The 72,089-nt window shown below is 38.1% G+C and overlaps 1 pseudogene; it reads right to left on the reverse strand.

Annotated features, from left to right (window-relative positions):
- Positions 1-5,814: 5,814 nt before the first annotated feature.
- Positions 5,815-8,396, reverse strand: LOC127106654 (oligopeptide transporter 3-like; annotated as a pseudogene).
- Between the last annotated feature and the right edge of the window lie 63,693 nt (positions 8,397-72,089).

Raw genomic sequence — 72,089 nt, forward strand, 5'->3', positions numbered from 1 at the left:
CCGAGGTTGACTTCCATCATATTCCTCGAGATGAGAATCGGATGGAAGATGCTTTTGCTACGCTTGCTTCAATGATTATGGTGAAATACTAGAATGAAGTCCCCAATATCACTGTGATGCGCTTGGATAGACCAACTCACATATTTGCAGTTGAAGAAGTGAAAGATGATAAGCCATGGTATTATGATATCAAGTGCTTTCTCCAAAGTCATATTTACCCACCTGGGGCATCTGTTAAAGATAAGAAGACTTTGAGTAGATTATCTGGAAGTTTCTACCTCAATGGTGATGTGCTTTATAAGAGGAATTTTGACATGGTTTTGTTCAGATGCGTGGATAGACACGAAGCAGACGCGTTGATGACTGAAGTCCATGAGGGTTCATTTGGTACTCATTCCAATGGACATGCCATGGCTAAAAAGATGTTAAGAGCATGCTACTATTGGCTGACAATGGAGTCTGACTGCTGCAAGTATGTGAAGAAATGCCACAAGTGTCAGATTTATGAGGATAAGATTCATACTCCCGCGACACTCCTGAATGTTATTTCCTCACCATGGCCTTTCTCCATGTGGGGAAATGACATGATTGGCATGATTGAGCCAAAGGCGTAAAACGGTCACCGTTTTATTCTCGTAGCAATTGATTATTTCACCAAGTGGGTTGAAGCGGCGTCGTATGCAAATGTGACCAGGCAGGTGGTCGTGAAGTTTATCAAGAATCAACTCATATGCCGATATGGTGTGCCAAATAAGATCATTACCGATAATGGATCTAACTTGAATAACAAGTTGATGAAAGAGCTGTGTAGTGAATTTAAGATTGCACATCATAATTCTTCTCCGTACAGACCCAAGATGAATGGGGCTATTGAAGCTGCTAACAAGAATATCAAGAAGATTATCCAGAAGATGGTTGTTACGTATAAAGATTGGCATGAGATGCTACCATTCACTTTGCATGGCTATCGTACATCTGTCCACACTTCAACAGGGGCAACCCCTTTCTCTCTTGTTTATGGCATGGAGGCTGTACTCCCAATAGAGGTGGAGATCCCATCAGTCTTGATGGAGGCCAAGTTGACTGATGCTGAATGGGTTCAGAGTCGTTATGACCAGCTAAACTTGATTTAAGAGAAGAGATTGACTGCCATGTGCCATGGTCAGTTATATCAGCAGAGAATGAAGAAAGCTTTTGATAAGAAGGTCAAGCCTCGTGTGTTCCGAGAAGGTGACCTTGTGCTCAAGAAAGTCTTATCTTTCGCGCCCAATTCCAGGGGCAAGTGGACTCCAAACTATGAAGGTCCATATGTTGTTAAGAGAGCCTTTTCAGGAGGTGCTTTGATACTTACGACTATGGATGGGGAGGATTTCACTCGTCCTGTGAATTCAGATGCAGTCAAGAAATACTTCGCCTAAAAAAAATAAAAACTGAATAGCTCGCTGAGTTGAAAACCCGAAAGGGCGGCTTAGGCAAAAATGAGCGTCTCGGTGGATTGAAAACCCGAAAGGGCGATCTAGGAAAAACTTAGAGACATAAAAAATGAATATATATCCCGCTAGATTGAGTACCTCACCCTGGGGAAATCTAGGCAAAAATTAGGGATTTGGCAAGTAACTGCATCTTGACAAGACTTTGTTCTACAAGTTGTCCTCTGTCAAAGATTCTCGCTCAGTCATCTCCAACTGAAGCTTCAAATACATTGGATTCGGAGTTGGTGGAGAAATGGTCATTATGTTCAATGTAGCCCTTTTTCCAATATATATCACCAATTTCAAATTTGTAAAGATCCTCGGAGTCTCGCCATTTGCGGACTACCATTCTATCAAATAAATTTGAGCCTTTATCCAATTCTTTGCACTCTTATTTGTTTCTGTTTAACAAATGTTTGCATGTTTTAATTGATAAATATCATTGTTTTAAACAAATAAAGTTTTTATAAATCGTTTTTAAACAAAGTGAACATTCACAATGACTGAAAGGATAAATGGAATGTCTTCAGTGCTCTCCCAAGGATAGCACGATCTCCATCAGGGTAAGACATTTGTTCATATTCTGGCATGTTTGTATCCTCTTCATCATCTTTCAGGTTGTCTCCCCAGCGAGCACAGAGAAGGGTGATACATCATCAAATCCCCATAGAGTCTGTAATTTTGGCCTTGACCTTTTTAGAGATGTGTATACCTCTATCTCAAACATCCTTAACTCCCCAAAGAGTCTGAGTCTAGAATTTGTGTTTTATCAACTATGTGGTTGTCATCCCTTGTCTTTCCCCAGTGAGCAGAAATTCCCAGCATGAGTAGAAGTCCTCAGCAGGAGTAAGCATGTGCTACCTACAAAGCTATCTTTCAGATATCTCCGCAGCAATTAGTTGCCTAGAGAAGTTGGTGAAGGATTTATTCCCCTTTTCATCCCTAGCATAGCACGTGTTGACAAAGGATTCATTTCTGATCCCTTATCCATGACAGTTCCTCCAGAGGTACTTGTAGTTATCTCCAGCAGGTTGGCTTACAACTTATCCCTAGTAGGGTTACTCACAACAGGTTATCCCTAGTTAGATCACCTACAGTATATTCCCCAGTGGAGTTGCCTGATCAGAGCCTGTTAATTTGTTTTTCCTCCGTATTGGAAAGCTTTCGAGTTGAACGGGTGGTGAAGATGTTGTTTCCTTCCCCAACGGAGTAATTGGTTCTCTCTCCCCTTAGCAGAGATGTCTCTCCAGCATTTGAGAAGGAAGCGTTTTGATTGATAGAACTTCTGTTTGGTGGTTGTTCCCCACAGAGTTTCATATCATTCCTTGATAAGTTCCCCAGTAGAGTTTTCTTTTACGATGGATCTTATCCGTGTTGAGCTCCCCAGTAGAGTTTCCTCTACGATGGATGTTATGGCTATTCAGCAGCACATACCTGGTTGGTGGTTGTTCCCCCCGGAGTCTCACATCTCCCCCTGATAAGATCCCCAATAGAGTTCTTCCACGATAGATCTTATTAATGTCTCTGCATGTTCCCCGGCTAAGACTTTGCCTATCCCCGACGGTTGATAGGTGTGACCTTTGCTTATCCCCAATAGAGGTCTTTGTCCGCAGCGGTGATTGATGTCTTCTAGTATTTGATGCTCCCCACCAGATTGGATTTCTCCTGTGGGCATGGCCGTTCTCTTTTGAGAAGTTATATCGGATGTCCGTCCATTGTTTCTTGGACCTATTTGTGTTAGATATGTCTGTATGTCAACATTAATCATACATAAACCATGTATATACATGCATAATCATAGCATTCAAATATTCATGTTGCATTCTTTGCCATATATCCATGCTTGTTATCTCCTACTACTGGTGAAATGTTCTTCCCTGAGCAAACGATTGTGTCTGATCTCTCCATATAGAGTCAGCCCTATAGGCATAAAGTGTCTATCTTTCCTTCATCATTCCCCACTGAGTTATGTCCTCGTGGATGATTATTGTTTCAGTTTCCTCGCTAATTATATATTGGGATGGAATTACTCCCCTGAGTTATATCCTCATTGGGTCGAGTCTTATTTCATTGTGTCTCTCTAGTTTGTTCCTAGATTGACTCCTTTCTTGTTATTCCCCTATAGTTCCCTGTGGTTTAGTTGTTCAATTGCTCAATAACCAGTAGTTGTTCATCTCTTCCCCAACGAATCTTGTGGCCTTCTACCCAATGACCATTAGTTGTAAGTCCTACTTCTGTGGTTTTCTACCCAGTAACCGGTAGATGTAATCCCCTATTTGTTGGTTATCTTTATCCAATATTCGGTATTGATATTCCTTCATTTTTAACTATACCACCCAGTATCCGGTGATATATCTCTTGGATGATTTCTTTTTGTCAAGCAATTTATCCCCCGCGAGTCATCTTTCATTTACCCTTGTTTGGTAATGATTATTTCTCCTTCTGATTGGTCATCACTTTATACCTAGTAACCGGTATCCTGGTGTCCTTTCTTTTTGGTCGATTTATCCTTTATTAACCCAGTAACTGGTTGTGGATAATCTTCCATGCGAGTATGTTATCTACGTTCTAACGGTAATAGATAATATATCTCATGTGCTCTTCAGTCGAAGTCTTTTTCTTCCCCAATTGAGTAAGATTTGTATTTCCTTGCGAAATCGAATGCCCATCCTATAAATTGAGTTTGCTTTTTCAGCCCTCCTTTTCGGATGATGAGTGTCTTGGATATGTTCCCAATTCACGTCTGGTTGGTCACCTATTATATGCCCAGTAACCGGTATCCCTGGCGTTCCTTCCTTCTGCTCCCTATTATGACTTTTTGTCCCCTGTGGAGTCAGATTTTCTTGAGATGAGATATGCCTTTTGGGCCCTCCTCAGATGTTTCTGATGATTGATATCTCTCACCCTTATACCGGTCTTAGATATTCTTTCTTCCTGAGCGTGTTTATCTCTCACCCTTATGTCGGTGTTTTGATAACATGTCTCTCTTTGAGTTTTTACCCAGTAACCGGTAATATCTCGTTGTTTCTTCCTCAGCTGAGTCCTTTATGGATTTTCCCCGTCTGAGTCCGGATTTTTATCTGAAGTATCCTTTATGGATAGTTTTGTTGTATTGGCATATTCCCCAATACATGCATCTTTGCATCAACTCGAGTCTTTCCATTGATTTATTTTCATGGAATCCCTTCGCGTCTCCCAACAAGTTTTCAAGTCGTGACCTGCTCACACATTTTTACCCTATTTTCCCCAGAGTCTCTGATCCCTAGAGAGCGTATTACTCCTATGGATTTTCAGTTTCCCCTGATTTCTTTTTTCCTTTGTGGCCATATTTCCCCATAGAGTATTAACTTTTGCATGCATACATCTGCATCATGATGTCTCTTAGGGAACAATATTCGTCTCTTTGTTATTATTTAAGCCCATTCTACCTCGTCGAGACGAAGATTTTAACCTTCATATCTCCGGCTAAAATGACCTTAAATAGGGGCATCTGTAAGACCCTAATTTTGACCCTAAGATCCCTCATGGCATCATATCATTGCTCATTGCATTGCCTCAAGGATCATAGCATGTGTGCCTCCTTACACTACAACAAACAAGACCTTAGACAGCGCTTTTTTTAGCCTTAGACAGCGCTTTAAAGCGCTGTCTAAACCTCCGCTGCTAAAGGTTTAGACAGCGTTTTTTTAAATCTTAAAAGCGCTGTCTAAGCCCCCCCCCCCCCCTTAGATAGCGCTTTGGCCAAAAGCGCTTTATAAGACCCTCTTATTTTAAATTTTTTAGGTATACCTTAGACAGCGCTTTTGAAAAGCGTTGTCTAAGCCCCACCCCCTTAGACAGTGCTTTGGCCAAAAGCGCTTTCTAAGACCCTCCCAATTTTTTGCTACATCCAGGCAACGATGCATTAACTCTTGCTCTTTTGACATTGTACTCGACCGGTACAATGCGTTGCTTATGAACAACGACCTAACATTCACATTATTTTGTAGTTGATCCATGTCATAGAAATTCGAGAAAAATTTACGTTAGTGTCGTCTGCCTAACACAACTCTCTCATTTTATTCGAACTTGGGACCGACTATGCATAGTAAAATAACATAGACAAAATTAAAAAGAAAATAACAAACAATAAAAATAAAAATAATATTTTTTTGAATTTTTTTAATTCCTTAGACAAAATTGGAATAATTCACATGGTCAAGCAAGAAGCATATACACAATAATTGCTAAGAAATTGGTTATTAGGTAGTCCTTTCACCTATACTCCAAGCCTAATTTGTTTCCCACCCCAGAAGACAAAAACAGATACAAAAGAGAAAGTTTAGTCCAGGAGGCTTCTCTATTAGAATACAGGACAACCATCCACCACAATTCCTGGTGCAGTAGGGCAAGTAGCCAATGGGCAATGATCAAATTCAGTTCCCCACCATCTCAGACTATGGCCTGCATTTTGCAGAGCAAAGAAAATCAAAACAGCCATAAGAGCCGTGCCTGCATCAAGTGCCACCGATAGAACATAATTGTATTTCTGCCACCAACGTTTGTGGAAGCGAAACACAAAGAAGTTGAAGAACATTCCGGTCAATAGCCAGGTTGCAATGTTGGTTGGAGTTGCAGGTGGCATTCCAGCAAAACCATTAAATATAATTGGTACATTTATCATAGCAATCCATTTTTTGTCAGGGTAGATTTTGCTAAACACCCAAACAGGAACCGGTAACACAGCTCCAATCAAGAATAACCATACCAGGTTCCGGTACAATCCACCCGGTCCAAATAGTCGTCTTGGTCCGATCAAACCCCATATAACCGATGCATCAAATGTCACTCGGTATTTCGGGCAAGTCCAAGGACTGTCATGGTGAGCATTATCATCCATGCAAATGTCCTTAATGCTATCCAACATCCACCAAGCCACTGAAACATTCATCACTTCAGCAACTAGAGTTCCCACCAGCTATTTAGGCATTTCAAAGTAAATAACTACATAAATAATGATTGATAAGAAAAAAAAAAGCTTAAATTAGGAGATTTTGAGATGAAAAAGACCTGTGCTATATACATGCATCGAGGAGGAATTTTCATGTAGTGCCCGAGTTTGATATCTGACAAGAAAGATAGCGCATGGGCGGTGGTGATTCTCCCATAAATCTTAAAGAGCATATTTGCAATTGGTGTTCCAGGAAGGACATACCCAATCATGAACTGTGCTATAATGTCATATCCAAGTTGCTGCAAGGTAACCAACCACACTCATGTTAAAATCATAAACTCCTCCATGCATCAAAATAGTATGTTAAAATCGAGATTCGATAGAAAAGAAAAGTACTATACTAGAGATGGAAGAAATACCTGGTTGGTAGTTGCTTGGATGGCACCAATTGGGAGGGTTACAACAGAAGCTAAGGCGAAAGCCAAGAGCATACCCCACCATGGAATTTGCACATCCACTTTCCATACCAAAGACATTATTATGGATATTGCCATGCTCCCAAATAATACAATGAGGAACCACCATTCTGGTACTGTATTATAAGCCTTCATGAGTCTACCATGCACATCCAATTTTACATTACTCATCGCTGTTCTGCTTTGTCTCAATATTTTTCTGCGAGCGAACATGAAACTATGTCAGTGAGGGTCACGATAAGTCGATAAGAAATAAATCTATTATACAGGCTTTGAGAACAGCCTACCTGCCCTTAAACAATGCTACATGAGTGAGGGTTGACGTAAACCTAGCGAAACCTGCTCCAATAGATAATGCGTAGAGAGGACTGAGGTATAACTTGCTATATTTGTTGTATGCATCTATGTTAAGATCATATTCTTCATTTAAAATCTTAGTAGTGTCATACTTTTGTCCATCGTGAGTGAACAACTGATTAGAGAATATAGGAAACTTTCTAGCATCGAAAGTGTTAAACTTCCAGTAACATATAGGTAGAATTATATAGACAAACATGATAAATCCAACTCCCATATTAACAATGGAAGTCCATGGTGCAACAAGAGGGCTGCCAGGATAAGCTGAAATCCCAGCCCAATCAAATGTGAAGGCGCCGACTCCAAGTCCTCGGTAACCTGATCCAACTTGATGTGCTGTTATGTTATTCGGCCACACCTAGCAAACCCATGAGAAGAATGTTAATACTGTGAAAAGATATCCAGGGAATGCATAATACAGGAAGCTTAGAGCCATTGCAATGAGGAAAAACTGCATCCTTGTAAGTCCTTTTGATTTTTCATTTTTTTCATGGAGAGCCCTGTAGCATAAGGTTTATGATGTAATCAAAACTAGTACTAGAGTATAAAATAGTAGTAACAAACTAGCAAGTTTTCATCTTAAGGTATCCGTGTCAACATGTCAGTGTGACTTAATATAGAAGTAAGGGTAAAAGAATGAACCTAAAGAGAGAGACTTGTGCGAGGTTTGCTGGCCACCACATTTCAATTGGGTTCACCAGATACCTCCTCAGAATCCCAGCCCATCCAAACCCTATTAACTGCAAACTCAATTTACAACTATATAAAGCAAATTTATCACAGAATATTTTAACCATGGAAAGATATATATTCAACTCATCTTCTACACTTTTTTCATGATAAGATAATCGTAATAATAACCTGTGCGCTTATGACGATGAGGAGAGCGAGAAGAAAACTGAGAGATTCTTTATAATAAGCTTTCATAATAGTAATGGCACCAATGGAGTAAACATCACCACCACCGCCGGAGGAGGAAACACCACAGTTAGCGAAGATAGCGATGATAACATGCTCCTTCATGTTAAACGGTCCAGGATTTAGAGTAAAACGCCATCCAACAAAACTGTACTCCTTCGTCGGAAGAGTTGCGGCCATGAACTTTCCGATTGGGAGAACAGCGATTTGCATGAGAATGGCTGAGATAGTGAGAGGCTGAGTTCGCTGTTAGGGTTCGCTGGAGGGGTTTAATCGCAGGAGGGAAAACAAAAAGAACTGAGAACGAAAATAGAAGTCTAAAATTTAATTTTAATTAGACCTTAGACATCGCTTTTGTGGAAAGCGCTTTCTAAGATATGCCTTAGACAGCGCTTTCCAAAAGCGCTTTCTAAACCCCCACCTTAGACAGCGCTTTTGGTTTTAATTTTTTTTTTAATTGAAAGAATTTAAACAGCGCTTTCTCAAAAGCGCTGACTAAGGTCTATATTTAAAAGCGCTTTCTAAAAGCGCTGTCTAAGGGGGGGTCTTAGACAGCGCTTTCTAAAAGCGCTGTCTAAGACCCCCCCTTAGACAGCGCTTTCATTATTTTTTTAGAACATTTTCCGTGTTTTATTTTTATTTTAACCTTAGACATCGCTTTCTTTTGAAAGCGCTGTCTAAGATGCGCTGTTATAAAACCTTTTTGGCGTAGTGTTAGCCCTTCGGTTGGGACTTGTGTGAGTTGGTTTGAGACCACCAAGCATGTTTGAATTGTATATTATTGCTCTCTTATTTTGTTCGCTAACCAAAAGCACAAAAATATGTCACTAACCTTCTTTATTTTGAAGCTCAAGCAATCATGAGATCCCCTGCTCCTAGGAGGCTTATATGCTCAATGAAGTGGCTAGATGAAGATGAGAACAAGCATGAAAATGGTCCACAAGGTTCCTAATCATCATATATGTCTCCCAAGCATCTCAATTTTCCAATTTGATCAAGATGATCCAAAGGGCTTGAGGCTTGTTTCCCAAGGAAACCCTAATTCAACTATGCATTGATTGTGCCTTGCTCATGAAGCAACCTCAACCCATGATCAAATTCAATCAAGGTAAGTTCTTTCATTCATTATTTTATGCATATATGAGCTTATGTGAGTATCCTCAATCATTCATTCATCAAGATTTGAAGTTTTGCATTGAGAAGTTGACCAGTCAAGTCATCTGACCAAACTGAGGATCACTGAGACCTAACATTTGATGTGTTTGTAAAATGAATATGACCCCAAGAGAAAACATGTTTTTAAGAACCATATGAACAACTTTCATGTTCATCAAAAATTCATTTGAAACTTGGAAGGTCATCATTCATTTCAAAGTATTATAAGTCATTTTGACTGAAACCCTAATTTTGGGTCAACTTCTCAAATACCTAACTTCTTAATTTTTATTATTTTGAGGTGAGACCAATTGCATTGGAAATCTTGAGATGTCTATTTCAATTTTTATGTTTGACAAAATTTCATAATCCTAAAAGAAACACGTGTGATAATACAAAACATTATAGGTCACTTTGGACCAAAACCATTGAATTTGAAAAATATCCAACTTCAAGTGCCCATAACTTTCTCATAAAAAATTCAAATGATGTAAAATTTGAGTCTAAATTGATCATCTTGAAAATATATACAACTTTGATGATGGAGGTTTTTCCATTTGAGGCTTGCATCATTAAAACAGAAGGGCTTGAAGGGCATGCCTATGTTTGGATTTTCCATATGGGACTTTCGAAGAGATGAACATTTATGACCAAATATGCAATTCACTTGGAATCTTCATGCACAAGCAAACACAAGTCCAATTGCACGTCCAATTCAATTCAGAATGAGCTCAGCTTGCAATTACACTTGATTTTGGGCCTCACATGCGCCTGTACAGGCCCATTCCTGGAGGACCCAAAGCTTCATGCACATGAGTTCTTCACTTGCTTGCATCCATCTCAGCTATAAATACATTGCCATGCTCATTCAAAATTCAACCTTAAGGCAACCGGAAGCTCTGCTGAAATCAAAACCCAACCATACTCAAAGGAATTCTGATTTTTATTTCTCGATTTCAAACTTGAATTTCAACACAATCAGTTGATCTTCAAGTTTCAATTCCTAAGCCTTGCATCCTTATCATCTCCTGATCAAATTGGAAGCAAGAGTTTGAGTAGATCGTGCTGCACAAAGTTGTTCTTCAAAGGTATATTACTCAACTGTTTTGATCTGAATCTCATCATACAATGTGAATTGCCTGTGTTCAAACAGTTTTCTGAAGTCCTCGAGCAAGAGGCAGGCCAATGGTGGTCTTGATTTCATGTTTTGAAGCATTTCATTTTGCACACCTTGAATTTCATGCTCAGATTTTTCACTTGATAGAAATCTTGAGGACAATCCAAGGTTAAAGGGGTGATGTACATCACCCCAGCTTCATTTTGGTACCTGGCTCGTGTATTTTGGTTGAGGTTCAAAAACCTGCAACTGGTGGCCGGAATTGGTTGGTCCACCGGAGAAGATGGTGGATTCCACCAGCATCCCCACGTGGATCCTCCTGATCCTTCGGATCTCACTTGGACGTTCTAATCTCAGCCATGCATTCTATTGACTTATTTTAATACACTTTGTGATGCGCTTGACTCAAGACTATGGTACACTAGCGCCTCTGAGCCATTGGATGTGTCCACGTCATTTAATGAGTCATATCCAAGCGCTGTTGATTTTCCTTATTTTCTATTTTCTATTTTATTTTCTTTTAATTCCATTTATTTTCAAAAATTCATAACTATTTTATTTGAAGTCATAAAAATATGAGACCAATGGCAAAAAAATTCTTGAAAAATCTAGTTTCATAATCATATTTTTAATTATTTTTGTGACTTCATTTAACATTTTTTGTGAATTATTTTGTTTTTAATAGTTTTTAATTCATTTTAATTACTTTTTAATATCTAAAAATTCCAAAAATATTTTCTTATCGCATATGAATCATGATAAGTCTATGAAAAATATTCTCATCAATTTCTTAATTGATTTGAGATTTATTTGAGATTTTAATTCATTTGTTGTATATTTTATTGTTTTTTAATTGATTTTAAATAGTTTCTGTTTTCAAAACTTGTTGAAAAAATTTGTCAAACCTTGTTTGACCATGTTGGACCTATGATGATTCAATTGAACTTGTTGAAGTTGATTTGAATTGAATTTGAGGTTTGACCATATTTGGTTCATTTTATTTTATGTTTTATTTTAATTCCAAAAAAATACCAAAAATATGTTTGACTTTGTTGACCTCTAATCTTCATTTCTCTTCTATTTTACATTGGTTGATGTTGATTTGATTCACATTTGATCATTGTGTTTTGATTATGTCATTTGAATTCTCCTTTTATTTCATTTCATCTTCGTCTCACTTCTTCTTTTTTTATTTTGGGCCAATGAGTTAATGATTTGTGGTTAGTCTTGACATATGAGAGTCTTAACCTTCTTTGATCCAAATCAAACTCAACTTGATCAAAGATCAAGTGAGTTGCTTTATGTCCAAGATAGGTTGCTTCTTGGTCAAGCAAAAAACCTAAAGTCCATACAAGGATTTCCTTCTTTTCTTTTGGCATGGCAAGTTGTAGGAGCTTGGCTTACTAGTCATGATCTCTAACTTGTGTTTATTTGCCTATAGTTTTATTTACCGGCCTCAGATGGGTGTGACTACTACATTAGTCCACTTACGATTGCTTAACATAGCGCTAAATTGTCTTATGACACACTAACATTAACTACTAATTACTAACTTTAATTCAAGCATTTAATTCTTGCAATTTACTTTAATGTAATTTACTTTATTTCTCATTTATTCATATTGCCTTTTCCCTTTGCTCACTTGAGCTCATATTTTATGTTTATGCTATTTTCCTTTTGCTCACTTGAGCTCATTATTGTGAATAAATATATTGTTGCTTTGTGTTTGTTTTGTCTTTGTTTGTGTGAACCCAATGCAAAAAGGAGAAAGGACTTAGAATTAGGACCTTACCTATGCTTAAAGGAGTTCAAGAGCAACTAGGCCTCAGGCTTTTAGAATACTAAACTTGTTGAAGAGCAGCTAGGCCTCATGCCTTTAGAATGCTAAATCTTAAAGTTGACTTCCAAGGACACCTAATCTAAACTCATTCTTTGTCCATTTCTCTTATTGTGTTGTGAACTTTTTGATGTTTGTTCTTGTGTGATAGGGTATCCATCTTGAGATAGAAAGGAGGACCATTGTCATTAGTAGGCCAAGTTAAGAGGGACAAGCCAATTGGAGATCCTAGGAGCTTGAATATAATATTTGTTTTGATTGCTTGAGTGATTGCTAAGTCCAAAGGAAAGGAGCATCCTGAATCATCTTTATGATCTCAAGAAAAGGAACTCCAAGGGTTTTATCTCTTCTCTCATCTTTGCTTTAGGACTAGCCCTTCTCTTCTTCTCTCCACTATAACCCAAGCCAAACTCATTTTGTGCAAACTTTGACATTGTTTTCAAATTAGAAACCTAGGCCTTATGCCTTTGACTTTTCAAACTCTTTTCATTAATACTCATTGTAAATGAATCCTAAGTCAACTTTGACCTCATTTTGTGAATACTTATAGTTTGTAAATACAACTCACTTCCAATTGTTTTTGTGGTTCCAATGGCCACCTTTGTTAAAACCTTTTCATAAAATTAGTCATAGGTTTGAGTTATCATAGTGGTTGATGTAAATCGCACCTAGTCCTTAGTGATTAGATTATAAGTCTTCCATACTTATTATAGGGTTAACCCCTCACTAGTATGTTGAAGCTCTCCTCACATGGTGGATTGTTGGTTTAGGTTGAGTTTTCTCTCTTTGATAACAAAAGACCTTAAGGCTTTTGATCAAATCAATTCACCAATCTTTTGAGATTTTTACCCCGAACTACGAGGTTTTGATCCTACCTTTATGATGGTACGTAGGCAATGGGTTTATCCATTCAAACAACAAAATTATAAATATGTATATTCTTTTATCATCTCCCCAATCATGTTTGCATAAATCTTTTCACAAATACCAACCTACCATACACATTTACAAAAAGGGCTCCCTTTGAGTACTAAGGATGTTTTGGGTGCTTAAAACCTTCCCATTTCATAACCAACCCCCTTACCCAGATCTCTGACATTTTTATTAGTTTTTGATTTGATAAAACTTCTTACTTGGTTTTTGTTCACTTTCTAACCTTTCCTTTGGATAAATAGAAGTACGGTGGGGACTCGAATTGTATGCTTTCTTTTGATTTAGTCAATAAATCTAAAGGTAACGAATACCCCGCTACACATGGTATGAAAGACTAAGCAATTTTCTTTTAGAAAGTGATTTCACCAGAGGAAAGGTTGATACAACTTTATTTTTTAAATCATTCAAAAATGATATCTTTCTTGTTTAAATTTACGTAAATGATATCATATTTGGTTCTGCTAATGTGTATTTATGCAAGGAATTTGCTAAGTCTACGCATGCAAAGTTTGAGATTAGTCTAATAGGAGAACTACACCAAAGAACTTCTAAAGAAGTTTGATAGGTCATAGTGCAATATGTCAAAGACTCTTATGCATGCTACATGTATCCTTGAGAAGGACGAGGTAAGTTCTAACATAGAGCAAAAGGTATACATATGCATGATTGGTTCTCTTTTATACTTGACTACTTCTAGATCTGACATTTTGTTTAGTGTCTGTTTGTGTGCTCGTTTCCAATCAGATCCTAGTGAATCCCACTTAATAGTTATTAAGAGGATCTTCACGTATCTGAAAGGTACAATTAACCTTGGCTTGTGTTATAGAAAATCTAAAGATTACAACCTAGTGGGTAATTGTGATGCTGATTATGCTGGAGATAGACTTGAGAGGAAAAGCACTTCAGGAAGTTGTCAATTTTTGGGAGACAACCTGATCTCATGGTCCCGTAAAAGGTAACCAATAATAGCACTACCAACCACTAAAGCTGAATACATTGCAGATTCAAGATACAACACTCAAATTCTCTAGATGAAAAGTCAGTTAGAATATTTTCAGATATACTTTACTACATAAAGTACCTATCACAACGGTTGGAAAAGGGATACCACCATGTTGGACCAACCATTGTAAGGTAAGGTGTGATTGTATATATGATGCTTTCTACCATGGTCGTGCGACCATAATTATAAGTCAAGTAGCGTGCCATCTACCTGTCGCACTACGAAAAATACCTGAGCGCATCGCACGCTCGAAGATACAACAAAGTTGCCACCGAACTTTATTTATTCCCAAAGGAAAGGGAAAATATTGATAAAACCTAGGGGAAGAGAAATGTGCAAGGAAGTTGGTTATGAAATGGGAAGGTATTAGCACCCCTCACATATGTTGTACTCAACAGGAACCATTTTTATTGTTCTTTGCTCGAATGAGTGTTATATCTAAAGGTTACTTGCAAATTATGAAGGAAAAAAGAGTTTTTAATTAGTGTTCTCACCAAGGATTCAAACCCTCGTTCCTACGTATCCTCGTAGTGCAATAAGGAAATCTTAGCTCAGTAGTTTGTGGAACTAAGGGTAGGAACTAAAAAGGAAATATTTTATTAGATTACAAAAAGAAGAAGAAAATTTATTAAATAGAAAGTGTTGTTGTAAAATGAAATTGGAAAGTGTTGTTTAGACCAAATGTTGTATTGTTTGGATCCATGGGGTAGGTGTGTCTAAACCAAAGAGAGTGTGGAATTAACCAATAGATCATGATTAGCCAAAGAGAAAAAAAAGGTGTTTGCCTAAACACGAGAGGACTGACAAGACAAACATGAATGAGAAATGGTTTACCTAAGAATGAGAGGAATGCCAAGGCAAACAAGAAAGAAAAGGGGCTTGGTTAAAAGATGGGTGTTTAACCGTGAGGTAATTAACCAAAATAATGTATGGCAAAAGAAGGTTTAGTTTGGTCCAAAGAGGAAAGTGTATTGTTGATGTGTTGTCTGTGCAAAATAAGACTTAACAATCATTTTATTAGAATTTCACTAAAGTCTATCAATAGAGGTGAACAATCTGAATAGCTAGGGCATATGCCCCGTACTAAAAGGTACTCTAGAAAAGGATATGAATAATCCCTCTCATAATTATCCGTTGCTTAAGGCTCGTGGCGCACAATTCACGTCATAACTGACAAGTGTTGAAGAAGAACCTTTGTTGTGCTTGAACAGTAATCTAGTCTTCATTTTGTCTGCAATGTTTTGTCTGGCTTGTATAGACTTGAATGTGAAGTCTTGAGTTGTTTATCTTGAAAGATCCAATGTAACTCTAGTACAAGGAACTAGTCTTATCAAGTGATCAAGAGGATTTTGATCACTTGATTAGACTCAGGGAACAAACACATGTCAAATGATTTAGTTGATCAAAGAAGACTTTGATTAACTCAATCAATCAGGGGTAACATCCAGTTGCAAATCAGGCACAAGGATTTCTAAGCCTAAATCCTAAGGGAATCAAAGTATTATCACCTAATTTCTACAAATTAGTTATAAACTAAGGAGAACATGTACATTATTTTCTAGAGAATTAATTGATAATTAACCCTAAAAACTAAAGACTGATTTCTAGCTAAGGTGCATTGTTTTGTTGAATTTTCAAAAGATGGATTAATCAAAAGCCTAATTATCTAAGTGTTGTTATTATTATTTTCTTCTAAAACTTCATACAAGATATCAATGTAAAAAAGTAAAAGAAATTAATATGATAAAAAAAGATAACAAGAAAGTAAAAAATCTTAAAAGAAGGAGAAAAATAGGGGAGCGCTATAAGACCCCAATTTTGACCCTAAGATCCTTCATGACATTCTCATCATATGCATTAGCATTGGGATCACACCCTGGCATCCTCCTTACCCCTCATTCATTGAGTTTGCATTGGGAGAGATCACCAATCACATTTGATTGTATCATAATTAATTTTTCTTTGTTTACTAACCAAAATACCAAAAATATGTCATTGTATAGCTTAACTCTTTTGTAGGTAGGACACATGATCACCTATGCTCTATCAAGCTCATATATAGGGTTTAAGACCCTCATTGCAAGGAGCTCAATCAAGAAATGGCTTAATATGGATCTAAGTATCATGTATGTATCCTCATGATCTTCACATGTTATTTTTATCAAGAAATCATCAAGTGTTTGGATTTGGTTTGCCTTGGAAACCCTAATTCATCTGGGTATCTTATATGACTTCTTTAACAAGTTTCTTGACCAAGTGATCAAATATTTCAAGGGATACTTCATATTTCATCATCTTATGCATATACGATCCTCCATGAGCCCCAAAAGTCAAGATAATATCAAGCTAGCAAGGTGGTTCATGGTGGTTGACCAGAGAAAGTCAACTGATCAAAACTGGGGTTCCCTAGACCCTATATCCTACAATATTTGTCATATGAAAATGATTCCAAAAGAAAAGTTACTCTAGATGAAATTCCAAACAACTTTCATGTTGATATCAAGACCTAGGTTTTCTTGGAAAGTCATTTTTTATGGTGAAAGATTATAGGTCATTTTGTCTAAACCCTAATTTGGAGGTCAACTTCCCAAGACCATAACTTGCTCAATATGTCTACGTCAACTTTTATGTTTGGACGAAGTGCAAATTCAACTTTTAAATGCATATGATATGAGGAAACATTATAGGTCATTTTGGGCCAATACAATTGAACAAGTGATTTTCCTCAACTTCTAAAATGCATAACTCCTTCATGCTAGATCTAAATAAGGTCAAATTTGTGACCAATTTTAAGGAATTTGAGAGAGATACAACTTTAATGAAGGAACATTTCTCATTTGATGTCCATAGAAAACGTTACTCAAGGTGGAAGAAGTGAACATATGGCTTGATACTTCAACTTTTTTTTTGATATGTTTGATTTCCCAAACTTCCACATCAAAATTCATTATGATCCAAGCTTCAAATGAACATGTGTTCAACATGAAAGTTGTTCCTCTTGATCTAACCTTTCCAGAAAGTCCAAATTCATCCCATTTGGACAAATAATGAATGACTTGCACATGGCTTAAAGTTGAAGGACCAGTTGGAAGATTTGAAGTTCCATTTATGACACACGATTGTATGGCCTTTCCACATGACTTCTACATTTCTTACACTCATTTTTGGACCTAAATGCATCATTACATGGTCCTATCACACACCCTTGCATCCATGCAAAGGCAATTTGCTATTTTTGGAATTTTGAAAGAAGGGTGTAAAACCAAGTGCATTGCCTATAAATAGAACCCTTCATGCTTATAATTAGGGACCCTTGCGCGCCAGCTTTGAAACTACAACCCTAAACCTCCACATTCAAAGGATAAGCTTGGTGTTTTTCATTGAAAATCAAGTTTGAAATCTCCCACTGTGTTGAGATTCAAACTCGAAGAGTCCTTCTTCTTCCTTGATCCATTTCCACTCCATCAAGCATCTGAAGCAAGGCCAAGTACAATTGAGAGCAAGATCGTGGCCATCTGAACCTGCAGTGAAGGTGAATTTATGAATGTTTCATCTCTTCGATTCTCACTCAATTCTCCATTATTCTTGTTGATTTTTAGTTGTCTGAAGTCCTACCAATGTAGGCAACGAGATTGAGTTACTTAGAGGTTAAATCGAAGCAACTCAGATCATAATCCTCAAAATTCAACTCCCTGTACCTTTATATATACTTGGAGTTAGGTGAAATTGAGGCGAGATTCGAGCTCTTGAGCATTTTTACTTTAAATTCATGTCCTTTTTTTTATTTTGGTGATGGTTGAAGGTGGACCAGTACAGTGAGGTCCACCAGAGAAGAAGGCCAGAGCTCTGGCTCCGGCGATGTGTTGACATGTCTCTAGACCACATGATCCTTCTATTTTGTTTTAATCTGGAGCGTCCATATTGATTACCACGCGTGTGGAACATTGAATAAGGTTCACCATGGATAACATGCTCTAATCCACTTGATCTGCCACCTCAATTAATGAGGGAGATCAAGTGGTCCACATTTTTTAGCTTTTTCTAATTTTCATTTTATTTGACTTATTTTCATTAATTCATATTAATTTTAATATTGATCCAAAAAATATGGGACTTTCACCAAAAATTATCAAATATTTTTCTATTTCATTTTTTAAATTAAAATTATTTTTTGATCAATATTATTATTTTTCATGATTTTATTGTTTTTGTGCATATTTTTAATTGTTTAAAAATACTTTTAAGTTTCCAAAAATTATGAAATTTTTTATCCAAGGTCCTTTGACCTTGTTTGAACCATGATACATATGTTGGCCATTTATTTGGTGTTTTGAAAAGGATTTAGGATTTTGATCAACCATATTTAATTTAATGCATTTTTAATTGATTTTTAATTGTGTAATTGGAAATAAATTGTGTTGAGCTATTTTTGTTGACTTGTTGAGTTTGACTTTTGTTGTGGGGCCTTGGTCAAGGTTGATTTGACTTTGTTGGATTAAAATCATTGGATTTAGGGGATTGATGAAATATACATTTCATCTCCCAAAATGAATGAATGACTTTAATTTGATAAAAGTCCTTCCATGACCAATTTGTGTTTATCTCATTTCCCCTCCCTCTTCATATTCAATCCCATTCTATCCCATCCATTTCATTAACCTATGATATCTCTATATCCTAAAGCTATTTGATTGCAAAATCAACATAAGTATGGATGAGATTAGGTCCACCCTTTTGTCATTTTCTTTTAAGTGTGGTATGTTTTAGGAGTATGGTTATTAATACCATATCTCTAACATGCATTAACACTAAAATTTCTATTGCCTGACGTCAAATAGTTGTGACTTCTACATAAGTCCAATTACGATTGCTTAACATAGCGCTAAATTTTGACCCAAAAAGCATATCATTCTAGTAAATGAGATTGTAAGTCTCCCCCCTTTTATGGTATCGTGTGGAAACTTGGCCTTTTTTCCTTCCTTTGGAAGATGTCTTGGTTCAAGGATTCATGCTTGTGAATAGAGGGTTGAGTGTTCTCCAAAGAATGACTTAAATAATTGAAAAGCAAAAGCAATACTAACTTCTAACCAACTAACATTTGACTAACTTTTAATTTCAAGTCATTTACTTTATGCACTTTAAATTCATATCTTGTGATTATATTGCGATTATATATACTTGTTTGTGTACTTTGTTTGTGTTTGTGGTCTTTTGACCTTAATGTACATAATAACAAGAAAAACCCTAAAAATGATTTGTGTGGACTGTTGGATTTGATCAGAGACATTGGACTTAGAATTAGGCAACATTCCCTATGCAAAAGGACTTGGCCAATGCTAACTTTTCTGAAACCAAGTGCTTGTGGAGTGAACTTTCATCTCAATCAAGTTTTGAGATCCCTCTTGAGTTTATCTACTACATGGTCTTGATGAAGCTGTTACTTCGAACCTGTGTCTAATGCCCTATTCTGAGCCATTCAAGGAGTATGTCATCTTATACATGGGGAAGATTATGAAAAAGATCATGAATTTGCTAATCTTGGATGTGGCTATCTTTATTTGATGCCCCGCTCTTCTTGCTATTTGTGTATTGATATTTCTTGATTCTAAAGTCCAAGGGAAAATTGGGTTTCTACATAACATTCTTGTCTATTGGATTGCATCCCATTGGTTAGATCTTTTCAACTCTTAACTTTTAATTTTTGCTTAGGATTAGTCTCTTCATCTCCTCCCACTTATTTAATTTCAAATCTCTCCCCCCTTTTAAAATCTTTTTTGCTTATGATTTCTAAACTATGACTTTATTGCAAATTAGAAACTTTGGCCTTATGCCATTGCATTTTCAAACTTCTTTTTCTTAGTCAAACTTGTAAATGAACTTAACCATACTTGACTTAAAATTTCAAAAGGCAAAAAGAACTAACACTCATTCAAACTTTTTTAGGCCTTTTGTTCCAGTGTTAAACTTTAAATTTTGTAAAAAGCAACTAACTCTCTTTAAAATTGTTACCACGAACTGTGAGGTTTTGATCCCTCATTTTATGTTGGTACGTAGGTACAAGTCCGAAGATCTTGTCAAACACAAAAATATAATTAATGAAATCTTTTCTCATCCCCACACTCTATTTATTGCAAACATCTTTTATACCAAAACACATACACACACAAAAAAGGGCTCCCTAGGTGTACCTAGGACACTTTGGGTGCTAACACCTTCCCTCTGTGTAACCAACCCCCTTACCTGTAATCTCTGGCATTTTATTAGTTTTGATTTGAAAACTTCTTATCTTTGGGTTTTGTTCATACTTTTCCCTTTTCCCTTGGAAACAATAAAAGCGCGGTGGCTGTAGCGGTAAATTTATGACCATCAAGCTATGGATAAGCTAGACGTCAATAAAACTAGAGTCGCCACCGCGCTTTTATTGTTTCCAAGGGAAAAGGGAAAAGTATGAAAAAAACCCAAAAATAATAAGTTTTCAAATCAAAACTAATAAAAAATTCCAAAGATTACATGTAAGGGGGTTGGGTACACAGAGGGAAGGTGTTAGCACCCAAAGTGTCTTAGGTACTTCTAGGGAGCCCTTTTTTGTGTGCATATGTGTTTTTGTACAAATGATGTTTGTAAACAAATAAAATGGGGGGATGAGAAAATAATTCATTAATTATATTTTTATGTTTGACAAGACCTTCGGACTTGTGCCTACATACCAACATAAAATGAGGGATCAAAACCTCGTAGTTCGTGGTATCAATTTCAAAGTGAGTGCATTGCTTTTAACAAAAGTTTAAGTTTGAAAGGCACAAGGGACTAAAAATGGTTTGAATGTATGTTAGATCTTTTTGGCTTTTGAAATTTTAAGTCAAGTATAGTTAAGTTCATTTACAAAGTTTGATTTAGAAAATGAGTTAAGAAAAATGCAATGGCATAAGGCTAAAGTTTCTAGTTTGCAAAATGGTCAAAGTTTAGAAAAGACAAGCACAAGCAAAGAAGATTTTAAAAGGAGGGAGAGATTTTGAAATTAAATAAATTGGGAGGAGATGGAGAGACTAATCCTAAGCATAAATTTAAAAGTTAAGAGTTGAAAAGATTTGACCAATGGGCTGCAATCCAATAGACAAGAATGTCATATAGAAACCTAAATTTCCCTTAGACTTTAGAATCACACAACAATCAATACACAAACAGCAAGTTGAAGAACAAGACATCAAATAAAGATAGCCACATCCAAGCTTAACAACTCCATGATCTTATTCAAGTTTTGCCCATGTAGTAGATGACCTCCAAGATGGCATAAGTCACAGGTTCAAAATAACAGCTTCACCATGATCATATTGAAATTAAATGTTAGTTGTTAATGAGTTAGAAGTTAGTATTGATTTTTCTTTTTGTTTTGTTTAAGTCATTCTTTGGAGAAAACTCAACCCACTTATCACAAGCATGGATCCTTGAACCAAGAGATCTTCCAAAGGAACGAAAAAAGACAAGTTTCCACATAATACCATGAAAGAGGGGAGACTTGCAATCTCACTCTCTAGAATGCTATGCCTTTTTGGGTCAAAATTTAGTGCTATGTTAAGCAATCGTAATTGGACTTATGTAGAAGTCACAACTATTTGAGGTCGGGCAATATAATTTAGGTGTTAATGCATGTTAGAGACATAGTATGATAAACTATGCTCTTGAAACATACCATACACAAAAAGAATATGCAAAGTGGGGAACTAATCTCATCCATACTTATGTTGATTTTGCAATCAACTAGCCTTAGGATATGGAGACATTATAGTTTCATGACATGAATGCATAAAGAATGGGAATAAGATGAAGAGGGAGGGGGGAATGAATCAAACACAAATTGGACAAAGGAGGACTTTTACCAAGTTAAGATCATTCATTCATTTTCGGAGATGGAATGTACATTCCATCAATCCCCTAAATCCAATGATCTTAACCTAACAAAGTGCAATCAAACTTGACCAAGACCCAACAACACAAGTCAAAGTCACAAAGTCAATTAAAATGGCTCTACACAATTTATTTGGCATTTAATCAATTAAAAATATTAAAAATAATGCATTAAATTAAACATGGTTGGTGAATTTCCTAAAACCTCATTAAAACACCAAAGAAATGGCCATGAGATTTATCATAGGTCAAACAAGGTCAAATGACCTTGGAGAAAAAGTTTCAGAATTTTTGGAAACTTTAAAGTATTTTTAAAAAATTAAAATATTCACAAAATCAATTAAATCATGAAAAATATTAATAATGATCCAAAAAATAGTTTTAATTCAGAAAATGAAAGAGGATTTTATTAATTTTTTTTGGTGAAACTCTCATATTTTTTCGATCAATATTATATTTAATATGAATTACTGAAGATAAAAGGACTAAAATGAAAATCAATTAAATCAGAAAATGTGGACCACTTGATCTCCCTCATTAATTGAGGTATTAATTGAGGTGGCAGATCAAGTGGTGGAGAATGCGCGTTCCATGGTACACGCTAGTAAGCGCACTACACAACTGGTCATCACAAGCAACGTTCATGATTAAAACATTCTGAATTGATCCAATGTGTAGCGGGGTATTCGTTACCATTAGAGATATTGACTAAATCCAAGGTAAATCATACAAAGTTGAGTCGCCACCGCACTTCTATTTATCCAAAGGAATGGTTAGAAAGCGAACAAAAACCTAATAGTTTTAATAAAAACTAGTAAAAGAAACAGAGATCTAGGTAAGTGGGTTGGTTATGCAATGGGAAGGTGTTAGGCACCCAAAACATCCTAGGTACTCCTAGGGAGCCCTTTTCATACTTGTTGTGAAGGTTGTTGTTTTTTGTGAAAATTTTGTTTGTGCAAACATCATTGAAGAGATGAGAAGAGAATGTACAAGTTATTTACATTTTGTGTTTGGATGGATAAACCCATTGCCTACGTACCATCTTATAAAAAGATTAGGATCAAAACCTCGTAGATCGGGGTAAAAAATTCAAAACAAGTTGGTGAATTGATTGGTCCAAAAGCCTTAAGGTCTTTTGTTATCAAAGGGAGAAAACTCAACCAAACCACAAATCCACCATGTGAGGATAGCTTCAACATGCTAGTGAGGGGTTAACCCTATAATAAGCATGGAAGACTCATTGTCCATCACTAAGGATATAGGTGAGTATTACATCTACCACAAAGATAACTCAAACCTAATAGCTAAAGGTTATGGAAAATTTGATTAAGAAGGTGGCCATTGGAACCACAAAAAGACATTTGAATGGGTTATATTTACCAATTAGAAGTGTATACAAAAATGGTCAAAATTGACTTAAGGATTCAATTCAAAATATGTATTGTAAAAAAGAAAGTTTGAAAATCAAAAGCATAAGGCTTAGGTTTCTAATGTTTGAAAACAATGATGAAATGTTTGCACAAAAAGTTTTGGCTTGGGTTAGAGTGGAGAGAAGAAGAAGAAGGGCTAAGTCCTAAGTAAAATAAAGAAGAGAAAGGATGAAGAAACAAAACCACAATGGAGTCCCTCTCTTGAGATCATATTGATGATCCAAGTAGCTCCCATCCTTTGGAATAAACAACCACAAAGCATAAGCAATCAAACAAATCTCATAAGAGATCCTCCATGTATCTTGTATCTTCCACTTGGATGAACATGGCCATGGTCCTCCACTTAAGCTCAAATGAAAACTCCTAGCACAAAAGCACACACATCAAACGTTCCATGAAGTAAAATAAGAATGGACAAAGGGTGAGTTTAGAGATTTGGTCCTTTCTAATTCATCTTCATCATTAAGATCCTTTTACTCCAATTTTTGCATAAGGAAGGTCCTAGAATCTAAGTCCAATTCTCCATTTCTTTGCATAGGGAAAGTTCTAGAAACTAAGTTCATTTCTTTGCATTTGGTCCACAAACAATCAAAACAAAAACACAAACACAATAATATATACACAATTATGTGCTCAAGTGAGCAAAAGGCAAATGGCATTAACATAAACATGTGCTCAAGTGAGCAAAGAGAAAAACAAATGGATAATATGTGCAAGAATAGTAAATTGCATAAAATAAAGGTTAATTGTCAATAGTTAGTGCTAGTGGTTAGTGTGCCATAAGGCAAATTTAGCGCTATGTTAAGCAATCGTAATTGGACTTATGTAGAAGTCATAACTATCTGAGGCCGGTCAATAATAATGTAGGCAACAAACACAAGTTAGGAGTCTTGATTAGTGAACTAAGTCCCAACAACTTGCCATTCCAAAGAGAAGAAGAGAATTGATCTTGTATTGGTTTAAGCCTTTTGCATGATTTAGAAGACAACCTATCCTTAATGCAAAGCCATTCACTTGATCAATTGATCAAGATGAATTAGATTTGGATCAAGGAAGGTTAAATATCCCTAATTAATGCTAACTTATCAACCTTCAACTCATTGATCAAGAAGAAAAGAAGAAGAAGATGAAGAAGAAGATGGATAAGAGAAGTGAAAATGGCAAAATTAAAATGCATTAAATGAAATACAATGTACCAATCCTCATATGTTAACCAATAACATTGAAAGTCTAGGTCAAACAATCAAAAACAGAAGTGAGATGAAGATTGGGAGTCAAGAAATGAATAAACTATTTTTGGCATTTTTTAATATTTAAAATAAACTTGAATTAAAAATAAATGGAAAGGTCAAACTAAAAAATTAATTCAAATCAACCTTGGAAGGTCCAAGTAATTTATCCCAAGCTCAACAAGGTAAAACAAAGTTTGACAAATTTTTTTAGCATTTTTAAAAGTCAGAAACTATTTTTAATCAATTAAAAATGAATAAAAATAACCTAATTGAATTAAAATCTCAAATAAATCTCAAATCAATTCAGAAATTGATGAGAATATTTTTCATAGATCCATCATCATTCAAATAGGTTAGGAAAATATTTTTGCATTTTTTGAATATAAAAAACTATTTAAAATGAATTAAAAATAACCAGAAAAGAGTAAATTCACAAAAAATATCAAATGACAAAATAAAAAAAATTAACAATCAGAAATAGAAACTAGAATTTATTTGAGAAATAATGCAATTGGTCCCATAATTTTTGGAATAAAAATGAGAGAGATATGATTTTTTGAAATAAAAGGAATTAAAGAATATAAAAACAAAAATTAAAAAAATTAGAAAAATCCACAGCGCTTGGATCTGAGCTCATTAATTAAGCTGGCAGATCACAAGGTTGGGAGATGCGCGCGCATGGAAGTCCACAGTCAATGCAAGCACATGGGAAACAAATAAAAGTCATAACAATGGATGATCAGGATTCGATCTGGGAATAAGATCACACGGCCATGATTCAAACTGGAGATGATGAAGCCACCGGAGCCACCGTCTTCTCCGGTGAGCTTGGATTTTTCGGCCAAAAATGCAGAAATCCAAACCTTAACCAAATCATGCGATCTATACATCATTAGAAAGCTGGGATGATGTACATCATCCCTATACCATCCATTTTCATTCTATATTTCTATAGTTTGAGAAATCAGAAGTTGACAAATCTGGTGTTCATCATGAACTCAATGAATTTCAAAAATTAAAAGCATAAACATGGTGCCTCTATTGAGAGGACTTCAGCCAACATAAAATCTAAGCCAATAGGTCAATGGATGAGGAGAATCGAAGAAAATACCAGTTGGAATGTAAGCTTGAGTTCTGGTAATTCGAACACGATGCCTTGCTTGCTTTGCTAAAACAGAAGTTCAATGAGATAAATGATGAAGGTTTGGAAGCACTAGATCTGAGAATTCAACCAGATGGAGTTGAATTTCAGATCTGAAAAAATTGAGAAAAATGAGCTTGCTTCTTTAGTGATGGCTATGGAAAGAATTCTATAGCATTTCAGGTTGAATTAGGCGTGTGAAATGAGGTCTCTATTTATAGAGGAAATGGCAAGGAGAGTGTGAAATGATCCGTATGCATGGCATGTGAAGCTTCATTGCATGGGCTTGCATGATCATGTACAAGGCCTAAAAACAATGCCAAATGAACTCTGAGCATCAGCCAAATGAATTTGGACGTGTGATCTGCAAGGCAATTGCTTATGCCCCAAGTTTTCAAGTGAATGTCTCATTTGTACCTAAACAAACATCTCTTCGAAAGTGCCATTTAGAAAATCCAAACATAGACATAGGGGTAATGGTTGGAAAGGTCTTTGTATAAGGAACAAATGTTATGTTGGACAAAAACTCATTTGAAATGTGGAAATTTATGAAATTTAGTTTAAAGTGTGATGTGCAAAACATGCCAAGGCAAGGTTTCTAAAATTGGCCAATTTTCAAGCCCCTTTGTTTTGATTATGCATGCCTCAAATGGAAAAACCTCCAACATTAAAGTTGTAGATCTTTTCAAGACAATGAAAATGGACGTAAATGTTGCATCATTTGGATATTTGATGAAAGAGTTATGGGCACTTGAAGTTGGACTTTTTTGACTTTTAATGCATTTGGTCAAAAAGGACCTATAATGTCTTGCATTATCACATGTATTTCCTTTGAGATTTTGAAATTTTGTTCAACATAACATTTGAATTCTACATCCTAAGCTTTCCAATGCATTTGATCCCACCTCAAAATCATAAAAAATGAATGAGTTATGTCCTTGGGAAGCTGACCCAAAATTAGGGTTTCAATCAAAATGACCTATAATGTATTAGAATGGCAGATGGCCTTCCAAGCTTCAAATCAATTTTTGATGAACATGAAAGTTGTTCATATTGTCCTTAATAACATTTTTGATATTGTAACCTTCTCCATTTGACCAACACATAAAAATTTAGGTCTTAGTGCATTTCAAAATAGTCAGATGAATTGACTGATCAACTTCTCGAGTCCACAACTCATATATTGATGAATTGATGATTGAGGGCACTCAAATAAGTTCAAATATGCATGAAATGATGAATTAAAGAACTTCCATTGGTTGTATTTGATCATGAGCTGAGGTTACTTCAGGAGCAAGGCATTGTAGTGCACAGATGAATTAGGGTTTCCTTGAAGAACAAGACCTCAAGCCCTTTGATTTGCTTTGATCAAAATGATGAATTGAGATGCTAGGGAGGCACATTTGATGGGTGAGAGCTTTGGGAACCATTACCATGCTTGCTATCATCTCCTCTTGACCATGTCTTTGTACATAGGATCTCCTAGAAGCTTTGGACCTTGTGACTGCTCAAGCTACAAGCAAAAGATGTTAGTGACATATTTTTATGCTTTTGGTTAGTAAACAAAATGAGAAAAGCAATGATATACAATTCAAGCATGCTTGGTGATCTCAAACCACTCACAAGAGGTCCTACCCAAAGGCAAAGGGAACCAAGATGCTAATGATCCTTGAGGCAATGCAAATGCAATGTTATGATGCCATGAGGGATCTTAGGGGCAAAATTGGTGTCTTACAGATGCCCCTATTTAAGGTTATTCTAGCCGGAGAAGTGAAGGTTAAAATCTTCATCTCGACGAGGTATAATGGGCTTAAATAATAACAAAGAGACGAATTTTGGTCCCTAAGAGACCTCATGATTCAGATGTATGTATACAAATAGTACAAACTCTATGGGGATATGTGTCCACAAAGAAGGAAAGGAATCTGGAGAGATCGACAATCCATAGGAGTAATACACTCACTAGGGAGATAGAAACTCTGGGGGGAGTAAAGGGTGAAAATGCGTGAGCAGGTCACGACTCAAAACTTGGGGAAGAGAATTCCAAAAGAAGTAAATCCGATGGAAAGAATCGAGATGACTCAAAGGTGCATGTGTCGGGGAATATGCCAACACAGCAAAACTATCCACAATGGATACTTCGGATACAAATCCGGATGAAGACAATCCACTAAGGGACTCCGCTGGGGATGTCTAAAAAGGACTCTCCTAGGGGGAAGCAACGGGATGAGGTATTACCGGTTACTAGGTAATAAGCTCGAAGAGACGTGTGATCTGAACACCGGTATAAGGGTGAGAGAACAACATGCTCGGGAAGAATGAATATCTAAGACCGGTATAAGGGTGAGAGATATCAGTCAACCAAATCATCTGAGGAAGACCTAAAAAGGTATATCTCTACTCAGGAAAATTTGACTCCACAGGGGACAACAATCATAATAGGGAGCAGAAGGAAGGAAACACCAGGGATGTCGGTTACTGGGCATATAATAGGTGACCAACCAAAGCGTGAATTGGGGAATATTCCCAAAACACTCATCATCCAAAAAGAGGGCAAAAAGAAAACTCGATCAAGGGATGGACATTCGATTCCAAAACAGGGATACGAATCTTACTCGACTGGGGAAGAACAAGAGGCTTCGACCAAAGAGTGCATGAGATATATTATCTATTACCGTCAGAACGTAGATAATACACTCGCATGGAAGATTATCCACAACCGGTTACTGGGTTAATAAAGGATAGATCAACCGACAAAGAGAAAGGCATCGGGATACCGAAACTAGGTATATAATGATGACCAATCAAGGTGAGCAACAAACATTACCGACGACCGGTAAATGAAAGAGGACTTGCTGGGGATAAACTGTCTAATCAGAGCAATTATCCAAAAGAAGGAGGGAATATCAATACCGAATATTGGATAATTATAACCGTCAAAGAGGGCATTACATCTACCGGATACTAGGTAGAAAACCACGGAAGAGTCACCGTCATCGACTAGGATGAGCAACAAGGTTAACTCTGCAAAGGGGAGACAATAGGATTTACAACTACCGGTATAAGGGTAGAAAACCACAGGCTCCGCCGGGGATAAGATGAATGATTACCGGTTAATGAGCAATTATTCATTTATTCCGCGGGGAAACACAGGAAACAGTCACGAGAGGCCAATTTAGGATCAAACCAAAGAGGCAAGCTGAATCAAGACTCGTCCTAATGAGGATATAACTCAATAGGGGAACCCATCCCAATATATGTGTTGGGAGGAAGCGAAAACAAACCGTCGTCCACGAGGATATAACTCAGTGGGGAATGCGGAACGAAAGATAAACACTTTCTGCTTAAGGGGTTGAATCTACATTGAGGGATCAGACACCGACATCTACTTGGGAAATATATTACTAACTAGTAGGGAGATAACAAACAAAAGATTTATGGCAAATAATGCAATATGAATATCCGCATGTTTGAAAATATATATGCACACATGCGTGATTTATGTATGATGAATGCTGACAAACAGACATTTCTAACACAAACAACTCCAAGAAGTAATCACACAAACAGCCGGTACTACATCTCAAGAGAGAAAGCCAAATTCCAATGGGAGTATCCAATCTGCCGGGAATCAGAGATATCAGGAAACAACAAAATCTCTACAGGGGATGAATCATCAGTCATAGCTGGGGAAAAAAGTTTATTGCACATGCAGAATCTGCCACATAAGCAACTCTACTGGGGAATCTATCTGAGGGATAAAGGGATTCTGGGGGTCAACCACCAAGTACCGTACCCACCAAGGAGATCACATCTGCTGGGGAGGAAAGATCGCTACTCCGCTGAAGGGGAGAGTGGTGAACATCTCAACAAGCAAACCACTCAGTAGGATAAATCATAAAAGGGGCTCTGGAGGAAGAAGATACAGTCATGCCAGGAATATGAATAAATGTCTTACCCTGTTGGAGATCATACCGTCCTTGGGAGAGCACTGAGGATCTCCTAAGTATCTTTTTATCATGGTGAATGTTCACTTTGTTTAAAAACAAGTTATGAAAAATTCATTTATTCAAAACAATGATATTTTCTCAATTGAAACATGCAAAACATTTGTTGAATAGAAACAAATAAGAGTGCAAATAATTGGATAAAAGGCTCAAATTTATTTGATGGAATGGTAGTCTGCAAATGGCAAGACTCCATAGATCTTTACAAGTTTGAAATTGGCGATATATATTGGAAAAGGGCTACATTGAACATAATGACCATTTCTCCGCCAATTCTGAATTCGATGTATTCGAGGCTTCGGTTGATGAAGTATGAGCAAGAATCTCTGACGGATGATAGCTTGTAGAACAAAGTCTTGTCATGATGCAGTTACTTGCCAAATCCCTAATTTTTGCATAGATTGCCCTAGGGTGAGGTACTCAATCTAGCGGGATACAAATATTCATTTTTTCCAATGTCTCTAAATTTTGCCCGGACCGCCCTTCCGGGTTTTCAATCCACCGAGACGCTCATTTTTGCCTAAGCCGCCCTTTCGGGTTTTCAACTTAGCGAGCTATTCTGTTTTTATTTTAGGCGAAGTATTTCTTGACTGCATTTGAGTTCACAGGACGAGTGAAATCCTCCCCATCCATAGTTGTAAGCATTAAAGTACCGCCTGAAAAGGCTCTCTTAACAACATATGGACCTTCATAGTTTGGAGTCCACTTGCCCCTGGAATCGGGTGTGAAAGACAAGACTTTCTTGAGCACAAGGTCACCTTGAACACACGAGGCTTGACCTTCTAATCAAAAGCTTTCTTCATTCTTTGTTGATATAACTGACCATGGAACATGGCAGTCAATCTCCTTTCTTCTATCAAATTCAGCTGGTCATAACGACTCTGAACCCATTCAACATCAGTCAACTTGGCCTCCATCAAGACTCTCATTGATGGGATCTCCACCTCTACTGGGAGTATAGCCTCCACGCCATAGACAAGAGAGAAAGGGGTTGCCCCTGTTGAAGTGCGGGCAGATGTACGATATCCATGTAAAGCAAATTGCAGCATCTCATGCCAATCTTTATAAGTGACAACCATTTTCTGGATAATCTTCTTGATATTCTTATTAGCAGCTTCAACAACCCCATTCATCTTGGGTCTATAAGGCGAAGAATTATGGTGTGCAATCTTGAACTCACTACACAACTCCTTCATCATCTTATTATTCAAGTTGGATCCATTATCAGTAATGATCTTATCTGGCACACCATAACAACATATGAGTTGATTCTTGATAAACTTCACTACCACCTGTCTGGTCACATTTGCATATGACGCCGCTTCAACCCATTTGATGAAGTAATCAATTGCTACGAGAATAAATCTATGCCCGTTGGACGCTTTCGGTTCTATCATACCAATCATGTCAATTCCCCACATGGAGAAGGGCCATGGTGATGAAATCACATTCAGAAGTGTCGGGGGAATATGAATCTTATCCGCATAAATCTGACACTTATGGCATTTCTTCACGTATTTGTAGCAGTCAGACTCCATTGTCAGCCAATAGTAGCCTGCTCTCAACATCTTTCTAGCCATGGCATGTCCATTGGAATGAGTACCAAATGAACCTTCATGGACCTCAGTCATCAATAGGTCTGCTTCGTGTCTATCCACGCATCTGAGCAGAACCATGTCAAAATTTCTCTTATAAAGCACATCGCCATTGAGGTAGAAACTGCCTGATAATCTCCTTAAGGTCTTCCTATCTTTCACAGATGCCCCAGGTGGGTAAACCTGGTTCTGAAGGAAACACTTGATATCATAATACCATGGCTTGTCATCTTTCACTTCTTCAACTGCAAATACATGAGCTGGTCTGTCCAAGCGCATCACAGTGATATTGGGGACTTCATTCCAAAGTTTTACCACAATCATCGAAGCTAGCGTAGCAAGAGCATCTGCCATCTGATTCTCATCTCGAGGAATATGATGGAAGTCAACCTCAATAAAGAACGTTGAAATCCTCCTCGCATAATCCCTATATGGAATGAGGCCGGGCTGATTCGTTTCCCATTCACCCTTAACCTGATTAACAACGAGGGCCGAATCACCATAAACCTCAAGATGCTTGATCCTTAGATCAATGCATTCCTCCAATCCCATAATACAGGCCTCATACTCAGCCATATTATTCGTGCATTTAAAAGTTAGCCTTGCTGTAAAAGGAATATGTGCGCCCTGAGGAGTAATAACCACTGCCCCAATATACTTTCCATACTAATTTACAGCACCATCAAATACCATACTCCATCTGGAACCAGGTTCTGGCCCTTCATCGAGTGTAGGCTTGTCGCAGTCTTTCATTTTCAAATACAGAATCTCCTCATTCGGGAAGTCATACTGAACTGACTGATAATCCTCGATCGGCTGATGTGCCAAATGGTCAGCCAAGATACTGTAGCGGTGTATTCATCGCCTTTAGATTTATTGACTAAATCAAAAGCAAAGCATACAAAGATAGAGTCGCCACCGCACTTCTATTTATCCAAAGGAATGGCTAGAAAGCGAACAAAAGCCTAAGAAGTTTTACAATGAAAACTAATAAAAGGGGTACAGAGATTTGGGTAAGGGGGTAATTATGCAAAGGGAAGGTGTTAGGCACCCAATGCATCCTAGGTACTCCTAGGGAACCCTTTTCACAACTTGTTGTATCAGATTATTGTTTATGAAAAATATTTATTGTGAAAACATGAGGGAAGAGGTGAGAAAAGAATGTACAAGTTTATTATTTTTGTGTTTGGATGGATGAACCCATTGCCTACGTACCTTTCATTAAAGATAAGGATCAAAACGCCGTAGTTCGGCTAAAAGATTTCCAAAAAATGAGTAGATTGATTTTAAACAAGAGCCCTAAGGTCTTTCATTATCAAAGGGAGAAAACTCAACCTGAACCAACAATCCACCATGTGAGAACAGCTTCAACACGCTAGTGAGGGGTTAACCCTATAATAAGCATGGAAGTCTTACAATCAACTCACTAAGGATGCGGTGAGATTCACATCAACCACTAAGATAATTCAGATCTACGGCTAATGCATGAAAACTTATCAAGAGGTGGACAAGAGGCATAAAAGCAACTGAGTGAGTGAAATTAACCAATTAGAGTATCCACAAAAATGGTCAAAGTCGACATTAGATTCAATTCAGAATAAGTATTGTGAAAAATGAAGTTTGAAAATCAGAGGCTTAAGGCCTAGGTTTCTAGTTTGAAAACAGATGAGAATGTTTGCACAAAGTTTTCTGGTTTGGGTTACAAATGCAAGTGGAGTTTGTAAGGAAACAAAAGGTGGGGATGAGGAGTAAAACTTCATTAGGAGTTCCTCTCTTGAGATCATATGTAGATGATCCAAGTAAGTACCATCCTTTGGAATAAGCAACAAAGCAATAAGCAAGTAAGCACGTTCAAGGGAGCAACAAAACTGGAAATGGATGGCCAATAAATGGTCTTACATCCAACTCCAAAAACAAATGGGAAACGGAGTGCCAATCAGTGGTCTTACGTCCAACTCCACGAAAGAAACAAGATAGGAAACAGATAGCCAATCACTGGTCTTACATCTGACTCCACAAAAGAAAATAAGATAGGAAACAGATAGCCAATCACTGGTCTTACATCTGACTCCACAAAATAAATAAAACAAGAAATGGAGTGCCAATAAATGGTCTTATATCCAGCTCCCCAAAAGGAACAGGAAACAGATAGCCAATCACTGGTCTTACATCTGACTCCTTAATCAAAACAAATAACAAATGCAAAAGCAAAATGCAAACAATATGCAAAAGCAACATGAAGGATGCACAAGTAAGCAAACAATCAATCGATTAGCACACACTATACACAACCACGAGGCTCATACAAGGTTGGGTTTTAGTCAAGGGGTCATATCAACCTTGACAAACAAGCCAGATATGTAAGAGTGTTTGGGCTCTTAACCTCTGACATTGACCGTCAGGGTGAGCAGATGAAATGGGAGATGAGGGTTAGACCTCATAGCTCTTAACCCTGGCCAGGGTGAGCTTGAATCAAAGAAGGTGTGGGAGTCCAGAATGAGGAACTCTACTCCACAATGACTGACTCTATATACAATATTTTGGGTGTTCATTCAAATGCATCAGCACTTAGTGCGAGCAAGATGAAAGACTCAACTGAATAGCAGGGGATGGATTGCACATCCCTTCTATCTGCCAATGCCTCTTCACTTAGGAGGTCTTAATATGTAACCATGCCTCATTGAGGTCTTTAGCACAAAATTAAACAATCAAGAACATGGCCTCTTAAGGAGGGCTTCAGACAGGTGCCTGCCAAAGATAGCAGGTCTTCCAGACTACACGGAGTTAAAGAGATTACCTAAGTGGTATGCCAACCACAAGCAAAGCAAAGCAACTCAAGTAATGAGTTAAAGCTACTAAAGTACCTGTAAGAAAATCAAACAAGTCAATATTCACATTCAGACAAACTAAACAGACAGTCAACACACAGACAACCAATATACACAATGTAAGTCAACAACTCAAGTGAGCTAGCCACCCAAGGACCTACAACACAATCAAAATTAGTTAAACAAAGCAAATTGTATCTCAATCAAGGAGATCACATCATCCATTAGGACTTATTGCTTGAACCTGAAATGCAAAGCTCAAATTGTAAGTACAAACCCCTAGGGCAAAGCCTAGGGTCAAAGGTGAGGCAAAAAGTCAAAACAGCAACCAATATTCAACATGAATCACATTTAATCAAGTAAGAACATGTCCTAAAAAGGACCAAATCAAAATCATCAAGCAAAGTCATATAGTGAGCAAGAGAAGACAAAGGCCATTTCAAAGCACACAATTGGACATTAAGAATCAAAATTCCATATTAAAACAGAAATGAATCAAACAATCCTGGAAATGTTTATGTGCATACAACATGTCAAACACAATCATCATGCCAAAAATTAGAATCAACAGAGTTCATTTGACCTATAAATGAAAATGCACAAGTATGACATCAAATTGTGTGACACACATTGTCACACCATACAATCATGTGTCTAAAACAGAGACAAAAAACGCTAAAAATGCCAAATAAAATCTCTCAAATCATGCATCATGTTAGGAATCATCATGTAAAATTTCATGGTAATTGGATCATTATTGAGCATTTCACAATAACATGAATGAAGCATTGTCACATATGCATACATGTTCAAAGAATCAATCACATTTAAAATTCCAGCAAGGCACAATTCCAGAAATTCACATCAAAAAATAGGAGACATTCACATGATCATGTAGAAAAAAACTTGGAAGTGATTTGGATCATTATTCTATTTTTTATGATTTTTTGAAATACATGAATGAAAATGAAATAAAAATGTAAAAACATGAAATATAATATGAAATGGATAATGGAAATTAGAAACGCATCCTGCCAGAATCGAACACAAGAACTAGAGGCTCAAGGTGCGCCTCAAAACGCACCGTTCCATTTATTGATGTGGCAAGCCACATCACTGGTCAAAGCCTGTGTGGAGGCAGTCAATGGATGGTAGCCAATAGTTGCGACAACGAAGCATACACGCAGGCGCTAGTCAGCAGAATTAAAACAAAATAAAATGCAACATGAAGGATCGAGCACGCGAGGCTTCGATTAAAGGCGTTTCTATAGGACATTCAAAGCTCTGAACCAGCAAACCCTAACACTTGTACAGGCGCGGCCAGGCACGGTGGAAACCACCGTCTTCTTCATGAAGACGGTGGTGCAACAGTAACAACATAATTTTTTTCCCAGAATTCACTAAAATTTATATCAAATGAAAGCTCTTCACATGTAGAACACAGATCGAATATCATTTTGGCCTAATTCATCATGTATCAAGAGAATCGATCAAAAACATTTTGGCATTCAAAACTTCAAATCATCATAACACAGTCAATACTCAACCATTTCAAAAACTACTTATATCAGCATGCTCAGCGTTCAAAGATCTACCTAAACATGGCAAAAGAATGGAGAATTAAGAGGTTCGAAAAACCTACATCTTGAAGAGTAGTATGAGAAAACGAGTGATTCAAGGCTTCAATTGATCCAGATCTACTCCTGAGATGATAACTTGAAGCTTTGTGCAATAATTGAGGCTTGGAGATGCTTGGATCTAGCTCAGATTTCCATTTCCATTGTCATGTTCTTGAGCTTCATGTGCTTAATTTCCACTCGAATTCTTCAAATGAATGCTTAGATCTTCATCAACAACACTCAACAAACCAGAATATGGAAGAAAATTGCAATGCTATGTGGAGAATTTTCAAGTTTTGATTTGGAGAAAAAATGGAGGGAAAAAAAAGTTTTGGATCTAGAATGTGAAGTTATGAACAATTCTGTTAGAATTAAGCATTTATACCATGTCCTAATCCTACTGAAAAATGTAATTAGCATTGGTTAATTGAAATTAGCAAAAATAAGATGCATGAGCAAAAATTGAAAAATGAGGGGTGCCATGCAAATTTGGACGTGAACAGTGCTGTATGGATGCTCAAAATCATTCAAAATTATCTCATGCACATGTTGGCAATGGTATTTAGCTCATATGATGCACCAATTTCAAATTTGTCATTTTCCCTCCAAAATGGGCATGAAAGAACAAATGATCATGTGATGAAATTTCATGCAATGTGATGAATGATTTGGAAAATACATGTCATGACAAGCAAAATGCAAAAAGAGGCACTCATTTTGGAGTTATGAGTCAAAAGTTATGGCCTTTTGAAGTTCCATGCACACTTGACAATGATTTGATCATATCTCCTCAACCATTCATCAGATGCTCATGATCTTGGACATTTTGGAAATGGGAGAGAGAGAGACCTTCAACTTTAATGTTGGACAAACATTCATTTGAAGCTTCTTTGATGTTGGAAAGTTAAGTTGAAATTGGTCCAAAAAGTTTCCATTTTTGGAAACTTGAAATTACAGGTCACTTTCCATTTTGGGAAACTTTTGACTTGACCTCAAATTCTTCAATGTAGATGTTTTACATGATGAATAGGCCTTGTTGGAACATGAATGGGATAAAGAAATTCAATTTCCCAATTCAAAAACCACAGTTGATTTTCAGTTAACTGGCATAGGCCCTTAGATGACCTGAAAATATTCTGATGAACTGGGGCCTCAACCACTTGGGGGATTTGCTTCACAATGAACCTCTAGCTCATATAAGCTCAATGTAATGATCACATGATCCATATCTCAAGGAAAACCTCATCTCTTGCACAAAGGATTCACTTGAATGCCTTGACCTGTTGACTGCTTAAGCTACAAGTAACAAAGGTTAATGACATATTTTTGTACATTTTGGTTATTGATTAAAAGAAAAGCAATGATATACAAATGCAAGCAATGCCTGGTGATCAAGAATCACTCTCAAGAAAAATCCCACCCACAGGGAAGGAAGCAAGGTGTCCAATGATCCTTGAGGTTTATGCAATGCTATGATATGATGCCATGAGGGATCTTAGGGACAAAATTGGGGTCTTACAGATACTACCTTTAATAGCCTTTTGAGCTCGATATTCAATATCATACTCAGATAACAACATCTGCCAACGGGCAATTCACCCTGTTAAAGCAGGATTTTCGAAGATATACTTGATTGGATCCATTCTGGATATCAACCAAGTCGTATGATTTATCATATACTAGCGTAAGCGCTTAGCTGCCCAAGCCAAAGCACAACATGTCATCTCAAGCATTGAATATTGAGACTCGCAATCAGTGAACTTCTTGCTCAAGTAGTAAATAGCATACTCCTTCTTCCCTGATTCGTCTTGCTGCCCAAGGACACAACCCATTGAGTCTTCAAGAATAGTCAGATACACGATCAAAGGTCTTCCTTCTACAGGCGGAGACAGGATCGGAGGTTCAGACAGATATTCTTTAATATTGTCGAAGGATTTTTGGCAATCTTTGGTCCAATCATGAGGCTGATCTTTCCGGAGGAGCTTGAATATCGACGCACATGTGGCAGTCATGTGGGATATGAATCTGGAAATATAATTCAAGCGGCCAAGAAAACCTCGGACTTGCTTCTCAGTTTTGGGCGCAGGCATCTCTTGTATTGCTTTGACCTTTGCAGGATCAACCTTAATACCCCTTTCACTAACAATGAAGCCCAATAACTTGCCGGAACGGACTCCAAATGTACACTTGTTGGGATTCAGACGAAGCTTGTACTTCCCCTAACGCTGGAAAAGCTTCAACAAGTGCTCTACATGTTCAACTTCCGTTCTCGACTTAGCAATCATATCGTCAACATATACCTCAATCTCCTTGTGCATCATATCATGAATCAAGGTGGTCATAGCTCGTTGATACGTGGCTCCGGCGTTCTTCAAACCGAAGGGCATCACTCGATAACAGAATGTTCCCCAAGGTGTGATGAATGTTGTCTTCTCCATATCCTCGGGTGCCATCTTGATCTGGTTATATCCGGAAAATCTATCCATAAATGAGAAGACATTGAATTTAGATGTATTGTCTACCAACATATCAATGTGTGGTAGAGGAAAATCATCTTTTGGACTGGCTTTATTCAAGTCTTCATAGTCCACACACATCCGGACTTTTCCATCTTTCTTAGGCACGGGCACAATGTTGGCCACCCATTGAGGATATGTAGAAGTCACCAGAAACCCCGCATCAATTTGCTTCTGAACTTCTTCTTTGATCTTCACTGCCATATCAGGATGAGTTCATCTGAGCTTCTACTTCACAGGCACGCACTTTGGCTTCAAAGGTAGGAAATGTTGTACAATATCTGTATCCAGACCTGGCATGTCCTCATATGACCAAGCAAAGACATCAACACATTCTCGTAGCAATTCAATCAACCCCTTCTTGACAGATTCTTCAAGGAGTGCCCCAATCTTCACTTCTCGCACACAATCTTCAGACCCCAAGTTGACTGTTTCCAGATTCTCAAGATGCGGTTGAATGATCTTCTCTTCGTGCTCAAGTAGACGGGTAATCTCGTCAGGAATTTCTTCAACATCATCTTCTTCCGCCTCAAATACAGGGAATTCAAAATTGGGAGATGGTGTTGGATCATTATGTTCAATGGGTTTGATCAACCTGCATAGTGATTTTGGATATGAAAAGCTTTAGAAATCAAACAAGGCAAATCATTATGCAGATGAAAAGATTGATTTTATTTTGTTTTTTAGGGTTTTATGTGATCACCAATTTCATGCAAAAAGCGAAAAGGGAAAATAATTGGAAAAACAAACATTTAACATGAATTTATTGAATGAAAGTATCATTGTATTAATGTGCCAACAATGTCATCACTCCTCCTTTTGGCATGGGAGAAGGGTTTTTAAACAAAGTGATCATTACGTTGACTTATGGATAACTGTAGGAATGTCCACAGCGACCCAATTGTTGCAGACCCCTCCAGGGATAATGAAATTGCCAGAATCCTCTGTATCTTCTCCCAAGACAGCAGCAGCTTCTTCATCCCGACCAGTGTGGATGAAACCTCCACTCTTGAACAACCCTTGCTCGTTGAAAACTCCAGAGGAAAAGCCTATGCCAGCCCGAGACTTGTTGTCTTCTAGCTCAATCATTTTTCCCAAACCAACAGTTGCGCCACACTCAATGGCCAACTTTGCATCTCTATAGGAAGCAAATGAAGGAACTCTCTTCTCAATAGGCTCAGCAATAGATAAAGCTTAGAAAGGAGTTCCAACTTCATCCTCAGCATCTATATATGAGAAGGAAGACAAATGGCTAACCAGGAGAGCCTTTTCTCCCCCTACCACCACCAGTTTCTTATTCTTCACAAATTTCAATTTCTGGTGTAGGGTGGATGTCACGGCGTCTGCTTCGTGAATCCATGGTTTGCCTAAGAGACAGCTGTACGACGGGTGCATATCCATAACCTGGAAGGTAATTTGGAAATCACTTGGTCCGATCTTGATCGGGAGATCAACTTCCCCAATCACAGTTTTACGCGACCCATCGAAGGCCTTCACAACAATTCCACTCTGCCTCATGGGAGGCCCTTGATATGATAGTTTCAAGAGAGTGGATTTCGGCAATACATTCAGTGATGACCCAGTATCCACCAACACATTGGACATGGTGTCGTCTCTGTAGTTCATAAATATGTGTAAAGCCAAGTTGTGGTTTCTTCCCTCCTCAGGGAGATCAGAGTCACAGAAACTCAAGTTGTTACAAGCAGTAATGTTTGCAACAATGCTATCGAATTATTCTATTGTGACATCATGATCTACATATGCCACATCCAAAACCTTCTGCAGAGCCTCTCTATGTGGTTCTGAATTCAAGAGCAGAGATAATACGGATATTTTGGATGGCGTTTTGTAGACGCTAGTCTACAACATTGTACTCACTTCTCTTGATGAGCCTCAGCATCTCATCACAGTCTTCTTTCACATTGCCGCTTGGGCCAACAGAAGTAGGAGTTATCAATGTAGAAGAGGACTTAGCAACAGGTGCCGGATTCGGAGAGCTCACAGCATTCCCAATCGGGCATTCAACAAAATCAGCATTAGCCTGGGGCTTGGGAGGTGCTGAAAACACACGACTGCTGCGGGTCAAACCACTTACATCTGCAATATTAACAATAGAGGAGGATGGTAAGGACACTTCTTTTCCATCTTCTACAGCAACAGCGTTGTAACGAAAGGGAATTGCCTTTTCGGAAGAATACGGTACTGGACCGGCAGGCTTAATGATAAGATCAGAAGAAGCCTTCTGCTTGCTACCATCATACTTGATGATAACAGGCTCGGGCATCCGGAATACAGGGGAAATTACTTTGACCTCAGGCTCATCTTCGTCAACATTCCTATTCTGAAGAATCTCAATGGTCGTGCTCATAGTGACTGTACTCACATAGAAAACGGTGCATTTTGACAAGAGACTGTCGAATATGACTGACATATTTGACTTTGTACTTGCCAGGGCAGCCCTGGACCATGTTGACAGATTTCCCATGCTCGGGCAATGGGTTCTTCTTCACATTAGGACCTACGTCCTCGAAACACAGAATGCCACACCTCACAAGTTCTTGAACCTTGGTCTTCAAAGGGTAACAATTCTCCATGTCGTGGCCGGGAGCACCAGAATGATAGACACGATATAATTCAGGCTTATACCACCACTGAGGGTTAGTAGGTATAGCCGGTGGGTCTCTCGGAGTAATCAACTTCCTCTCTATCAAAGAGGGATATAATTATGCATACGTCATCGGAATAGGATCGAAAGTGACCCTTTTCCTCTCGTAACTCGTGCTGGTTTGATTACTGTTTCGAGGCTGGTAGGCCAGCTGTTACGGACGGTGCTGTTGTTGTTGATATTGCGGATGTGGTTGCTGATTATTGCTATGTTGCTGATACTGTTGATTGTCTCTGAAAACAGGTGCTATATGAGCCACCTGGTGCTGGTTACCTGCGGGACGCACGGTCTTCGTCGTCACAGAGGGTCTTCTTGGTTTCACATGGGAGGTCACAACATGTGCCTCTCCATCTTTCTTCTTTTCAAACGACCCATAACGTTTGGCAGAAGAGCCTTCTTCTCTGGTCAGACGTCCTTCCCTAACCCCTTCTTCTAAACGCATCCCCATATTCACCATCTCGGTGAAGTCAGAAGGAGCGCTAGCAATCATCCGCTCATAATAGAATGAACTCAAGGACTTCAGAAAGATCTTGGTCATTTCCTTCTCTTTTAGCGGAGGCACGATCTGTGCTGCCAACTCTCACCACCTCTGGGCGTACTCTTTGAACGTTTCTTTGTCCTTCTGGGACATAGCCCTTAATTGATCCCTATCGGGAGCCATATCCACATTATACTTATACTGCTTGACAAAGGCCTCGCCAAGGTCGTTGAAGGATCGGATGTTCACGCTGTCTAGACCCATGTACCAACGTAGAGCAGCACCGGACAAGTTGTCCTGAAAGTAGTGGATGAGTAACTGATCATTGTCGGTCTGAGTCGACATCTTCCTGGCATACATGACCAGGTGGCTGAGAGGACAAGTATTTCCCTTGTACTTTTCAAAGTCAGGGACTTTGAATTTCACGGGAATCTTTACATTTTAGACCAAGCACAGTTCGGCAGCGGACTTGCCAAAAAGATCCTTTCCTCTAAGAGTTTTCAATTCCTTGCGAAGCTCAAGAAACTGATCATTCATAGCGTCCATCTTCTCATACACATCTGGGCCCTCAGACGACTCAGAATGATAGATGGTGTCGTCTACCCTGGGCATGGTATGCACGACAGGAGGAGGAACAGCAAGGACCGGGCTAGATACCGGCATAGAAGCAAAGGTTGGAGCAGGACCCTCAGGCATGAAATTAGGAGGCATCCCCCACGGGAACCCGGCTGGCATGGCTGCTGGAGTAAAATGTGCACTGGCTGCAGGCACAGTTGAGGAAACAATCTCAGAGATGACTGTCCTCTGGGGAGGAGTTGAAGGCGTCGGAGAAGACTGGCTCTGGGCAGCCAAGAATGATTCCATCAAAGCGCTTAATCTGGCCACTTCCTCCTTGAGTTCACGGTTCTCTTGCTCTAGATGATCCATTAGTCTTGAAATGTTGGCTCTGGTGTAGTACCGGTGAGTCAGCTTGTCTTCAAAATAAACGAAGAACACAGAGTTAGACCACAGGGCAATAAGCTGGGAACAAAACCTGCTTATGCACATGATGCATGCAATGCTTGTGCATATGATTTGTTTTTATTTCAAAGGAACTCTAGGGTTTTATTTGCAAAATTTGGAAATATTTAACATTTATCACATATGGAAATATCTCATTAAATAATATCAGGGACAAGAAGTACAGCTTTGTCAATCGTATACAAGAGATAAGGAAAATAGTCATCCTATGGATCCCTAGAAACAATCATCTAAAGCTCGGGACACATGAAGATAGGATGCGCGAAGTCTCTTCACCTCCCTCTCGTAGGCTGCCTCCATATCCGCCTTCTCCTTGGCGAGTCGATCGTACTTCCTCTTCCAAAACTTGGAAGACTGAGGAAGTAGATAAGTCCATGCATCATTGGGATCGTCAATAACCTGATGTTCGAGGAACTCTATCAAAGCATCCTTCTCCTTAATCTGCTGAAGCAACTCTTCCCTTTCACGGATGCAGGCATGTGATAGGTCTTCGTCTCTCAACTCCTCTACTCCTTGGTTAGGGAGGGTTGAAGGCCAAGCCATAACCAAAGGTGTAGGTCTCGGATACTCGTAAGGCATGAGATATTCAGAGGCTCTCTTCCTAACCCAAGCAGTGTAAGGCTCCATAGCAACACAATTCTTAGGACCCAACTCCTTCCTTCCTTTCCTATGAATTTTGCGCCAAGCGCGGACCATTCTACCCTTCAATCCTTGGGGATCTTTACCCTCCTGAAAGAACACACCCTCTAACAAAATGTTATTAGGTTTATCCTTTAGGGGGAACCCAAGCTGAAGACGTGCCAAAACAGGGTTGTAGTTAATCCCGCCACATGTACCGAGAAGAGGTACATTGGAGAATTCAGCACAAGAGTCAATAATCTGCACACCATCATACACACGGTTATACCAAGAGATATCATCATTAGTGAGAGACATGAGTCTCGTGGACCAACGAAGACATCCCTTGTTCTCCTTGAAGGCGACCGTTTGCGGTAAGTGAGAAATAAACCACTTATACAACAGAGGCAAACAACACACAATGACGCCACCACCCTTTACATTCCTCATATGTAAAGAGAAATATGTATCACCCAACAGAGTCGGAACGGGATTAAGAGCAGAGAAGATCCTAATAGCGCTCACATCCACAAACTTGTCGATGTTGGGGAATAATACCAACCCATAGATGAGAAGTACAAATATAGCTTCAAAGGCATCCTCACTCATGGCCTTCCCATAAATAGTAGCTTGAGCAATGAGGAACTCAGAAGGGAGACCTTGAATTCCATCTTTGGTAGTCATATGAGCACCAACCAGAGATTCATCTATGTGCAACATGTCTGCTATCTCTTGAGAAGTAGGAACATTCTCCAAGCCACTGAACGACACTTGGTCTAGAATAGGTATACCCACAAGATAGGCATACTCCTCAAGCGTAGGCAAAAGCTGGAAATCCGGAAACGTGAAGCAACGGTACAAGGGATCATAAAACTGCACCAATACCCTCATCAACCCTTCATCCACCTGAGTAGTCAGAAGAGGAAGAAGCTTCCCAAAACGAGCTTTGAAACCCAAAGGATCTAATATGTAGGATGTCAGATTCCTTAACTCTTTCAAATCTGGTTGCCTGAAGCTGTACTTCTTTGTATTCCTTCTTTGTCTTTCCATGTCTGAAAATTTTGCAAATAAACCCCGTAAGTTCCTTGAAAATTTTCTTCATTATTGATGATATGGATGCAAATGAGTGCATGAATGCATGAATGCAACAATCACACTCAAGTATCAAACAAAGCACACCAAACAAAGGTCATGGGATGGATCATGTTATCCTTAATATCAATCATCCATTTTGGTGGATTGTGGTTTACACCTTATCAACACCCAAGTTCCATTGATATTAAGGATACATGAACATATCAACCATGAATCAAGGGTTTGTTGCAAGTCACGAGCATGGGGTTTAGGTTAAGAACCACCCAAAGGGAGTGTATTAGGGTTTAGACCTGCCAAACATGTTCTATAAGAGGTTCCCATAGTCATCATCCCATCTTTAGGATATTATCGGAGAAACGACTACTCGTATTCCAAAAATATTCTCAAGAGAGACTCTTATGAGTGTAGTATCGCGTAACAATCGTATCAAATCTTACACTTGAACGACTTTCGCACTACATCCTAAGAATAGGCCAAGATGGGCTTGGTAAACTAAGGTCCTTGGCTTCTAAGGTCTATATTGGAAAGAGTAATGTCTAACCACAACTTACTTGTGTGACTTTATTGATCCCAACATGACCTCCACCAAGTGAATGGACTTGCAAGTCAACTTGCTAAGGAATAACTCCACACAAGTCAACAAGACTACACCATTCTCGTATCCTAAGTGCGCTCGAGTCCGGGTATAGAACTCATCTCACAAAGATCACCAAGCATACAAGGAATTAATATCAAGCAAATCAATCATTACATACAATACAATAATCCTAAATTGCACAAAAACATGTCACAAAACAAAACAATACAACAAGCATGAAAAGTTGGCAAAACCCACTAGGCAAGATGATTCATCCCCAACAGAGACGCCACTTTTCTGTAGCGGGGTATTCGTTACCATTAGAGATATTGACTAAATCCAAGGTAAATCATACAAAGTCGAGTCGCCACCACACTTCTATTTATCCAAAGGAATGGTTAGAAAGCGAACAAAAACCTAATAGTTTTAACAAAAACTAGTAAAAGAAACAGAGATATGGGTAAGGGGGTTGGTTGTGCAATGGGAAGGTGTTAGGCACCCAAAACACCTAGGTACTCCTAGGGAGCCCTTTTCATATTTGTTGTGAAGGTTGTTGTTTTTTGTGAAAATTTTGTTTGTGCAAACATGATTGAAGAGATGAGAAGAGAATGTACAAGTTATTTACATTTTGTGTTTGGATGGATAAACCCATTGCCTACGTACCATCTTACAAAAAGATTAGGATCAAAACCTCATAGTTCGGGGTAAAAATTTCAAAACAAGTTGGTGAATTGATTGGTCCAAAAGCCTTAAGGTCTTTTATTATCAAAGGGAGAAAACTCAACCAAACCACAAATCCACCATGTGAGGATAGCTTCAACATGCTAGTGAGGGGTTAACCCTATAATAAGCATGGAAGACTCATTGTCCATCACTAAGGATATAGGTGAGTATTGCATCTACCACAAAGATAACTCAAACCTAATAGCTAAAGGTTATGGAAAATTTGATTAAGAAGGTGGCCATTGGAACCACAAAAAGACATTTGAATGGGTTATATTTACCAATTAGAAGTGTATACAAAAATGGTCAAAATTTACTTAAGAATTCAATTCAAAATAAGTATTGTAAAAAAGAAAGTTTGAAAATCAAAAGCATAAGGCTTAGGTTACTAATGTTTGAAAACAATGATGAAATGTTGGCACAAAAAGTTTTGGCTTGGGTTAGAGTGGAGAGAAGAAGAAGAAGGGCTAAGTCCTAAGTAAAATAAGAAGAGAAAGTATGAAGAAACAAAACCACAATGGAGTCCCTCTCTTGAGATCATATTGATGATCCAAGTAGCTCCCATCCTTTGGAATAAACAATCATAAAGCATAAGCAATCAAACAAATCTCATAAGAGATCCTCCATGTATCTTGTATCTTCCACTTGGATGAACATGGCCATGGTCCTCCACTTAAGCTCAAATGAAAACTCCTAGCACAAAAGCACACACATCAAAAGTTCCATGAAGTAAAACAAGAATGGACAAAGGGTGAGTTTAGAGATTTGGTCCTTTCTAATTCATCTTCATCATTAAGATCCTTTTACTCCAATTTTTTCATAAGGAAGGTCCTAGAATCTAAGTCCAATTCTCCATTTCTTTGCGTTGGGAAAGTCCTAGCAACTAAGTCCATTTCTTTGCATTTGGTCCACAAACAATCAAAACAAAAACACAAGCACAATAATATATACACAATTATGTGCTCAAGTGAGCAAAAGGCAAACGAAATTAACATAAACATGTGCTCAAGTGAGCAAAGAGAAAAAAAAATGGATAATATGTGCAAGAATAGTAATTGCATAAAAGTAAGTTGCATAAAATAAAGGTTAATTGTCAATAGTTAGTGTTAGTGGTTAGTGTGCCATAAGGAAAATTTAGCGTAATGTTAAGCAATCGTAATTGGACTTATGTAGAAGTCACAACTATCTGAGGCCGGTCAATAATAATGTAGGCAACAAACACAAGTTAGGAGTCTTGATTAGTGAACTAAGTCCCAACAACTTGCCATGCCAAAAAGAAGAAGAGAATTGATCTTGTATTGGTTTAAGCCTTTTGCATGATTTAGAAGACAACCTATCCTTAATGCAGAGCCATTCACTTGATCAATTGATCAAGATGAATTAGATTTGGATCAAGGAAGGTTAAATCTCCCTAATCAATGCTAACTTATCAACCTTCAACTCATTGATCAAGAAGAAAAGAAGAAGAAGATGAAGAAGAAGATGGATAAGAGAAATGGAAATGGCAAAATTAAAATGCATTAAATGAAATACAATGTACCAATCCTCATATGTTGACCAATAACATTGAAAGTCAAGGTCAAACAATCAAAAACAGAAGTGAGATGAAGATTGGGAGTGAAGAAATGAATAAACTATTTTTGGCATTTTTTAATATTTAAAATAAACTTGAATTAAAAATAAATGGAAAGGTCAAACTTCAAAATTACTTCAAATCAACCTTGGAAGGTCCAAGTAATTTATCCCAAGCTCAACAGGGTCAAACAAAGTTTGACAAAAAATTTCAGCACTTTTAAAAGTCAGAAACTATTTTTAATCAATTAAAAATGAATAAAAATAACCTAATTGAATTAAAATCTCAAATAAATCTCAAATCAATTCAAAAATTGATGAGAATATTTTTCATAGATCCATCATCATTCAAATAGGTTAGGAAAATATTTTTGCATTTTTTGAATATCAAAAACTATTTAAAATGAATTAAAAATAACCAAAAAAGAGTAAATTCACAAAAAATATCAAATGACAAAAAAAATAATTAAAAATCAGAAATAAAAACTAGAATTTATTTGAGAAATAATGCAATTGGTCCCATAATTTTTGGATAAAAAATGAGAGAGATATCATTTTTTGAAATAAAAGGAATTAAAGAAAATAAAAACAAAAATTAAAAAAATTAGAAAAATTCACAGCGCTTGGATCTGAGCTCATTAATTAAGCTGGCAGATCACAAGGTTGGGAGATGCGTGCGCATGGAAATCCACAGTCAATGCAAGCACATGGGAAACAAATAAAAGTCATAACAATGGATGATCAGGATTCGATCTGGGAACAAGATCACACGGCCAGGATTCAAACTTGATATGATGAAGCCACCGGAGCCACCGCCTTCTCCAAACCTTAACCAAATCATGCGATCTATACATCATTAGAAAGTTTGGATGATGTACATCATCCCTATACCATCCATTTTCATTCTAGATTTCTATAGTTTGAGAAATCAGAAGATGAAAAATCTGGTGTTCATCATGAACTCAATGAATTTCAAAAAGTAAAAGCATAAACATGGTGCCTCTATTGAGAAGACTTCAGCCAACACAAAATCTAAGCCAATAGGTCAATGGATGAGGAGAATCGAAGAAAATACCAGTTGGAATGTAAGCTTGAGTTCTGGTAATTTGAACACGATGCCTTGCTTGCTTTGCTAAAACAGAAGTTCAATGAGATAAATGATGAAGGTTTGGAAGCACTAGATCTGAGAATTCAACCAGATGGAGTTGAATTTCAAATCTGAAAAAATTGAGAAAAATGAGCTTGCTTCTTTAGTGATGGCTATGGAAAGAATTCTGCAGCATTTTAGGTTGAATTAGGCGTGTGAAATGAATGGAATGAGGTCTCTATTTATAGAGGAAATGGCAAGGAGAATGTGAAATGATCCGTGTGCATGGCATGTGAAGCTTCATTGCATGGGCTTGCATGATCATGCACAAGGCCCAAAAACAATGCCAAATGAACTCTGAGCATCAGCCAAATGAATTTGGACGTGTGATCTGCAAGGCAATTGCTTATGCACCAAGTTTTCAAGTGAATTTCTCATTTGTACCTAAACAAACATCTCTTCGAAAGTGCCATTTAGAAAATCCAAACATAGGCATAGGGGTAATGGTTGGAAAGGTCTTTGTATAAGGAACAAATGTTATGTTGGACAAAAACTCATTTGAAGTGTGGAAATTTATGAAATTTGAGTTTAAAGTGTGATGTGCAAAACATGCTAAGGCAAGGTTTCTAAAATTGGCCAATTTTCAAGCCCCTCTGTTTTGATGACGCAAGCCTCAAATGGAAAAACCTCCAACAACAAAGTTATAGATCTTTTCAAGACAATCAAAATGGACTTACATTTTGCATCATTTGTATTTTTGATGAAAGAGTTATGGGCACTTGAAGTTGGACTTTTTTGACTTTTAATGCATTTGGTCAAAAAGGACCTATAATGTCTTGCATTATCACATGTATTTCCTTTGATATTTTGAAATTTTGTTCAACATAAAATTTGAATAAGACATCCTAAGATTTCCATCTAATTTGATCCCACCTCAAAATAATAAAAAATGAATGAGTTATGTCCTTGGGAAGATGACCCAAAATTAGGGTTTCAGTCAAAATGACCTATAATGTATTGGAATAGCATATGGCCTTTCATGCTTCAAATCAATTTTTGATGAACATGAAAGTTGTTCATATTGTCCTTAAGAACATTTATTCTTTTGGAACCATCTCCATTTGAGCAAGACATAAAAAGTTAGGTCTCAGTGCATTTCAAAATAGTTAGATGAATTGATTGATCAACTTCTCAAGTCCACAAATCATATCTTGATGAATTGATGATTGAGGGCACTCAAATAAGTTGAAATATGCATGAAATGATGAATTAAAGAACTTCCCTTGGTTGTATTTGATCATGAGCTGAGGTTACTTCAGGAGCAAGGCATTGTAGTGCACATATGAATTAGGGTTTCCTTGAAGAACAAGACCTCAAGCCCTTTGATTTGCTTTGATCAAAATGATGAATTGAGATGCTAGGGAGGCATATTTGATGGGTGAGAGCTTTGGGAACCATTACCATGCTTGCTATCATCTCCTTTTGACCATGTCTTTGTACATAGGGTCTCCTAGAAGCTTTGGACCTTGTGACTGCTCAAGCTACAAGCAAAAGATGTTAGTGACATATTTTTGTGCTTTTGGTTAGTAAAAAAAATGAGAAAAGCAATGATATACAATTCAAGCATGCATGGTGATCTCAAACCACTCACAAGAGGTCCCACCCAAAGGCAAAGGGAACCAAGATTTTAATGATCCTTGAGGCAATGCAAATGCAATGTTATGATGCCATGAGGGATCTTAGGGGCAAAATTGGGGTCTTACACAATGGTTCAAAACACATCCAGCGCATTGTCGAAGCCAAGTGACGATCATCTTCTTCGATTACCCTAGCTGGACTGGTTCTCTCATCACCATCACATAAATGAAAAAGGAGGATATGATCTTAAAGAAAAAGTGGCATAGATCACGAATATCATCTCAATTTAACCTAATTCCAAGTATATTAAGAGATACATGAAGTTGAATTTTGAGGTGTATGAACTGAGTTGCTTCGATTTGACCTCAAAGCAGCTCAATATTCTTGCCTACATTGGTAGGACTTCAGACAACCAAAGATCCAAGAGAATTGATGAGAATTGAGAGAGAATCGAAGAGAAGAAAATCTGGAAAAATACCTTCAATGTTGTGCAGAAATGGATCTCTCTTGCTTCAAATTGTGCTTGATCATGCTTATGGAGCTTGCAGAAGTAGAGTAGGAATGGTGCAAGGCTTTGGATCCTGGAGATCTTGAATCTCCAAACAGTGAGGTTCAAACTCAAATTTGAAGTGAAATTTATCAGGTTTTCCTTTGAATTGTAAGGGTTTCAACGGTTGGAGGCAAAGCTGGCGTACAAGGTCCTTCAAATTGATGCAAGGGACCTCTATTTATAGCAAAATATAACTGATATTTGCACACATGAAAATGCTTCCAAAATTGGCAATGTGAATTGCAAGCTTGCATGGGCATGTACAACCCCATGAAGCAACTCAATTAGGTCCAAATGCAAATGAAATGATGTCTGAATGAGAATTGTGATGCAAGGCAAAGATGTTTGGATGTTTGAAGCATGATTCTTGCCAACTGATATAGCCTTGTTCAAGCCATGCATAGACCCCTCAAACCTTGTCCAAAACGAATGAATTTGGACTCCTTGGAAAGGTTAGATCAAGAGGAACAACTATTATGTTGAACACTTTTCCATTTGGAACTTGTATCATGGTGAATTGTGAGGTGGAAGTTTGGAAATTTCAACATGTCAAAATATTTTCTAAGTGTCAAGCCATATGTTCAATTATTCCACCTTGGCTAACATTTTATGTGAGCTCCAATAGAGAAAAGTGTCTTCATCAAAGTTGTATCCCTTTCAAAAACCTTTAAAATGGTCACCAATTTGACATTATTTGGATTTGGGATGAATCAGTTATGTATTTTTGAAGTTGAGGAAAATCACTTGTTCAATGGTATTGGTCCAAAATGACCTATAATGTATCCTCATATCACAAGCTCATAAAATTTGATTTATCTCTTCCTCCAAACATCAAAGTTGAAATAGACACCTTGAATTTGATTGTTCAACTTTGAAATATTTCATATCATAAAAAATGAGCAAGTTATGGTCTTGGGAAATTGACTTTCAAATTAGGGTTTAAACAAAATGACCTATAATGTTTCAACATAAAAAATGACTTTCCAAGAAAAATTATCTCTATACCTAAACATAAAAGTTGTTTGGAATGTCATTTAGAGTAACTTTTCTCTTGTAATCATTTTGATATGATGAAAATTGTAGGAGATTGGGTCTATGGGAAGCCAGTTTTGATCAAATGAATTCATCTGGCCAACTACCATCAACCAACTTGCTAACTTGCAATTCTCTTGACTTTTTAGGCTCATGGGAGATCATATATGCATAAGATGATGAAATTTGAAGTGTCCCTTGAGGTATTTGATCAATTGGTGAAGAATCTTGTTGAAGAAGTTACTCAAGATACCCAGATGAACTAGGGTTTCCAATGAAAACCAATTCCAAACTCTTAAAGAAATCTTGATCAAACTAACACGTAAAGATCATTGGGACTCATATGATGCCTAGAACCATTATGGATCATTTCTTTGTTGAGATTTTAGCAATGAGGGTCTTAAACCCTAGATGTGAACTTGATAGATCAATGGTGATCATGCCCTACATACAAAAGAGTTAGACAAATACAAAGACATATTTTTGGTATTTTGGTTAGTAAAGGACAAAATAACAAGTATGATACAATCACATAGTGCTTGGTGATCTCTCCCAAAACAAACCCAATTAAAGAGAGGTAAGGAGGATGCCAAGGTATGATCTTAATGCTAATGCATATGATGAGGTAGCATGAGGGATCTTAGGGTCAGAATTAGGGTCTTACAGCTGCCCCTATTTAAGAACATTCTAACTAAGGAGGTGAAGGTTAAAATCTTCGTATCGACTTAGTAGAATGGGATTAAATAACAACATATAGAAACAAGTTGTGGTCCCTAAGAGACCCCATGATGCATATGATATGAATGTTAAAATAAATCTTTGTGGGGAAACATTGCGACAAAGGAAAACAATCTGGAGAGGCTGAAAGTCCACAGGAGTGTAATGCATTTCCCTAAGGAAAAATCATTGGGGAGACAGAGACTCTAGGGGAAAAGGGTTATGCGCAGGCTAGGCTACAACTTAAAACAACTGGGGAACTAGAGGAATTCCATGAAAATGGAAAGACTCAGCCGGGAAACAAAGGGAAAGCCTGCAAGGGAAACTAGTAGATCAGAATAAAACTGAAATACTCGAACCATGAAGGAAAAACAGTTTTACTAAGGAAATACACACTCAACTCAACTGGGGGAAGAAATAAACTTCAACACAGGAGGAGTAAAAATCTATCATCCACTACCAGCTACTGGGTACGGGGATAATAAAATCTGATAGAGAGGACATCCGTCACCGGTTAGGGTAAACATATCAAGAATGACTCACTGAGGGCCGCTATGAGACATATTCATTACCGGTTATTGAGTAAGAATAGGCTTGCTGGGGAAAAGCTGAAAATAGGATTTACGACTACCGGTTACTGGGCAGAAGACCGCAAGAAGAGAATATTCATCAATGGTTAAAGTGAACATATCAAGGATAGACTCAAAGGAAAGAAAATCCGTCATCGGTTAAGATGAACATATCAAGGATATAATTTCCTAGGGATGTTAAGGAGGATACAGTAAGACCCCAATTTTAACCCTAAGATCCCTAATGCAATTTCATCATACGCATTAGCAATGGGATCATACCTTGGCATCCTCCTTACCCCTCTCTCATTGGGTTTGTCTTAGGAGAGATCACCAAGCACCATGTGATTATATCATACTTGTATTTTCATTTTACTAACCAAAATACCAAAAATATGTCTTTGTATTTGCCTAACTCTTTTGTAGGTATGGCATGATCACCATTGATCTATCAAGTTCATATCTAGGGTTTGAGACCCTCATGACAAAGAACACAACCATGAATTGATCCAAGAACGCTTATGAGCATCACATATGAGTTCCATTGATCTCTACATGTCATATTGATCAAGTTTTCTTCAAGAGTTTGAGGGTGATTTGCCTTGAAAACCCTAGTTTTATTGGGTATCTTGAGTAACTTCTCCAACAAGCTATCTCACCAATTGATAAAAAATTTCAAGGGACACTTCAAAATTCACCATATTATGCATATATGATCTACCATGAGCCAATAAAGTCAAGATAATTGAAGGTTAGTAAGTTGGTTCATGGTGGTTGGCCAGATGAATTCATCTGATCAAAACTCGGTCTCCCTAGACCTTATCTCCTACAATATTCACCATTTGAAAATGATTCCAAGAGAAATGTTACTCTAAATGACATTCCAAACAAATTTCATGTTGAGACCTAGAGCTATTTTTTCTTGGAAAACCATCTTCTATGTTGAAACATTATAGGTCATTTTGTCTAAACCCTAATTTGAAAGTCAACTTCCCAAGGCCATAACTTGCTCAATTTTCATGATATGAAATATTTCCAAGTTGTATAATCAAATTCAAGATGTCTACTTAAACCTTTATGTTTGGAGTAGGAGAAAATTCAAATTTTATGAGCATGTGATATGAGGATACATTATAGGTCATTTTTGACCTATACCATTGAACAAGTGATTTTTCCAAACTTCAAAAATGCATACCTCTATCATTATAACTCCAAATGACATGAAATTGGTGACCATTTTAAGGTATTTGAAATAGCTACAACTTTTATGAAGATACGTTTCTCATTTTAAGCTCACATAAAAAGTTAAGTAAGTTGGAATATTGAGATATATGACTTGACACTTAGAAAAAATTTCAACATGTTGAAATTTCCAAACTTCCACCTCAAAATTCACCATGATCCAAGCTCCAAATTAAAAAGTGTTCAACATCAAACTTGTCCCCCTTGATCCAAGCTTTCCAAAGAACCTAAGTTCATGCATTTTCGATGAGGTTTGCTAGGGCTGCGCATGGCTTTAACAGAGGTGCATCGTTGGAGGAAATCAAATGTACAAACTTCATTTCACACTGCCTTGCCAATCAAGCTTTATTTAGACTTCAACATGATTGGTTTTGGACCTTAATGTATTACCTCATGGGCCTGTACATGACCATGCACTCGTGCCATTCACATTGCCAAATTTAGACAAAAATTCAAGTGTGCAAATATCACTCCCTCATGCTATAAATACATGACCTTTGTGCTCAATTCAAACATACCTTGTGCACCAGCTTTTCCCCCCAATTCAAACCCACTCATTCTAAAGGAAAACCTGAGAATTTTCAATTTGAAAATTGAGTTAGAATCTCAACTGTTGGAGATTCAAAAACTCCAGGATCCAAACCTTGCACCCTTGCTAATCACTTCCTACATGCTTCTCAAGTGTGATCAGATCGTGTTTGAAGCAAGCAACATCAAGTTCTGCACAACATTGAAGGTAATTTTCAGAAAACTTCATCTCTTCAATTCTCACTCAATTCTCATCAATTCTCTTGGATCTTTGGTTATCTTAAGTCCTACCTATGTAGGCAAGAAGATTGAGTTGCTTAGAGGTCAAATAGAAGCAACCCAGTTGATACACCTCAAAATTCAACTCCGCATATCTTTCCATATATGTGGAGTTAGTTAAAATTGAGGTGATATTCGTGATCTACACTATTTTATCTTTCAGATCATGTCCTTTTTTGTCATTTATGATGTGGTGATGACTGAACCAGTCTGGCCAGGGTCATCGGAGAAGATGACCGACCTTTGGCTCTAGCGATGAGCTGGAAGTGTTCAGAGCCATTAGATGAGTTTGAAATGTTTTAATCTCGTGCGTTGCTTTTAAATACCAAGCCTATGTCGCGTCGACTACAGTGCACCACGGAACGCACGTGTTGATCCACTTGATCTGCCACCTCAATTAATGAGGGAGATCAAGTGGTCCACGTTTTTTGATATTTTCTGATTTTTATTTTATTCCTTTTATTTTCATTAATTCATATTAATTTTAATATTGATCAAAAAAATATGAGAGTTTCACCAAAGATTTTCAAATAATTTCCTCTTTCATATTTTGAATTAAAATTATTTTTTGGATCATTATTAATATTTTTCATGATTTAATTGATTTTGTGATTATATTTAATTGTTTAAAAATACTTTTAAGTCTTTAAAAATTCTGAAATTTTTTCTCCAAGGTCCATTGACCTTGTTTGACCTATGATAAATCTCATGGCCATTTCTTTGGTGTTTTGATGAGGTTTTAGGAATTCGACAAACCATATTTAATTTAAATGTATTATTTTAGTATTTTTAATTTGAATAAATGCCAATTAATTGTGTTGACCTATTGTGATGACTTGTATAAGTTTGATTCTTGTTGTTGGGTCTTGTTCAAGGTTGATTTGACTTTGTTAAGTTAATATCATTGGATTTAGGGGATTGATGGAATGTACATTCCATCTCCCAAAATGAATGAATGATATTAATTTAGTAAAAGTCCTCCTTTGATCAATTTGAGTTTTGATGCATTCCCTTCCATCTTCATCTCATTCCCCTTCTTTATGCATTCATCTCATTTGGCCTATGATATCTCTAAGTCCTAAGGCTAGTTGATTGCAAAATCAACATAAGTATGGATGAGATTAGGCCACCTCTTTGGCATATTCTTTTTGTGTGTGGTATGTTTCATGAGCATAGTTGATTATACTATGTCTCTAACATGCATTAACACCAAAATTCTATTGCTCGACCTCAAATAGTTGTGACTTCTACATAAGTCCAATTACGATTACTTAACATAACGCTAAATTTGTGAGACAAAAGGCGTACCATTCTAGTTAGTGAGATTATAAGTCACCCCTCTTTCATGGTATTGTGTGGAAACATGACCTTTTTTTCTTCCTTTGGAAGATGTCTTGGCTCAAGGATCTGTAAGACCTCAATTTTGACCCTAAGATCCCTCATGCAATTCCATGATAAACATTACCATAGGGATCATACCTTGACTTCCTCCTTACCCCACTTTCATTGGGTTTGTTTTGGGAGAGATCATCAAGCACTTTGTGATTATATCATAATTGTATTTTACCATTTCACTAACCAAAATACCAAAAATATGTCTTTTCATTTGCCTAACTTTTTTGTAGGAAGGGCATGATCCCATTGATTCATCAAGTTCACATCTAGGGTTTAAGCCCCTCATGACAAAGAGCACAACCAAGAATTTATCCAAGAGTGGCTATGAGCATCATATATGAGTCCCAAGGTTATCTACATATTATATTGATTAAGTTTTCTTCAAGAGTTTGAGGGTGATTTGCCTTGGAAACCCTAGTTTGACAGGGTATCTTGAGTAACTTCTCCAACAAGATATCTCACAAATTGATCAAATTTCTCAAGGGACACTTCAAATTTCATCATCTTATGCATATATGGTCTACCATGACCAAGAAATTCAAGATAATTGTAAATTAGCAAGTTGGTTGATGGTGGTTGGCCATATGGATTCATCTGATCAAAACTGGGTCTCCCTAGACCCTATCTCCTACAATTTTCACAATATGAAAATGATTCCAAGATAAAACTTACTCTAAATTACATTCCAAACAACTTTCATGTTGAGACCTAGAGCTAGTTTTGCTTGTAAAATCATTTTATAGGTTGAAACATTATAGGTCATTTAGTCTAAACCCTAATTTGAAAGTCAACTTCTCAAGGCCATAACTTGCTCAATTTTTATAAGATGAAATATTTCCAAGTTGCAAAATCAAATTCAATTTGTCTAACTCAACTTTGATGTTTGGAGTGGGAGCTAATTCAACTTTTTTGAGCATGTGATATGAGGTTACATTATTTGTCACTTTTGACCTATACCATTGATCAAGTGATTTTTCCAAACTTCAAAAATGCATAACTTTATCATTCCAAATTCCAATGACATGAACCTGGTGACCATTTTGAAGGTGCTTGAAATAGCTACAACTTTGATGAAGGCACATTTCTCATTTGAAGCTCATATAAAAAGTTAAGAAAGGTGGAATATTGAGACATATGGCTTGACACTTAGAAAAATTTTGATATGTAAAAATTTTCCAAAATTCCACCTTAAATTTCTCCAAGTTCCAAGCTCCAAATGAAAAAGTGTTGAACATGAAAGTTGTTCCTCTTGATCTCACCTTTCCAAAGAGCTCAAATTCATTCATTTTTCACAATGAATGCATAGGTTGCGCATGGCATAAACATGGTGACATCACTTGGCAAGGATCAAACTTCAAATACAAATGCACACTTGCCTTGCAATCCAAACTGAATTCAGACTATCTAACATTCATTTGTGGACTTATGGAAATGATTTTATGGGCCTATGCGCGCCCATGCACCCATGCATCATCAATGACCAAATTTGGAAAGTGGATTTCAAGTGTGCAAAAAGCAATGGATTCAGCTATAAACAGAGCCTCATATGCTCAACAATCAACACACATTCGCGCCAACTTTCATTCCCAACCTCTAACCCTCACTTTGCAAAGGATAAACCTGAGAAATTCATTTGAATTTGAGGTTGAATTTTCACTGTTTTGAAATTCAAATCTCCAAGAATCCACAACCTTTTAAGCATTCAATCCTTCTTCTGCACGCATTTGGAGTGAGATCAAGAACGAGCAAGATCAAGATCATATGAATCTAGACCTCCATTGAAGGTAATTTCTAGAAATTTTGATCTCTTCGATTCTCTCAAATTCTTGCTCAATTCTATTGATTCTTTGGTTGTCTGAATTCCTACCAATGTAGGCAAGAAGATTGAGTTGCTTTGAGGCCAAATCGAAGGAACTCAATTCATTTACCTCAAATTTCAACTCCATGTATCTCTCAATATACTTGGAGCTAGAGTGAATTGAGGCCAGATTCTAGCTCAGTGCCATTTTTACTTTAAAATCAGGTCCTTGTTTTTAATTTTGGTGATGGTTGATGGTGGACCAGTCCGGTGAGGTCCACCGGAGAAGAAGACGGGAGCTACAGCTCCGGCGATGTGTTGGCATCTCTCACAACCGCAGGATCCATGTAATTTGTTTTAATCACGATCGCTCCTTTTGAATACCAATGTTATGGCGCATTGACTCATGTGCACGGTGGAACGCGTGTTTCTGGCCACTTGATCTGCCACCTTAATTAATGAGGGAGATCAAGTGGTCCACGTTTTTTCTGATATTTTAATTTTCATTTAATTGCATTATTTTCAATAATTCATATTAAATTCAATATTGATCCAAAAAATATGGGACTTTCACAAAAAAAAATTCAAATATTTTTCTCTTTCATATTCTGAATTAAAAATATTTTTTGGATCATTATTAATATTTTTCATGAATTAATTGATTTTTCATTTGTTTTTAATTGTTTAAAAATATTTTTAAATGTCCCAAAATTATGAAATTTTTTCTCCAAGGTCCTTTGACCTTGTTTGACCTATGATAAATCTTATGGCTATTTCCTTGGTGTTTTGATGAGATTTTAGGAATTGGACAAACAATATTTAATTTAAATGCATTATTTTAGTATTTTAATTTTTATAAATACCAAATAAATTTGTTGACCAATTGTGATGGCTTGTTTATGTTTGACTCTTGTTGTTGGGTCTTGGTCAAGGTTGATTTGACTTTGTCAAATTAATATCATTGGATTTAGGGGATTGATGGAATGTACATTCCATCTCCCAAAATAAATGGATTATATTAATTTGGTAAAAGTCCTCCTTTGACCAATTTGTGTTTTGATCCATTCCCCTCCCTCTTCATCTCATTCCCCTTCTTTATGCATCAATCTCATTTGGCCTACGATATCTTAAAGTCCTAATGCTAGTTGATTGAAAAAATTGACATGAGTATGGATGAGATTAGGCCACACCTTTTGCATATTATTTTTGTGTGTGGTATGTTTCATGAGCATAGTCCATTATAATATGTCTCTAACATGCATTAACACCAAAATTCTATTATCTGGCCTCAATAGTTGTGACTTCTACATAAGTCCAATTACGATTGCTTAACATAGCGCTAAATTTGTGACATAAAAGACATACGCATTCTAGTGAGTGAGATTGTAAGTCTCCCCTCTTTCATGGTATTGTGTGGAAACTTGGCCTTCTTTCCTTCCTTTGGAAGATGATTTGGCCCAAGGATTCATGCTTGTGATAAGTGGGTTGAGTGTTCTCCAAATAATGTCTTAAAATGAAAAGAAAAAGCAAAACAATACTAACTTCTAACCTATTAACTACTAACTTTTAATTTCAAGCCTTTACTTTAATGCAATTTACTTTTAGCACTCTATTTCATTTGCCATTGTTCATATCATTCTAATTGTTTATGTTAGTGCAATTTTCACTTTGTCCACTTGGACCATATTGTGTGATATATTTTGTTTGTGTATACTTTGCTTGTTTGTGTGGTCTTTGACCATTAATGTACATAATAACAACAAAAACCCTAAAAGGCTTTTGTGTGGACCGTTGACTTGATCTTGGACAAATGGACTTAAAATATAGGCAACCTGCCTAAGCTAAAGGACTTGATCAATGACAATTTGTTGAGAACCAAGTGCATGCAATTTGAAATTCATCTGATACATCTTTGAAGACATCTCTAAGTTCATCTGCAACATGATCATTGTTAAGTTGTTATTGTGAACCTGTGACTTGTGGAATTCATCTGTTACATGGGCTATTGTGAAAAAGATCATGGAATGGATAAGCTTGGATGTGGCCATCTTTATTTGATGCCTTGCTCTTCAAGATAATATAATTGTGCATTTAAGTGTTGCTTGATTCTAAAAGTCCAAGGGAATTCTGGGTTTCTATTGACATTCTTGTCTATTGGATTGCTACCCATTTGGTCAGATCTTTTCAACTCTAAACTTTTAATTTTTTACATAGGATAGTCTCTTCATCTTCTCCTCATTTTCTTTAATTTAAAAATATCTCCCTCCATTTTTCAAAATCTTCTTTGTGTGAACTACTTTTGTTCTAAACTTAGACTACTTTTGCAAAAAATAGAAACTTTGGCCTTATGCCATTGCGTTTTCAAACTTATTTTCTTAAATCAAACTTGTAAATAGACTTCACTATACTTGACTTAAACTTTCAAAAAGCAAAAAAGAACCAACTCATTCAAACCATTTTTAGGCCTTTGTGCCTTTCAAACTTAAATTTTGTTAAAAGCAATGCATCCACTTTGAAATTTGTATCACGAACTACGAGGTTTTGATCCCTCATTTTTATGTTGGTACGTAGGCACAAGACCGAAGGTCTTCTCAAACACAAAAATATAATTAATGAATTTTTTTCACATCCCTCCACTCTATTTATTTGTAAACATCACTTTGTACCAAGTACATATACACACAAAAAGGGCTCCCTAGGAGGACACTTTGGGTGCTAACACCTTCCCTCTGTCTAATCAACCCCCTTACCTGTGATCTTTGACTTTTTATTAGTTTTGATTTGAAAACTTCTTACTTTTGGGTTTTGTTCGTACTTTTTCCCTTTTCCCTTGGAAACAATAAAAGCGCGGTCGCGACTCTTGTTATTTGATGTCTAGCTTGTCAATAGCTTGATGATCATGAATTTCCCGCTACAAAAATTAAGTGGCGACTCTGCTAGGGAGTAGTCTCCAGTGGGTTTAGCCTACTTTTGGTGTATATATATCTGTATATATGTGATGTTTGTATATATGTATGTGTGATATAATTTGTTTGTTGTGCTTGGTGATCTCTGAGTGGTGATATAAGGTCTAACCCGAACTTGAGTGCACTTAAGATAGAAGGATAGTATAGTCATGTTCGACTTGTGCGGAGTAGTCCTTAACAAGTTGGATTGAGATCCATCCGCTCAATGGAGACTCCTTTGGATTCGGAAATGTCACACAAGTATTTATGGTTAGGCATTACTATTTCTAATTGGGTCCGAGAAGCTGAGGATCGTAGAACATTTACCTCCTCTTGGCCTATTTAGGACGTAGTGCTGAGGCTGTTCAAGTGTAGACTTGATAACAGTTTTTACGCGATACTACACTCAGACGAGTTTCTCTTGAGAATATTATGGGTCGATGAGTCAATCATCTTAACCTATAATATCCGATAGATGGAATTAAGACTCTGGGAACTTTTTAGAACATGATCTACAGGTTTTTATCCTTAGTTCACTCCTTTGGGATGGTTCTTACCATGACTCCATGCTCGTGACTTGCAACAAACCTTTGATTCTTGGTTGATCCAATCAAGTCTTGTCAATATCAATGGAACTTGGGTGTTGATAAGGTGTAAACCATAAGCCACCAAAATGGATAATTGATCTTGACAATGACTTGATTCATCCCTTGACCTTTTGTTTGCCTTGTGTGTGATCCCTTATTTGTGATTGTTGCATTCATGCATTCATGTACATCATAACATTCATCACACGAAAATTTCAAGGAACTAAGGGATCATTTGCAAATATTTTCAGACCATGGATTGTGGACGAAGGAACACTAAGAAGTAAAGTTTCAGATGTCCCGACTTGAAAGAGTTAAGGATGTTAGCATCTTTTGTAGTAGATCCCTTGGACTTCAAACAACGTCATGGGAAGCTTCTGTCCATCTTGTCTGCTGATGTGGTTGAAGGACTCTTGAGTGTGCTATTCCAGTTCTATGATCCTCTCTACCATTGCTTCACTTTTCTTGATTATCAGATTGTGCCTACGTTTGAGGAGTATGCCCATGTCTTGGGAATACCTGTTTCTAGCAAGGTACCTTTTAGTGGATTGGAAGAGATTCTCAGATCTCATCTTATTGCTGAAGCTCTTCACTTGAACAAGTATGAGATCAAGGCTCATTGGGTGAAGAAAGGGGTATTGTTTGGGTTGCCATCTGATTTCCTCATCAAGGAAGCTACTTCTTTTGCCCAAGCATGTAGTGTGGATGCTTTTGAAACTATCTTTGTGTTGCTCATTTATGCATTAGCTTTGTTACCTATCATTGATGGTTTTGTTGATGTTAATGCCATTAGAATTTTCTTGATTGGGAATCATGTGCCTACTTTATTGGGTGATATGTACTTCTCTTTGCATCTAAGGAACTCTAAGGGTGGTGGAACCATTGCTTGTTGCATTCCTCTTCTGTACAAGTGGTTTATTTCGCACTTGTCTCAGACACCTGCTTTTGTGGAGAACAAACAATGTCTATGGTGGTCTCAGAGACTTATATCTCTCACTAATGATGATATAATTTGGTATGATCCCTCTTTGAGCAGTTTGGATATTATTGATAGTTGTGGTGAATTATCTAATGTGCCTCTCATTGGTACACAAGGAGGAATTAACTGCAACCCTGCTTTGGCTCGTCGTCAACTTAGGTTCCCCTTTAGAGACAAACCTAATAACACTTTGTTAGAAGGTCTTTTCTATCAAGAGGGTAAAGATCCCCAACATTTGAAGTAGAAGATTTTGCATGCTTGGAATAATGTGCATAGGAAAGGAAGATCTGAGCTTGGTCCATGCAATTGTGTAGCTTTGGAAGCTTGCACTCTTTGGGTGAAGAAGAGAGATTTGGAGTTGAAGATGCCTTATCCTTGTGAAAGAGCTATGTCTATGGTTGTGGTTGATCCATTAACTCTCCCTAACCAAGATGTAGAGGAGTTGGAAGATGCACTCACCAAGATAAAGCAAGAGAAAGATATATGGGAAGAGCATTCTCGTGCTTTGAGCAAGAAGCATGAAGAATTACAGTTGGAGTATAAGGACAAAGATGCACTTATTGAGCTACTTGAAGACCGAGTGACAAAGAGACAGAGAGAGCCAGAAGTTTCACCTTCTAGCATACCTCAACCTTCCGTAAGAACCCAATTTTAACCCTAAGATCCGTCATGCACTTTCATCATAAGCATTAGCATTGGGATCATACCTTAGCATCCTCCTTACCCCTCTTTCATTGGGTTTGTTTTGAGTGAGATCACTAAGCACTTTGTGATTGTATCATACTTGTATATCATCATCTTACTAAGCAAAATACCAAAAATATGCCTTTGCATTTGCCTAATTCTTTTGTAGGTAGGGCATGATCTCCATTGATCTATCAAGTTCATATCTAGGGTTTGAGACCCTCATGAAAAATAGCACAACAATGAATTGATAAAATAATGGTTATGGGCATCATATATGAGTTCCATTGATTTCTACATGTTATATTGATCAAGTTTTCTTCAAGAGTTTGAGGGTGATTTTCCTTGGAAACCCTAGTTTGACTGGGTATCTTGAGTAACTTCTCCAACAAGCTATCTCACCAATTGATCAAATTTTTCAAGGGACACTTCAAAATTCAGCATCTTATGCATATATGATCTACCATGCGCCAAGAAAGTCAAGAGAATTGAAGGTTAGCAAGTTGGTTGATGGTGGTTGGCCAGATGAATTCATCTTATCAAAATTGGGTCTCCCTAGACCCTATATCCTACAATTTTCACCATATTGTAATACCTCAAAATTTTCCCCCCCTCATTCATGCGTTCAATTTTAGTTCATTTAGCATTTCATATTGCATTTCATCATGTCAATCAGGATCAGATCCAAGAAGCTTGAATATCATCCGAGACACTTTGTGGGTTCTATCTGGGAGATCAGTCAACACATGGGAATGACTTGAGTTACTTCCAACAGGTTCAAATGGGGTTTATTCATCGTTCAAAATGCTAATCTTGAAGGAGCAAAAATCTGTTCTTGAGTTGTCATGCTCGCTAGGCGAGCAAATCCTTCGCTAGGCGAAGCGCACGCGTTTTTAGAATATAACAGAAAGTCATGGGCTTGAGTTGCCCTCATTTGAGCCCACCAGCCACGAAAATCGGGTTATAAATACTAAAGTTTCAGTAGAGAAAAAACCCTGGAAAAGAGAGAGCTACAGAGAGAGAGAGAGAAAAGCAGAGTCAAAGAGTGAGAACTAATTCAGAGCAGCCTCCGGACACCGAAAGGAACTCATCTGCAAAGAATCTATTCTGCCTCATATAAACCCTAAGGTTGTTTTGCAAACCCAAGGGTGCAATTCAATTTCATTCAGTCTCTCCAATTAGGTTTGCCCTTATTCCCATTACTTTATGCCTTCAATTTGAATGCTCTGAATGTATGAGGTATCGTTAGGTTTTGTTTGCCCACGGGTTTAGATATGCATAAATGTGTAAACAATACCTTGAATGTTTAATCGTTTCATTTCTGAGATGGATGCCACAGGGTTTGGGATTATGGAGATCGAACTGTTATCAAGGAAGAATCCAGAACCCGCAGGCCTTCGCTAGCACCTTCGCTAGGCGAGCCTGTAGCGAAGCTTCGCTAAGCCTTCGCTATGCGAAGCAGTAGCGAGCGTGACAGTAATTGCTTTTTCTGTTTGCTCTAATCTGTTTTGTGTTCATCATGGCATTTTTTTCTCCTGGTTTCATCCTGTTACTCTAACCTGTTTATTGAGTTTTTGTGAGGGCTCACATGACTCTTGCAGATATGGCTTGCTTGGTATTCCACTTTATTTGTGGGATACCGCCTGGAGTTTTATTCCGATTACCTGTGCTGACTTGCTTTCTTTGGTCGTGCCAGCTTGAGAGATCTCTGGGTTTCTTGTGTCGTAAGTTGCTATTACTTCGGATCTTTATCCGTGTGGTACTATTTACCTTTCCCGCACTTTACCGTTTTCCTAGCTGGAAGACCTCAATAGGAGGCAATGCTTTCTTTTGTTTGTTTACTTTTGTGCCCAAAGACCTCCATGCAGAGGCAATTGACGGATAAAAGGGATAAAAGGGAGCCCATTTGATTACCTATTCCATGGCTTGTCTGTCGAGGTTGATATGACCCCTCTTGACTAAAGCTCTACCCATGTATGTTTGAGCCCCCCTTGTTGGCATGTTTACTTTAAGATACATGTTTTGTGTGGTGTGATTGTCTCCCCATAGGATTGCTAGGCTTTGTATAGTCTCCGGTTTGCATGTCAATTAAGGTAGAATTGTTCCTTCGTCTAAGACTTCCTTTTTGCATGAGCATCCCTAAAACACCCCAACTCATTGATTTTTCTTCTCCTAAGAACACGTTTACTCCTTCTACTACAGACGAGTAAGTCTCCAAAGTTCGAGCATCCGGTAGACTGCGTAGTAACGTCGTTGACCCCAAAACACAACCCTTACCCCCCTTAGTTAGCCGAACTACAGCTTGCTCTGATTCTCATTCCAGATGAGATACGTAGGCATAAGACGCGATGTCTTAGCGAGCACACTCCCCTTTAACCCCTAGGTAGCCGAGCTACGAAGACTCTGATTCTCATATTCAGATGAGATACGTATGCAGTGGATGCGACATCCGTGCGAGTCATTTTCTTTTGACCCCCCTTTTAGTAAATAGTACATTAGATAAACCTACACCCTTTAGACAAGAACAACAAGCGTGGATCCCGTAGAGTACTACGGATGCGTAGGGGTGCTAATACCTTTCCTTCGCATAATCGGCTCCCGAACCCAAGATTTGGTTGCGAGACCTTGTCTTTTCCTTTCCTTTCTCCCAGGTTTACTTCGAGCGTTTCCTTTCCCTCCTTTGGGATAAATAACGCACGGTGGCGACTCTTCTGTCATTTCTTTTTTTCGCCGGTTGTTTTTTTTCGCATTCTTTTTTCAGGTTGCGACAGCTTGTGACTCTGCTGGGGATTTATTTTCCCTAGTGGGCCTTTCCTAGCGTTGTTTGTCTATTGTCTATTGTGTGTTATTTATTTATTGCTTTGCATACTTATCTGCTTGCATTGCATCCTATGTGCGCTTTACTGTCTCATGCATACTGTGCTGGTTGTGCATTTGTTTCACTGTTGGGTGGGAGTCACAAGAGGTAAAAGGCCCAATACACAGGCTATGAGTGAACTTTAGGACACCTAGGAATAGAGTGATTCATGGGAAGCGGGTGGTATGGCGCCACTTAGCAGAACATGGTATCGTGAGCAGTTCAGATTCTGATGGGGTATTATCGTTGCATACACCTGGTATGCATATGATGATGTTCTTGAAAGGATTGTTTAACCTGCGTCTCTCTTGACCTTACCCTGGCCTAGATTACACCCGTGAGTGAGGCGGGAATGATCATTTATAGGTACTGATGGTGACTCGTTCTGTTGGTGACCGTGTCCGGTTGGTGACTTTTGTTTAGTTCTTGTTGGTGACCGTTGGTTCTGAAGTATGGGTTCTAAATTGATGATTGTGTTCTATGGTTCCCGGTTCCGAATTCATGTTGAAGTTCCGATACTGTGCCTCGTGATACAACAATCCTGATTGACATGCCACTGCATTGCATCACATCATTTGCATTCATATCATTTAACACATGTTTATCCATTTCTGTGGGGTTTATATCTTCTTCTTGATTCTAGTCGGGGTTTTTCTGGTACTTTTTAAAAGGGATATTTTATCTGATGAGAGACTGGAATCAAGGGGGTAGAATACCTTTGGAATTGATAAACATGTCATTGCATTTGCTCTGACTTCTACAACGCCAACACTTCAGACTCGTCAGGGGCCGATTACTTTCTCCAGCGCTGGCGTCATTCAATATGGCCAGGTCTCTACGGTCAACAATGAAGATGGGGATAGTGATTGCGACATCGATAACTGGTTGGGTCCGAGGATCCCGGGTGAAGTTCTCCGCAACTGGTCTTCTGAAGAGATTATCCAAGTCACTCTTCTTGAAGAGTAATTTTCTTTGTTTATTCATGCATATCCAAGTCTTACGTTCCGCCCAGGGCGTAATGACTCATTGTAGGGCTCATCTATGCGAATACCTGCATATTTTATCATCAATAAAGGACGTCTTTTTGCATTCAAATATTTCGTTCAGTGTTTTTCCATTTTTGCAGTTTTCAAAAATCAAAAAATATTTGGCAATGTTTTGTTTAGTTTTCATTTTTTCACACTCATTAGCACATACCATCACTCATGCAGATGCACATCACCGGATCCTATTGATAACGGTTCTGCTATGGCTCACTTCGACTTTGAAAATCCAATCTTTCAAGCTGAAGAAGAGGGTGATGAAGACTGTGAACTCCCTGAAGAACTTGCCAGGTTGTTAAAACAGGAGGAAATGGTCATTCAACCGCATCAAGAGTCTGTGGAAGTGATTAATCTCGGCACCGAGGACGTCAAGAGAGAAATCAAGATAGGGGCTGCTTTGGAAGATAATATGAAGAAGGGGCTGATTGAATTGTTGCAAGAGTATGTCGACATCTTCGCATGGTCTTATCAGGACATGCCCGGGCTTGACACAGATATCGTGGTACACCGTTTGCCTCTCAAAGAGGATTGTCCTCCGGTCAAGCAGAAGCTCAGAAGAACAAGACCAGAGATGGTTGTAAAGATAAAGGAAGAAGTGCAAAAATAGTTGGATGCAGGGTTTCTAGCGGTTACAAATTATCCGCCATGGGTAGCAAACATCGTTCCAGTACCTAAGAAGGATGGAAAGGTACGGATGTGTGTTGACTACCGGGATCTGAACAAAGCTAGTCCTAAAGATGATTTCCCATTACCTCACATTGACGTTTTGGTGGATAACACAACTCAGTTCTCGGTATTCTCCTTCATGGATGGCTTTTCTGCTATAATCAAATTAAGATGGCACCAGAAGACATGGAGAAGACAACATTCATAACCCCATGGGGCACCTTCTGCTACAAGGTGATGCCGTTTGATCTGAAAAATGCCGGAGCAACATATCAACGAGCGATGGTGACTCTTTTCCATGATATGATTCATCATGAAATCTAGGTTTATGTTGATGATATGATTGCCAAATCTCAGACGGAAGAAGAACATTTGGTGAATTTGCAGAAATTGTTTGAGCGTTTGAGAAAATTCAAGCTGAGGCTTAATCCGAACAAGTGTACTTTTGGGGTGAGATCTGGAAAACTACTTGGTTTTGTTGTTAGTGAAAAAGGGATTGAGGTGGATCCGGCTAAAGTGAAAGCGATACAGGAAATGCCTGAGCCAAGAACAGAGAAACAAGTCCGTGGTTTCTTAGGAAGGTTGAACTACATTGCAAGGTTCATCTCTCACCTAACAGCCACGTGTGAGCCAATTTTCAAGTTGCTAAGAAAAGATCAGGCTATCAGGTGGAATGAAGATTGTCAAAAGGCTTTCGAGAAAATAAAAGAGTATTTGCAGAATCCTCCTATCCTTATGCCTCCGGTCCCAGGGAGACCGCTGATTATGTATTTGACAGTACTAGACAATTCCATGGGTTGTGTTCTCGGTCAACACGACGAGACAGGTAGGAAAGAGCATACCATCTACTACCTGAGTAAGAAATTCACAGATTGCGAGTCGAGATACTCGATGCTTGAAAAGACATGTTATGCACTTGCATGGGCTGCTAAGCGTTTGAGACAATACATGTTGTCTCACACAACCTTACTGATCTCCAAGATGGATCCAGTCAAGTATATATTTGAGAAGCCAACTCTCACCGGAAGGGTTGCTCGTTGGCAAATGGTACTGACAGAGTACGACATCCAGTATACATCCCAGAAAGCCATCAAGGGGAGTATTCTGTCAGACTATCTTGCTCAACAGCCGGTTGAAGATTACGAGCCGATGAAGTTTGATTTTCCAGATGAAGACATCATGTTCCTCAAGATGAAAGACTGCGAAGAGCCAGTTGTTGAGGAGGGACCTGATCCAGACGAAAAGTGGACTTTGTTGTTTGATAGGGCTGTCAATGCCAGAGGAAGTGGAATTGGTGCTGTCATCACTACTCCGAAAGGTGCCCACATGCCTTTCACCGCTCGTCTGACTTTTGAGTGCACCAATAATGAAGCTGAGTATGAAGCCTGTATCTTAGGTATTGAGCAAGCCATTGATTTGAGAATCAAGACTCTGGACATCTTCGGAGATTCAGCTCTAGTGATCAATCAAGTGAATGGTGATTGGAATACCCTCCAGCCCAATCTGGTCCCTTACAGAGATTACACGAGAAGACTGTTGACTTTCTTCACGACAGTAAAGTTGTATCATATACCTCATGATGAAAACCAGATGGCAGATGCTCTTGCTACTCTATCCTCCATGATCAATGTGATTCGGTGGAACCACGCTCCCAAGATCGATGTGATGCGCCTCGACAGGGCCGCGTATGTGTTTGCTGCTGAACTGGTAGTTGACGACAAGCCCTGGTATCACGACATCAAGCACTTTCTGAAGAATCAAGAGTACCCTGTAGGGGCATCCAACAATGATAGAAAGACTTTGAGAAGATTGGCAGGCAGTTTCTTCTAGAACAAAGACGATGTGTTGTATAAGAGGAACTTCGACATGGTTCTGCTTAGATTCGTGGATAGACACGAAGCAGACATGTTAATGCAGGAAGTTCATGAAGGCTCCTTCGGTACTCATGCCGGCGGACATGCAATGGCTAAGAAATTGTTGAGAGCGGGATATTACTGGATGACCATGAAATCTGATTGTTTCAAATATGCTCGGAAGTGTCATAAATGCCAGATTTATGATGATAAGGTACATGTGCCGCCAAATCCTTTGAATGTGATGTCTTCGCCGTGGCCTTTTACTATGTGGGGCATTGATATGATTGGAAAGATTGAGCCGACCGCCTCCAATGGGCATCACTTCATCCTTGTTGCCATCGACTATTTCACCAAGTGGGTCGAAGCAGCATCGTTCGCGAATGTCACCAGACATGTGGTTGCCCGTTTCATCCAGAAAGAAATCATTTGTCGCTATGGGATTCCCAAAAGAATCATTACTGCCCTAAGATGAACGGTGCTGTTGAGGCGGCAAATAAGAACATAAAGAAGATTGTGCAGAAGATGGTCGTTACGTACAGAGATTGGCATGAGATGCTACCCTTCGCCTTGCATGGGTACCGTACTTCAGTACGTACATCGACCGGGGAAACGCCTTACTCCCTTGTGTATGGTATGGAAGCAGTCCTACTTGTTGAAGTGGAGATTCCTACTCTAAGAATCCTGTTGGATGTCAAGTTAGACGAAGCTGAATGGGTTCGGACAAGGTTCAATGAGTTAAGTCTTATCGAAGAGAAGCGAATGGCAGCCATTTGTCATGGGCTGTTGTATCAGAGTCGGATGAAGAGAGCCTTTGATCAGAAAGTGCGTCCTCGATGTTTCCAAGTCGGAGATTTAGTGTTGAAAAGGATCCTTCCTCCTCAGACAGATCACAGGGGCAAGTGGACTCCTAACTATGATGGATAGTATATTGCCACCAAGGTTTTTGATGGTGGGGCCTTAATGCTTGCAACGATGGATGGTGAAAACTTCACTTCCCCTGTGAACTCAGACGCAGTTAAAAAATACTTCGCATAAAATAGACCCGCTGGATAGTAAAAAGAATAGTCCAGGCAAAAAATGGGCATCCCGACGAACCAAGAAAATGAAAAGGTTCGGGAAAAAATTAGGGATTAAAAATGAAAAGATCGTACACCTGGTAAGTTGAAAACCTGAAAAGGCAACTTAGGCAAAAATGGGTATCCCGATGGATTGAAAACCCAAAAGGGCGATCCAGGCAAAAGTTAGGGATTAAGCGAATGACTGTGTTCTGAGTAGTTCTGAACATCATCTCGTGTCGATAACCGGAAACTTCCGAAGGATAGGAAACAGTCCAATCACCTTTTTCAGAAAGTTGATCATCTAGAGGATCTTGAAGACGAGCGAGTCATAGCAGAATTGGAACCCAATAGAAATCCATTTCACATTGCCATTAGATTAATTTCTGTTTGTATCTTTTGTGCGATTACCTCTTTCCAGGGATTGCTTCCTGATGTAAATGCCTATTCAGAGGTCATTCAATCAACAAAATCATGTTATTCAGTATATCTCTGTTTTCATTTTCATTTTACTGTTTTGTTTGCAAAAATGACGTCCGAATTTTTGATAAACATTGCATCATGAAACATAAGAGCTTTACAGGTACATGCTTAATAAACATTTAAAATTGTTGTAAATGTTAAGTGCTTTAGATCGTCTATTCAGAACAGGTACCCTCAGGGCATTTCCTTAAGGTTCCCAGCCGATGATCGCGAATGTTTTCCCCCAACAGTCGAAGTTGGTATCTTATCCCTGCAGAGCTGATCAGAGCATTGGATTCTTTGATCCCCAGCAGGCTCTCACTGCTGTACCTCCCCCAAGCCGTTGTTTCAGAATATACACTCTCTAGCGGAGTTGACAGTGCCAGACTGTATCTTCCCAGCAGAAGCGGCTGCTCCTCAGGGTTCGATGCCAGATCGATGATCTCGACGCCAGATCCATGGTCTCTTTCCTTGAAGCAGAATCTCGGTACCGTATCGGTGTTTGCTTCCCCTGCTATGTCGTCTCTCTCGCAGGTTATGGTTTCCAGAACCACTACCGCTTTCCCCAACAGCAGGTTTTCAGTGCCGTTCTCTCCCCAGTCAGAGTCTCAGCATTTCGTCATTGCTAGAACACCGTGTGGCGGGTCATTTCCCCACAGAGTTCTTTGCGCTGTGCATCTCCAACGGCCTTGTCAGGGTCCAGAAGATGGTGATCATTTCCCCAGCAGATTCCCTTGCCTCGGCTTGGCATTCTACCCAGCATTTTCACATCCCTGCATGTAGAATCATATTGCATTGCATCCTCCCAAATCGCGTAGCATTTCCATTTTCATGGAGCATTACACCATTGAAAAATTCAAACATACGCATGTAAAGCATAAAACATTCTCGGTATCCC

This window comes from Lathyrus oleraceus, chromosome 7, assembly GCF_024323335.1.
Source record: "Lathyrus oleraceus cultivar Zhongwan6 chromosome 7, CAAS_Psat_ZW6_1.0, whole genome shotgun sequence".
In the NCBI taxonomy this organism is placed as follows: domain Eukaryota; kingdom Viridiplantae; phylum Streptophyta; class Magnoliopsida; order Fabales; family Fabaceae; genus Lathyrus; species Lathyrus oleraceus.